The sequence below is a fragment of the Dermacentor variabilis genome, chromosome 6 (genome assembly GCF_050947875.1).
Source record: "Dermacentor variabilis isolate Ectoservices chromosome 6, ASM5094787v1, whole genome shotgun sequence".
NCBI classification, from domain to species: Eukaryota; Metazoa; Arthropoda; class Arachnida; order Ixodida; family Ixodidae; genus Dermacentor; species Dermacentor variabilis.
Window position 1 is genome coordinate 81693683 of NC_134573.1, and position 72089 is coordinate 81765771.

A 72089-nucleotide genomic window follows, 5' to 3' on the forward strand; every position below is an offset into this window, starting at 1 on the left:
GGGTTCAAGAAACGGGAAAGAATGAGCAGACTATAGCGAGCAAGTTCACTGCAAATCGGTCAAAGTCGCATTCGTACAACTGACACAGTGACACATCAATTTCCAGTTGCTGCGCTCCAAATACCTGCGCTCATATTACCAGTCTCCGGCTCTGCGTGGTGCACGTAATCCTGTGGTTTTTGCCGCGCCCCGAAAACTTGCTACTTTGTGCCGCCTGATTGGATCTTATAACTCTAAAAGTAGTGTGTTCTATTAAACATACAAATCCTTTTGTGAAGTGTGAAGAAGCGGTCGTATACCGTGGAAGTGTGGGAAAGAGTATATCGGACAAACTGGCCGATGTATGACTGAACACCTGTGGGAGCACAAACTTTCGCTGAAAAATAGTTATCGCCCAAACTTGCCACTTCATTGCAAGGCCTGCTGGAATGAGAATAAGCAAGTATGTGAAGCAAGGCTTCATGATACAACAATCGTTTTTAAAAGCAAATACACTGTGGCACGTGAACTGTTGGGAGGCCAACCAGATTAAGAATAGAGGGGATGTATGTGTCAGCATGCCTCTGTCTGAATATTTACTCAAATGAATGCATGTTTTTAGATAAGTTTAAATTTTGGTTAATCTTATGATTCCCTTCATCTTGATCTTCTGTGTTCTCACGCGTGCGGCTTCACACAATCTTTCTGTTTTTTTCTTCCCCACCTCCCCATGGCTATATATTCAGCCGCTTTTGACCTCAATAAACAGTTGCAAGTAGTGCCTTGCCCTGTCTTTGTTCTTTCTTAATGTGCAGTATCTGCTGGCACTTCATCTTCTGAAAGCTCTGCACCAGTAGCCCCACTACGTGTTCTACTGGAAAACTACCACTAGGCAGTGATCTTCTATTTCTTGACGTCATTGTTTTCTTTGGTGAGTGCCATGTGCACTGCATCTATGCCCCGTCTTTTAAGGAGGGAATTCCGCCTTTTGCAACAGCGCACTGTTTGGCTGTGAAGCTCTGTCACAGAAGCACGAAATAGCACCCTCAACAAGTCGAGGAGAACTTCTAGAACCAGGTCTAACATTGGCCTACAGTGGGGTGACCACTGTTAGATCGCATTCACAAGGTCAGCCATAGTCTCAAAAATACTGTTGGGAGAGCTCGAACTTTTATTTGTCACGTGAACCAATCTGGGTTCTAAAAGGTGAATCGGACGAGGCCTTGACGCGAAGTATAGCAAGATGCACATGCAGCCGTTCAACTGTGTGGTTGTTTACAACATCCCGCTGTTGTGCAGCTGGAACTAGGCAGGGCAAATAGGCCTAATATTTATTTGGTGTGTGTGTGTGTGTGTGTGTGTGTGTGTGTGTGTGTGTGTGTGTGTGTGTGTGTGTGTGTGTGTGTGTGTGTGTGTTTGTGCGCGTGTGCGCGTGTGCGTGTGCGTTTGTATGTGTGTGTGTTTGTGCATTTAACCAAAAGTCTTAGCCTGCGCTCGTGTTGTTTAGCATTCTCCCATCTTTTCGTACTGTCCCCAAGTAATCGGTAGGTGTCACATTCTTATAGATCTTGCAGTTAAGAGATTCATGCTTTGGAACATGATTAGAAGCTACCAAACGTATGACATAATCCATCTACATGTGTTGGTGTAGATAAAAGTGTCTGTGCAGTAGGGGTAGGGCATCATATGTGCTTGTTTAGCACTTTTGCACTTCTGTTTCCATAGCTTGTGACACAGTGATTCAAACAATGTCTGTGAAAAAAGGGCTGCACGTTGCAAGAAAATATTATAACACTTGTAGTCGAACCTCGGTGTTGTGAGAGGTTATATAAACTTGCTTTCAACTTGCTTTCTGGAAGTTTCTAGAGCATTTTTAAAGATGCTTCTTTAACTCCCGCGTGCATCGTGTTCATGACTCACTATGAAACTGTCAACGTGTATATCCTTTATTCCATCCATTTCTAAAGATTACAAGAATATAATTAACTCTTTGAGGGTCGATCTTTTTCGCCATGGGCGACCGCCCAGGGTCGATTTTTTATTGCATATTCCAATTCTTCTTATGGACTTATTTCGAAAAAAAATTACCGTAATTTTTCTAGGGTGACCGTAAAGCGAGAAAAAAATAATTTTGCGTTGGTATATACGTGCTCTTTATTCGTGAATAACAATAATAAAAAAGGAAATAAACTTATAAGAGTAAGAAATTTGATGCATTGCCATAGTTCAAGGCGTTGAAAATGTGCACACTACAATATTTTGCAAGATTCAAATGTTCCTGCTCTTACACTAATATGTGCATCCATAGCGTAATCGAACTGTGTAGGTGCACGCACTCAAGAAAACTGTGCGGTTGTGTGTCCGTCAAGAAAGCAAAGCGTGTGACAAACTTCTGCTAATCTTCATCTTATCGCCAACCAGAGGCAATTAGTTTTCACGAGTCTCCTAAAAAAAGAGCAACGGAAACCCATACATTGCGGCATCCTTCCTATGCGCACCTCTGGGAGCACTAAACGAGCGAGAAACAAGCAGTAGCCTTTTGAGTGATTAGTAACGGTATAGCCACCAGTTTTGCAAGGGCAAAAAGCTGAAACCGCCCGCGAAAACAAAACGCAAACCGCCACCCACCCACGCGCGCTCCAATGCGCAAGCGGTAGTATATAGTCGCGCAGAAGCGAACTAGCGCTAAAAAAAAACATGCAACGGAAACCGAGAGAGCGGGGCATGCAAGAGAAATTCCCTGTATTTCCACATAGTGGCAGCACATGACAGAAAAGAAAAAGTTAGGAAGTTGGGCGCTTTTTAAACCTGCAGACGGTGCCGTAAATATACGGCATCGACCATTTTTGTACTTGTTCGCGGCGCCGTATATTTACGTCATTGAACCTCGAAGCGTTAAGGAGTCCCGCTCCTTGAAACAATTTCTCGTAACAACATTGCAAAATACCACCCGTGCGTCTCCATCTCTTACATCTGCTGCTTTGCACATCATAATTGTAATAAAACTGCATTTAGTAGCTGCACAGCACAGGCCCCATTTTGTTTTGTCACACTTTTTTGTCTTCTCTCCCCCCCTCCCCTGCCCCAGGTCTTACATTAACAACTTATATCTGCAGGCCATCATAAAATTGCTTCAACATTGTTGACTGATTCCAATATTTTTTCTAACCATTCTTTCATGTGATCTAAAGAAATTAACTTGATGAGCCTTACATGAAAATGAATTCGAAATAATATATTGTACTTGCTTGGTAGCAATGAACTGTTTCTTTAATGAATATAATACTTACAATTAACCTTTCTATTGCTGGGTACCGGTTAGTTATTCGCCAGAAAGGAACCCGAATTTTCCACCTTCTGAGTGTAGGTTAGACACTCACTGGTTGCACTTCACAGAGAGTGACTTGTGGCTGCTAGGAAATAAAGTTTTACTCAGAATTTTCATACATCCAATTTGATTCTGTGTACCAGCATGTTTGTATTAGCATTTATTTCATGGAGTTGAGGCTCCATGAAAGTACATTCTGTCATTGAATATCTGTGACATGGTTAAGCAGGCTGACCATATCTAATTAGAACTTCCTGTGTTCTGGGCCACTTTTTTGCAACTTAAGGTTGTGTGGTTTGGTGCGGTCAGTGTAAGTCTAATGTCGTATTTTTGTTCTCCCAGGAAGGACGCAAGCATTGCTGAGGAGCCATTTGATCTGCCGCCACACTAATATTGTATTTGGCAAGGTCTATTACAGATCTTATTTCGTGTAGTACGTGCTATAATTGTGTACAACGTGTTCAAAACATCAGCTGTTCCACAACAGGTGTTTACAAATTAATAATTATAAAAGATGTTCAAGGTCATTAGTGATACAATTGCTGCTCACTGCTGAATTTTTTTCCAAATAAATAATGAGCCATCCAGCAGGCGCGGCTCTCCTGGCTAATTATGCAAACCTTCAAATGCGCTTAATTTTTTACCGCAAGTGTACAGCAGTCAGGGACAACTGTTCACAGCGACAACTTCATAATATTTACTTACATGCAAGAGTGAGTCAAAGGTCAGGTATACTTATGAAGTGTTATGAAACATGTCCATCATCATATTGCATACTTCATTGAAAAGTTTGTCACGGAATTCTCACTTCTATGAACAGATCAACAGTTGCCTAACGATAGTCATCTCTTGTCATCTCTGGTCATCTCTGGTCGATGGTCCTCTCTGGCTAATGTTTGGGCAAGAGGCTTGTCTTCAGAGCACTAACAAGAGACTTCGCCATGCAGCTTGAGCTGATCAGTATGAAGACATTACATAGCATAGGAACACAAAGCATTAGTGGGCCTCTTCGGTTATCAGTCCTTGACAGTCCTGGAGAGCTTGGCACTGCTGTCCCGCATTCGGTTTGCTCCATCAGCTTCTGAAACCTTGCCCACCAGTCCGAGAGCAGCCAGCATCGCATTCGTTTTACCAGAAGTCACAGACTGTCTGCAGACTCTCGGAGCTGTCAGCAGATATTTGTCCAGACATATGCAAGTAGCTAGCAGACGACGGCTGTCTTAAAAAGATGCACGCGGGCTTGACGCCATGTTTTAAAAGAGGCGTGTGTTTATGTGTACTTTGCGCGTTCCAGACTGCAAATATCGTGCACTCAGCTATCGCTTCCCTTAAATTGATGATTCATGTGCCTTAATGCGAGGTTTTCATGAGTGGTCTAATTGCTGCAACCTTAGTCCTAGGGCTTTTTAAGACAAAGCACAGTGATCAGGCGCAAATACTTGCTTTTCTTGATGTGTCTCGTGAAATCTGTCATGCTCATTGCTATATGCATAATAAACAGGCAGATTTCGCTTTTCAGATGAGTGATACTGGTAGGCGAGAAAACGTATCTTATTGCATGTATATATTTAATGCTGATAGCTGGCGTGGCATACAGGGTGTCTCACGTAACTTGAGCCAAACATTGAAAATATGGAAATGCCGCGTAGTTGCACAGAACCAAGTTACTGTTGTTTGTCCTCGCTTGAAGATACTCATATTTTTTTTTTCATTTTGCCAGAAGAAATAATTAGTATTCGGTAATTAATCAGCTCCTCAAATATTATAATTAATACTTGCTACATAAAAGTGTTTTTCCGAGCGTGCAAGAAGCCTGCAAATACACGCAAAATTGTTGCGTGACTGTCCATTCCCAGCACTTTGCGTGTATTCGCGAGCGTCTTTCTCGGAAAAACGCTTCTATGCAGCATGTCTCGAACAACAGAAAGCTGTATGGGGAGCTTTTCATGTTTTTCATGTTGCTCTATAATTTTCTCCTGAGCAATTCTAATCTAATTATAATATTTAAAATGTGGAGTAATTAACGAAGATTTATTTTGGCGGAAGGAAAAAACATATCTGAGTATCTCCAAGCGACGGCAAACATTACCTTGGTTCTGTCGAGCTACGTCACATTGGCATACTTTTAATGTTTGGCTCAAGTTACGTGGGACAACCTGTATAATCAGAGCTTCACCGATTGCTGTTGACATGTGTGCTGATCCCTTCTGTTACCCAAATTCGAGATTTTACTTTTAGATGTGCAGGATTAGTAGACAGTGTAGACGCGCTCTGTCCTAGACACATGTCAGACCTTTAGTGGACGGCTTCACGAGCGTTGAGGATATCGGCCTGTGCTTTGTGGGTGAACAGTGATGTGGCACGACCGTGTTTTTGCTGATTTTCGTGTGCGCATGACGCCTAAATTTTGCAGGAAATGAATGAGCTGGCTTAAATACAGCAGTTAAGGGGCACAAAGACCGAGAGAACGATGTAAACTGAGCTTTGTTAACATGTTCAATGTGCTCAGGCTGCGATTCCATTATGCAAGCTTTATGGTTGTGTCGGCGACATGACCTCTGAGACTGCACCACTTTGGAGACCACGCTACTTAACTTGCTGGGTAGGGCACTATCTACAAGTAGCTAAGAGCACGAGGTCACGGGATTGAATCCCGGCCACGGCGGCCACATTTCGATAGGGTAAAAATATGAAAACACCCATGTACTTAGATCTAGGTGCAAGTTAACGAACCCCAGGTGGTCGAAATTTCCGGATTCCTCCACTACGGCTTGCCTCGTAATCATAAAATGGATTTGGCACGTAAAACATCATAATTTAAGTAGCTAAGAGCAAACAACAGCAGCCAGGAGGGCGACTTCAAATCACGGTGCTTTCAAACAAGACCTCGGACAGTCCCAGACAGCTATATCACATGACTGTGATGCGCCCTTCTGTCAGTGCTAGCCAGACCGGAAGCCACAGGCAGTTTACGGACAGTCTGGGACTGCATAATCGAAGAGGCGCAGTGCTCTCACATACATTATGTCCACTGCGGGATGAAGGCCTTTCCTAGTAATCTGTAAATATACTTGGCTTGCGCCAACTGACTCCATCCTATGCTTGCATATTTACGAATTTCGTCATGGTGCCTAGTTCTTTACCGTCCTCAACCGCACATTTTTTTTATTTATCATGCATGTCACTTTTTGTCGTTCCGTTGCTTCTTGAGCAACCCTCCATTCTCAAGCTCCATTTTTATTATGCCAGGTTTCAGTCTCTTAGGTTAGTTTTAGCACAATGCAATGATGGTACTTTTAAGACTAATGGTAAGCTATAGATGTGACTCAGTAATGTGTGACATAAGTCTTCCAAACAATTTAAAGTCTTTAAATTTTCTTCCACTGATCCAGGACTCCTGTGACTAATTGTCTTAAGTAACATATTCCATTGCCTTCTTGCCCTAGAAAATATAACTGGTGCCTTCTTGCAGGCCTTTAAAGTGGCAACACGTGCACTGCAGACAGTAGGGCATGTTCAGATAAATTCAACTGGACATGCCTGGCGATCACTTTTAATTTTGATTTAAAAATTTATTTTGCTGCCCGAGCCTGGCGACAGTGAAATCAACCTTAGTTTCCTAAGAAAAAAAAAGTGCATCTGCAAAAAACAATATAGAATGACCTGTTTAGTTAGAAGCATTTTCCCTGGATTTTACCGAATCTGCATTTTGGATAGATCCCAAGGAAATGTTGGTGTCGCTGCGGCTTTAAGACTATTTTGTACCAGACTGTTGGCCAATAACATTAATTCTAACTGATTACCACAGAGTATCGGAACTACGGTATAAAGAAGAAAAGTTTTGGAACGAAACATTGCACACATTGGCCAAAGTTTTTTTCTTTGGATTCATTAACAGCATGGAAGTTGGCCATCCTGTTGCCATGAGTCGTAGAAATTTGAGCAAATAGCTCTGTCCTCATCGGCTCTAAAAATCTACGGGAAGTGCTCATGTTTAGGTATGTTAATGAATTACTCTGCTTTAAAAATTTTTTAGGAGAGGTTTGATTCATTTCGGAAATTTCCCGAATTAAGCGCATTCACATAAAGCAAAGCAATCTGGAAAAATATGTTGCATTATTTGTTTGGTTGTGGGAGTGCAAGTCAAGAAACGGACAGAACAAGAAGTACTGCCCGCCTGAGCCATGTATGGGGTCCACGCATAGTTGCAGGCTTCTTTACAAAAAGGGCAAATTTTTCGATGAACACAGAAGAATATTATAACTTTTAAGGAAGATGGGAAGGCTATGTTGATGCATTCACGACCGTAACATTCAATTTTCTCTGCTTGAGTAAAAAGACTATTGCACATTGGTACTTCTTCCGTGACACAACAAACCATATCCGAAAGGGGCTGACAGCTGTTATGACACAGTTGTGGTGCAAGCATGGTTTCTTTGTATTGTTGCTATTCAACCAGCCTGTCAGCTGGACAACATCTTTGGCTTGCTTGTTCTGCGTCGCAAGTAAACAACATGCATGGTTTGCGCTTGTTTGAAGAGTGCCTCATTGTTTTGGGAAACAGTAAAATCTGGAAGGTTCTTTAATGGAGCAGTGAAAGTTGAAAGCTATGGTCCACAGCATGTGGCCATGGCAGCTCTACCTAAAAGCTGGAAATGTAATCTCCGAATGTCATAATGTGCACATGACATCTTTGCCTGTTCCAAGCAAAATATCAATTGACTTGGGTCCTTTCTATCTGAAGCTTTTTATGCTATAAGGCTACGAATGAATATATACCAACATGGCTGAGTCTGAACAATTTCGTTTGACAAGAGCACTGGTAGTGACAGTTGGGAATTAGAAATCATTTATTGTTTATCTGAGTAACAACAGTTATGATGGTGGTAATGATTGAACTGCTTTAATTGATTGGTGTTTCTTTCTTTTCAGGCAAAGCCGAAGGCTTCTGCAAGCAGCCAGTCATTAGAATTCTCAACCAATCCTTACTCTAGTCAGTCAATTTCTAGTGTCTTTGCGGAAATCACTAGCGCAAGAGTGGACACGGGACACTAAAAAGGCGACAACGACAGACGCAAACTTCCAACCGGTGTTCATTACAAAAAGGTATGTATATGTAGTTTTGCCCACTTGATCATAATCAGTTACTGTTGTGCAAGTCAACATGGTCATCACAAATAAACGAGCGCACCAAGGCCTAAGGTGGCTTCCCGCATACAGACCCCAGATATCCAAATTCTTTAACAATCAATGCTGTAGGGATGGCTTGCTAACGAAGTTGCATTCCACGATAGCCGCTGCCTCAATGCTGAGTCTAGTGTTTTCTTTCACACTGCTTGCTATTATTTCCGTTTTTTCAAACATTCGATGGCATTTGCATTGGGAGCAATGGATTCCAAGGAAACCCGCTCTCCCTTTTTGTACTTTCCGATTATGTTCCTCTAGTCTCAAGGTTAGGCACCTTCCCATTTGTCCCACGTAACGTTGCCCGCAGGAAAGAGGTATGCTATACACTATTTCTCTTGAGCATTTGAAGAAGCCCTTTCTGTGCACAATGTTGCATGATTTTGATTTTCTGCTGACAGGGCTGGTTTTGGCGCATAACTTAGATAGCTTGCGGGGCGCGGAAAAACCAACCAAGACTCCAGTCCTTTGGCCTATTTTCTATATTTACACCAGAAGTGTAGCAGTCATCCCATACATTCACGCGATCTGGCATAGACTAAAGAAAGTAGGCCAAAGGGAGGGAGTTTCGGTTGTTTTTCGCGCACCCCACAAGTTATCGCAGTTATGCGCCAAAATCAGCCCTGTCAGCAGACAATCAATTTCATGCAACATTGCTCACAGAAAAGGTTTCGTCGAATGCTCAGGGGGAGTAGTGAATAGCATACCTCTTTCTTGTGGGCAGCGTTATGTGGGACAAAGGGGAAGGTGCCTAAATATGAGACTACAGGAACAGAATACGAAAGTGCAAAAAGGGAGAGAGGGTTTGCTTGGAATCCATTGCTCCCATTGCAAATGTCATCCACTCTGAAAAAACAGAAATAATAGCAAGCAACGCACAAGAAAGCCCTAGGCCCATCATAGAGGTGGCAGATATCGCAGAAGGCAACTGTGTTAGCAAACTATCCCTAGCATTGACATTAAAGAAATTGCATACCTGGGGTCGGTATGTGGGAGGCCGCCTTAGGCCTTGGGGTGGCCATAGTGCGCTCTTGTAACTGATTATGATCAAGTGCACAAGAGTATATATACATGCCTTTTCGTAATAAACACTAGTTGGAAGTTTGCACCTGTTCTTGCCATCTTATTAGCGTCCCGAGTTCACTCTTGCGCTGGTCACTTCAGCATGGAATACCAACTAGCCCGGTCTCACACTCTGCTCTAGTGTCTAGTCATGCCAGTTCTTTTTTTTTAGTAAAGCAGAATAAACACAGGTTTTTTACAGATTCAGTTGGCTTGTTCTTTCTCGGACACAAATCTGTATGTATGCTGTGTACATGTTGGATGTAGAACCCAAGTGCAACATGAGAACACTGACACGAAAAATAAGCCATGTAGAAAATATGACACTATGAGGAAACATGCAAACACAGCACGTTCTGTGAGGTGTAAATCCTTTGTACTATGATTTCTGCCCCATTTCCAGCTATATCTTCAATGATGTTGCAAGTTATCCACGTTGTAATGTACTACTTGGGTGGTTCATTGACCAAAATAACTTATTCCAATGAACGAAACACTTTGGCTGGAGAACACAAGCATTACCATTTACAAAATACAGAAATCTTGCAAACAAAATTTGCAACTGTCAATAAAAAGCAGCATAAGGTTGAAGGTGCTACCGGGGCTTAGCGGAGAGAAGAGAACTAGGAATCGGATTCCTGATTAATAAGAATATAGCTGGTAACGTGCAGGAATTCTATAGCATTAACGAGAGGGTGGCAGGTCTTGCGAAATTTAATAAGAAATACAAAATGAAGATTGTACAGGTCTACGACCTTACATCCAGTCATGATGACCAGGAAGTCGAAAGCTTCTATGAAGACGTGGAATCGGCGATGGGTAGAGTGAAAACTAAATACACTATACTAATGGGCGACTTTAATGCCAAGGTAGGCAAGAAGCAGGCTGGAGACAAGGCAGTGGGGGAATATGGCATAGGCACTAGGAATAGCAGGGGAGAGTTATTAGTAGACTTTGCGGAACAGAATAATATGAGGATAATGAATACCTTCTTCCGCAAGCGGGACAGCCGAAAGTGGACCTGGAGGAATCTGAACGGCGAGACTAGAAATAAAATAGACTTCATACTCTGCGCTAACCCTGGCATCATACAAGATGTGGACGTGCTTGGCAAGGTGCGCTGCAGTGACCAGAGGATGGTAAGAACTCGAATTAGCCTAGACCTGAGGAGGGAACTAGGAATCGGCAAGAATCAGATGTATGCGTTAAGAGACAAAGCCGGCAATATCATTACTAATATGGATGAGATATTTCAAGTGGCTGACGATTTCTATAGAGATTTATACAGTACCAGTGGCACCCTCGACGATAATGGAAGAGAAATTAGTCCAGAGGAATTCCAAATCCCAAAGGTAACGCCGGAAGAAGTAAAGAAAGCCTTGGGAGATATGCAAAGGGGGAAGGCAGTTGGGGAGGATCAGGTAACAACAGATTTGTTGAAGGATGGTGGACAGATTGTTCTAGAGAAACTGGCCACCCTGTATACGCAATGCCTCATGACCTCGAGCGTACCGGAATCTTGGAAGAACGCTAACATAATCCTAATCCATAAGAAAGGGGACGCCAAAGACTTGAAAAATTATAGACCGATCAGCTTACTGTCCGTTGCCTACAAACTATTTACTAAGGTAATCGCAAATAGAATCAGGAACACCTTAGACTTCTGTCAAGCAAAGGACCAGGCAGGATTCCGTAAAGGCTACTACACAATAGATCATATTCACACTATCAATCAGGTGATAGAGAAATGTGCGGAATATAACCAACCCTTATATATAGCTTTCATTGATTATGAGAAAGCCTTTGATTCTGTCGAAACCTCAGCAGTCATAGAGGCATTACGGAATCAGGGTGTAGACGACCCGTATGTAAAAATACTGAAAGATATCTATAGCGGCTCCACAGCCACCGTAGTCCTCCATAAAGAAAGTAACAAAATCTCTATAAAGAAAGGCGTCAGACAGGGAGATACGATATCTCCAATGCTATTCACAGCGTGTTTACAGGAGGTATTCAGAGACCTGGATTGGGAAGAATTGGGGATAAACGTTAATGGAGAATACCTTAGTAACTTGCGATTCGCTGATGACATTGCCTTGCTTAGTAACTCAGGGGACCAATTGCAATGCATGCTCACTGACCTGGAGAGGCAAAGCAGAAGCGTGGGTCTGAAAATAATCTGCAGAAAACTAAAGTAATGCTTAACAGTCTTGGAAGAGAACAGCAATTTGCAATGGGCAGCGAGGCAGTGGAAGTGGTAAGGGAATACATCTACTTAGGGCAGGTAGTGACTGCGGATCCGGATCATGAGACGGAAATAATCAGAAGAATAAGAGTGGGCTGGGGTGCGTTTGGCAGGCATTCTCAGATCATGAACAGCAGGTTGCCATTATCCCTCAAGAGAAAAGTATATAATAGCTGTGTCTTACCAGTACTCACCTACGGGGCAGAAACCTGGAGGCTTATGAAAAGGGTTCAACTCAAATTGAGGACGACGCAACGAGCTATGGAAAGAAGAATGATAGGTGTAACGTTAAGGGATAAGAAACGAGCAGATCGGGGGAGGGCACAAACGCGAGTTAATGACATCTTAGTTGAAATCAAGAAAAGAAATGGGCGTGGGCAGGACATGTAATGAGGAGGGAAGATAACCGATGGTCATTAAGGCTTACGGACTGGATCCCAAGGGAAGGGAAGCGTAGCAGGGGGCGGCAGAAAGTTAGGTGGGCGGATGAGATTAAGAAGTTTGTACGCTTGGCATGGCCACAATTAGTACATGACCGGGGATGTTGGAGAAGTATGGGAGAGGCCTTTGCCCTGCAGTGGGCGTAACCAGGCTGCTGATGATGATGATGATGATGATGATGATGATGATGATGATGATGATGATGATGATGATGAAGAAGAAGAAGAAGGTTGAACAAGTTGATATGGATTCATGGTATGGAAATGCAAGCACAGAAAACATGGACACAAGAAGAATGAAAAGAATTGAGTTTCCAATTTTCTTTTCGTTATTTTTGTGTATTTTGTGTGTATACCATGGTCTGTCCACTTTTCATGTCCCCGTTTCTTCATTACTAAAGTACAGTCATGCACTGTAATCACAAGTACGGGACTCAACTTACAGCATTTCAGTTTTACGGAACTCACCGTTTTTCTTATTCGCAAATTACGGTCAATTCGGTGATCACAACTACGGAGCTTACCGTTTTCCATTTAACGGAAATAATTTTTATGGTCTGTTCCTTCTACGGAAATACCGTTCTTCATTTACGGAAAAGTGTCCGGCAACGTTTTACCTGCAACTTTGACCGTAAACTGAAGAAATTCTTTACAGTGTAGGCCTCTAGAACAACCCTGTGCCTGCCGCGCCTTGCTCATCCACCTGTCCATCTTTATTTTAATCTTTCACAGCCGGCACCAAGGCGCCTGCTCAGAGTGCTGCCCTTAGCGTTCCCGGTAAACGCTGCGAGCGCTCGTAGAGGACGGTTGCCCTGTACGTCGGATCCTGCGATTTTTGAGGATTTCACAGCTCCAACTTCGCCGAGCTGTATGTTTCCTGCCCAAGAGGGTGCGGGAAGGTATCAGGGTCACGTGGACACTAATCCCTATGCTGGACGTTCGGAGATTCTCCCAATAGTTTTAGACTCCACGGACCACGCCGATAGCAGCCCCAAGCCTAATAGGCTTTGCGCGAGCACAGGCCCTGATAGGCGACACGCCGCAACAGCTGCTCCTTCGACGTTTTCCGGTCACCCACCGACATGGAGTACGTGGTCAAGGGACAGCTTACCTTTGAGGAAGAATGGTCTGACGAGCCTTGGAAGTGACCCGGTTACATCGCTCAAGAAAGACGCTGCCGCGGGCTCAAGACTCGTGGCTAGAAAGCTGCCAGCCTGAGCGTGACGGCAGCGAGCTCCTGCGGCAACGGATGCAGCAAATGGTATGCGCCAAGCCGCGCGTGCCACGGCAACGCAATGGCGCAGCGCTACTGAGAACGCCGGTGGGCGCCATCCCCATCGAGGGAGGCCCGCACTCACCAATTGACCTCACAAAGGTACCACCATGGCAACTACACAAAACCCTGCTCAAGGCAGCCCTGTTGCCCAAGCAACCAGGGATCGCCTATTAGCGCGTCGCACCTACAACGTTATGATACAAACTTAGAGCGCCAAAAACACAAAGGACGCAGAAAAAGAAACACGCCGCACACGCTCACTCACAAATCAGCGTTGTGTGGTATGTGCTTCCCTTTCCACGTCTTTTGTGCTTTTACGATTTACGATGTTATTTTAATGCATCCTTTTACCACCAACAGCACTTTCACGCTGAGCGTCGTCGACTCCCAGCATGTCCAAGCCTATTTCCACATCAAATTCATCAATGTGGGCCCCCGCACGGCCGATCTCCACGTTTACGGTCTCCGTCCGGACGACGCCTTGCGAAGCACCATGTTGCGTGCGTTCGATGATTTCTCGGACCAAGAGATATTGGCGGACCTACAAGCCAGCGATTCCGGCACGCCTACTGTGAGCGTCAGAGGCATGGACCAGACTAGGCACCTGGTGGTTGACATCACAACTAAGCTACTGCCGAAATAGATACTCTGTCACGACACCGACCTCAGACCCCACCGCTTATACAAACGGGCGTCGTCGTGCTACAACTGCCGCAAGGCCAGCCATCGCACGGCTGTCTGTGCCTTGCCACGGAAGCAGCGATGCCGCCGTTATAAGGGGAGCACTTATGGATGGCACAGTTCCAACATGCGCGCCACGCTGCATGGCCTTCGATTGGCCACGAAACACTAGCAGTTCACACTGCAAATACCGTTTCCTCAAGAAGACGCCGCCCACGCGCAAACGAAGAAACCACACGAAGCTGCCCGGCCGACCCGGCGCGGCCGGTGCCGAAGTGACCTTTTCAGCAGCCGCTCACGGTCCCTCTGAGCCCAATCGACGTCATTCCCACCACTCCACTCCAGCGGCCAACTTCAACGCCCAGCCATCAGATCCCGGTTGCGCAGCCACCGCACGAGATCTCGCTCTGCCCAACGAGCCCCCCCCCCCCTCCGCCCCCCGGGAAGCCGGCTATGGTCGTCCAGCCGAGGTCCCGGAGAATCACCCAAAGACGGTGGCTTGAAAACGGCAACGCTCAATATTTCTGGCATCTAACTCATAGGTGAGGCCAGTAGCCAAAGATAATTCCACCCTGAGAGCCCAAATTTCGGCCCAGCAATAACAAATCTCCGCTCAGCAGTCCCAGATAGCTAAATTAGCTAGCTATAGCCAACCACTTGAAGCTGATAGGCAAGGCCTTCACCTACCTTATATACACACTGACATCCACAACCGCATTACAAACACGGAAATCCTCCTCCGCCTCTACTAGCAAAGCACCACAGCCCCAAAGCTCAAACAAGTGCAACGCAGCGACATCCACTACCTCGCTCCATACCGAAGCGGACATTGCCCCAACCGTCACGGCGGCCATCTGCACCCTAGAAACTAAGCTGGAGGCACACTTTAACGCGATAGCTCAACTCAGTAACACAATCTTTCAGGAACTTCACCCGTTCCGCATGAACATGATAAACAGATACACTACACTCAAATGCTCTCTGCAGGCAACACAAGCCAAACAGAGCACACAGCTAGCCGTATTACAAGAAACAATGGGCACCCGCCAAAACTAGATCTTAGTGGAAATTTTTAAGAAGCCAGCCACACACCAACTCCAGCCCACCAAACAGGTCCCCACAACGAAACCAACGTAACATGGCGCCACGAACATTACTGACAGTGTGGCAGATAAACTGCAGGAGCAACCACAATAACCGGGGGCACTTGCGCCTTCCCATCCAATACTATACGCACGACACACCAGACATCATTCTTCTACAGGAGACAACATTCCTTTTAAACTACCAGGTTACACTCCCTAGAATCAGCTAGGACTGGGTGACGGGCGACGCTCCAGCACGGCCACCCTATTACATCTCAGCCTTACAGCCACACAACGCGAAATTGAAGGCACCGACATTCAACATGTTGAAGAGGATTAGGGCCCCCCCAGACAGCCCGCTCTTCCTCTTCAGCATTAACCCCTCACCACGAGACAAGGGCAGTGGCACCCACTAGCCCTACGCAAAGCGTCCCTGCCGGCCATAGAAACGAAACTACTGACTTTGGGTGACTTCAACGCCAAGCACCTATAGTGGGGTTACCCAAAACCCGACCGCAAGGGCACCTTTGTATGCGAGACCACTCAAGACATAGGTCTTACCATCCCTAACGACCCACAACAACCAACACGGCTCGGTAACAGTGTGTGCAGAGACACCACAACTCTCTCTTTTGGTGTTGGGCTGCTAAGCACGCGGTAACCGGATTGAATCCTGGCCGCGGCGGCCGCATTTCGATGGGAGCGAAACGCGAAATCACCCGCGTACTTAAATTAAGGTGCACGTTAGAGAACCCCAGGTGGTCGAAATTTCCGGAGCGCGCCACTGCGGCGTGCCTTATAATCAGAAAGTGGTTTTGGCAAGTAAAACCCCATAATTAAAGAAGTTTAAGATCTCTCCTTTTTCAACAACATGCCAGGCACTCGATGGCAGAATACAGGCTTTACGGTCGGCACGATCATTACATTTTGCCGCGGACTTCTGAAACAGCCGCCAGCAGGGTGAAGACAGCCAGGCCCGCACTATTAAGTGGGATTCGTTCCATCGGCTACGCGATGAAATGACACCCGACTCCATATCAGATCGCAATGAATTGGTCGGGTCGCTCAGCCGCGACGTGACTTGCACGACATACAAAATTGCGGCGCCTCAAGAGCAGCCATCGACGAATTTACGCCTCGCGCACATGTGGGACGCGTGCGGAAACCTCACGCGCAAGTGGCACGCCAATGTCACAAGCTGCGACGGCGCATAGCGAATATCGAATGGGAGGTAGAGGAGGAGACCTCTGCACTAGAACGTCAGCAGTGGGTCTAGATCAGCAACAGCCTCAACGGCCAGCTCGGCTGCAAGAAGACATGACAACTGCTGCAGCACCTGCTGGATCCGGGCCGTGCCAAGTCGGCGGCACGCAGGCCGCTGACGCAAATAATTCACCAGTACCCTGGCACTCACGCGAAGCGGCTTGCAGAGCTCGCTAGCTTGTACATTAACACCTCGAGACGTCGAAGCTCCAAATAGACAGCTGGATGCTGACATTTCGGAGGCACAGATCTGCGCTGGGCTGTACAAGCTGCGCACGACGTCTGCGTCGGTACCCGACGGTGTTACGAAGAAGGGGCTGTGTAACCTCGACCCGTAGACGGTGGGAGAAATGACCGAATACACGAACGAGTGCTGGCGCACCGGCCAGTTACTCCCTGAGCGGAAACACGACCGGGTGGCGTTCGTATCAAAACCAGCCAAAAAGCTCAACCTAGAGATTATTCGCCTTATTTCACTCGCGGCCTACGTAGGCAAGCTCATGGAGCACAATTCGTTTTAGTCCGGGTTTGAATCCCGGAACAGGACGAATATTTGTTCAACTGCGAAGCGTTCTGAACAACCCGTATGGGTTTCCTTTGTAGCTTCGTGCTACATACGGGTGGACGACAATTTTTTTGCTTTAGTGATACGTCCTCCGTATTGTGCGATTCTGCATAACTGATTTGCCATAACGTTATAGAATTTCTTCAATTATTAGTCGTTGGTCAAATATTCTCGCTGAGTACTAATTAGTAACAGACATCATTTGCATTTTCGAAAGAAGTTTTGTAATTACAATTGGTTACATTTTTTACCTAACGTATGAAAATCTGACACAACGCCAGCAGTTTTTGACTTGAAGAAAGAGTAGAGAGCGAAAGATTGTTAGATTGATAGATTGAATTATTGATTGATTGATTGATTGATTGATTCTTCGTTTTGTTTATCACAGATACATGTGACGGAAGGCGAAGAGAAAAGCCATTCAAGGACACCTTGAGGGAGTCATTAGCACCGATACTGGCAAAGACAGCAGCAGAGGCACACACATTTTGTTCGCATTGCCGTTCACTTTCATAAAACCATCATATTAAATACAACAGTCTCATACTCTTTGACAAAACCTTAAAATTAAACGCATCACTAGTTATTACCCTACATAGGGTATCATGTGGTGGCATACGTCTCTTCGTTTCAGCATCGAGAGCGAGCCCAACATTTCATAACAGCGTACGCAAATTAGTACAGGCATTAAAGCAACATAATTAAATACAAATCATAAACAGCTCTAGAGGTCAATGTTGGGCTAGAACGCATGCGCACAAGTTAGATAATATTACTTCGTGAATATCAATTTGTTTTTCAGTATAGGCATTTGGTATACGTGGAAATTTCTGGTGGACCGTGGCGTTGCGTACCAAGTTTTTTCGATTGGGAGGGGGTCAAGTAACCTCTCTTCCACCCTGTCTCTCTCTCCATATATATATATATATATATATATATATATATATATATATATATATATATATATATATATATATATATATATATATAGGGATGCGATCGTTACAGTACGTGCCAGCTGGGATCGCTCTGCCGCCGCTGCTCTGTTCGCATTGACGCTACGCCAACCAGCGGCAGCTGCACTACTCTAAACCCGCATATCATTTCCCTTTTACTTCTGCAGTACACGTTTCTTTTTTGTATCCTTTAATACAAAGGCCGACACGGAGGGCTTCTTCCATAGGGAGAGGAGTGAGCCGGCGTGCAGCATGGGTGGGAGGGAGGTTAGGCAGATGCCATTTTAGCGCCCACAGACCAATAAACGGTGACACGTTCGTTTATTTAATATATTTACTAATCTTAATAAATCCTAATATATTAATAATGTTTTATGTAGCATATCTATTTATAATATACGTAGGACTATAGAGAATGTTAGTGATTCAGAATGCCTGCAGCACGATGTGCATTTAATATCATCCTGCAGTGCCCATTCAGAAATGTTGTTGAATGTTAAAAAGTGTCTTCACATCGCCTTCACAAGGAAACATTCATACCACATGAATACGTATACCGTAAATATCGCTACTTTAAGCATGGCCTGGGAATATAAATATCTAAGAGATTATTTACCGAGTGATTTGAGGTGTACTAGGCACGGTCACCACATCAAAGTTATGGGTGCACGTAGTTCGGGTTTTTCATTATGAAATTTCAGCGAACTTCTATTTAACTTAAAAGAACAACTGCATTTTGCTCATGTGCGCTCATTGTTAGAGTACGCATGCGTTTGCTGGGATCCGTATACCGAAGAGCTGGTCGATACGCTTGAAAAAATACAGAATAGGGCAGTGCGATCCGTTCTATGTAATTGGGATCGTTAACTTAGTGTGAGAGAAAGCAAAAGCAAACATAAATGGGAAAACTTGAAAGATCGTAGACGAAGCCTCAGGTTGAATTTTTTTCATAATATTTACCATTGTAGAACTGGAATCGATAAAGAGAAATACAGCCAAGAGCCGTCTTGCATATCCCAAAGAAGGGACCACAGTCTCAAAGTAAATGAATTTTCCTTTAGAGGTTATGTCATGCGCTATTCATTTTTTAGTAGATGTATCAGAGAGTGTTATGACCTTCCGTCTATTATTCTATCAAGTGTGTCGAATGATGATCTTTACCACGCTTTGTGTAATTAGTTTCTTTATTTGTCTCAAATGTGATACTTATTTTTATGTATCCCCCTGCTGTAATGCCTGCAAAGGCGAAGCAGGTATCACAGAAATAAATAAAAACTAAATAAATAATTTATGTGTTGATTTGTTGGAAACTATTCATTGGAGGTTATACTGAAGTGCCTGTTCCCCACTGAGCGGAGAATGCATACTCATAGCGGTCCCGGCAAGGGGGCACGTATACGGTAAAGTTCGCCTCCCTTGCGGAATACCGGATTCTCATTGCAATAAAAAAGGCTGAAAATGATTCACTGAAAGTTATCTTTGTCTTAGACCGATCTGGTTTTAAATTGTACATTATGGACCATTACAGGCTAGTGTTTCCAACATATGAGGAAACGTGTCACTGAAGTGAGACTGAAGTGTGTAATATTTTACTCGCATTTGAAAATTAATTATGCACTCTTTTGGAATTTCTAGACTAACCCAATATTTCGCAACAGCGGATTGTACAAATCAGGATACTCTCCTCGACATGCTGGACAAAGTATCACAAATTATAATTATGAGAAGTAAAATAGCGACAAAGTTTTCGAAGCAATACAGAAAGAAAACCAATAATGCAACGTTTGTTTACGGTTCTGCCTGGGAAGTGTGGCAGTAGTTAACACCCCTTGGATTACATCCTGTCGTCGTCATCGTCAGCCTGGTTACGCCCACTGCAGTACAAAGGCCTTTCCCATACTTCTCCAAATATCCTGGTCATGTACTAATTGTGGCCATGTTGTTCCTGCAAACTTCTTAATCTCATCCGCCCACCAAATTTGCTGCCGTCCCCTGCTATGCTTCCCTTAAATTGGTATCCAGTCCTTAATACTTAATGATCATCGGTTATCTTCACTCCTCATTACATGTCCTGCCCATGCCCATTTCTTTTTCTTGATTTCAACAAAGATGTCATTAACCCACGCTTGTTCCCTCACGAGATCTGCTCCTTTCTTCTCTCTTAACGTTACATCTATCATTCTTCTTTCCATAGCTCGTTGCGTCGTCTTCAATTTAAGTAGAACCCTTTTCGTAAACCCCCAGGTTTCTGCCCCGTACGTGAGTACTGGTAAGACGCAGCTGTTATACGCTTTTCTCTTGAGGAATAATGGCAACCTGCTGTTCGTGATCTGAGAATGCCTGCCAAAGGCACCCCAGCCCATTCTTTTTCTACTGATTATTTCAGTCTCATGATCCGGATCTGCGGTCACTACCTGTCCTAAGTAGATGTATTCCCTTACCACTTCCAGTGCCTCGCTACCTATTGTAAATTGCTGTTCTCTTCCGAGGCTGTTAAACATTACTTTAGTTTTCTACAGATTAATTTTTAGACCCACTCTTCTGCTTTGCCTCTCCAGGTCAGTGAGCATGCATTGCAATTGGCCCCGGAGTTACTAAGCAAGGCAATATCATCAGCGAATCGCAAATTACTAAGGTATTCTCCATTAACTCTTATCCCCAATTCTTCCCAATGCAGGTCTCTGAATACCTCCTGTAAATACGCTGTGAATAGCACTGGGGAGATCGTATCTCCCTGTCTGACGCCTTTCTTTATTGGGACTTTGTTGCTTTCTTTATGGAGGGCTACGGTGGCTGTGGGGTCGTTATAGATATCTTTCAGTATTTTTACATACGGCTGGTCTACGCACTGATTCCGTAATGTCGCCATGACTGCTGAGGTTTCGACTGAATCAAACGCTTTCTCGTAATCAATGAAAGCTGTATATAAAGGATGGTTATATTCCGCACATTTCTCTATCACCTGATTGATAGTGTGAATATGGTCTATTGTTGAGTAGCTTTTACGGAATCCTGCCTGGTCCTTTGGTTGACAGAAGGCTACGGTGTTCCTGGTTGTATTTGCGATTACCTTAGTAAATACTTCGTAGGCTACGAACAGTAAGCTCATCGGTATATAATTTTTCAAGTCCTTGGCGTCGCCTTTCTTGTGGATTAGGATTATGTTAGCGTTATTCCAAGATTCCGGTACGTTCGAAGTCATGAGGCATTACGTATATAGGGTGGCCAGTTTTTCTAGAACAATCTGCCTACCATCCTTCACCAAATCAGCTGCTACCTGATCCTCCCCAGCTACCTTCCCCTTTTGCATATCTCCTAAGGCTTTCTGTACTTATTCCGGCGTTACTTGTGGGATTTCAAGTTCATCTAGGTTACTGTCTCTTCCATTATCGTCGTGGGTGCCACGTTACTGTATAAATCTCAATAGAACTCCTCAGCCACTTGAACTATCTCATCCATATTAGCAATGATATTGCCGGCTTTGTCTCTTAAAGCATATATCTGATTCTTGCCCATTCCTGGTTTGTTCTTCAGTGCTTTTAGGCTTCCTCCGTTCCTGAGAGCATGTTCGATTCTATCCATATTATACTTTCTTATGTCAGCTGTCTTACGCTTTCTGATTAGCTTGGAAAGTTCTGCCAGTTCTCTTCTAGCTGTTGGGTTAGAGGCTTTAACACATTGGTGTTTCTTCATTAGATCTTTTGTCTCCTGCGATAGCTTACTAGCATCCCGTCTAACGGAGTTAACACCGACTTCTGTTGCACACTATTTAATATTGCCCATAAGATTGTCGTTCATATCGTCAACACGAAGATCCTCTTCCTGAGTTAAAGCCGAATACGTGTTCTGTAGCTAGATCTGGAATTCCTCTATTTTCCCTCTCACCGCTAAGTCATTGATCGGATTCTTATGTACCAGTTTCGTCCGTTCCTTCCGCAAGTCTAGCCTAATTCGAGTTCGTACCATCCTATCGTCACTGCAACGCACTTTGCCGAGCACGTCCACATCTTGTATGTGTTGTATCGTCATGGCACCGCACGTGCCTATGAAGCTGGGCGCACCTGCTGTAATCACTTTGGTCCCTCACTCTCTATTTGTCCCTTCCCCTCTTTCTTGCTGTGTGCCCGTAATAAACATTCTTTGCTCGGTTCATCTTGGGACTTCGTGGTCACTTCAGTGGTGACCAGGGTGGGACGAGCCTGCCGCCCCACCAGCAACACCCCGGTAGCCATGGCTGGATACGCAAGCCCACCGCAGTTCGAGGAAGCTGCGGACCACTGGCCGGCATATCTAGTGCGGCTAGAAGCTTTCTTCGAAGGCAACGGCATCACGGAAGAAAAGAAGAAGCGAGCATTGCTCGTAGCAGCGCTGAGCACTCACACGGAACGAGCTGTCGTACAATGAAGCACTTCATTTTTCGCCCAGCCCGAATGAAATGGCCCAATCCTACATATTTATCTCAAGCAACCAGATGGTAGGAGAGCCAGTCAGAGATTTTCTTGTAGCCATTCGGCAATTGGCGGATACCTGCAACTTCGGCACTTCACTTGACAGGATGCTCCTGGACCATATAGTTGGTGGCTTGCAAGACAACTCGGCACGTCGTCAACTGCTTTCGAAGGCATCCTTAACAAGAAGCGAAGCAGAGGAAATCGCCATAGCAGTGGAAATGGCGGAAGAAAACGTGAAGACGTTGAAGACTGCGCCTGAAGACGAAGGCGTACACATGGTCAGAAACATGTATGCACGACGTGGAAGTCGGCTACCATGCTTCAGGTGTGGAAAAATAGGGCACGACACAGAGCCTGCCGGTTCCGCACGACGAAGTGCTACCGGTGCAGCAGCGCAGTGATGTTCGCAAAATGTGTCCCGGACAAGCAGACAGCAAAACGAGGGAACCGTTCATGTAGCCACAGCAGCAAATCAATGTCGTGCATCAGTCAGCAGGAAACTGCAGCGATCCGGGATCAGAAGCTCTGTTCCTCGTTGAAACGGCAGACAATTTCGTTGGGAACACTCACACCGTAAAGGCAATAATGTGCACTCTACTTTTGAATGGAATAGCGATCAAGATAGAAGTTGGACACAGGCTCCCCGGTTTCTATCATCACTTGGCCTACATACGTACAGCATGAAGATGCCTGGCCGAAACTGCAAGAATCGCCGCTCAAGTTGTCAGGCTTCCTTGGACCACTGCCGGTGCGTGGTCAGTTACAGCTCGACGTTTCCTTGGGTTCGAAGACTACGAAAGCCACATTAGCGGTGCTGAGTTGTTCCGGGCCGAACCTGTGTGGCCGGGACGTCATGACAGCGCTGGACCTTCTTGGGGAGCCAGTGCTCAGCGCAACGCAGGAAGGTGAGAGTGCAGCCATTCGTGAAGTTGTCAGTGGCGTTCAAGTCTTGTTAGAAGAATTTTCCGGCGTGTTTCGACCCGAGTTAAGGCGCATAAAGGGACCGCCCGACCCTTTGCCATTGCGGGATGATGCTGTTCCTCGGTTCTGTAAGGCGCGGCCGGTGCCGTACGCGCTGCGCTCAAAAGTGGAGGCCGAAATTGATCGGTTAGTTGAAACTGGAATTCTCGCCCCGGTCGCACACTAGGAGTGTGAGACACCCTTGGTTGCGGTGGTAAAGCGTAACGGAAACATTCGCTTATGCGGCGATTTCAGAATTACTGTCAACCAAGCCTGCCATACGATCCAGTATCCTCTCCCGCGCATAGAGGACATCATCGCGACGTTAAACGGCAGTGAAGTTTTTACAACTATCGATCTCCGGGAGCCTACAGTCAAATTGCGTTACACGAAGAATCGCAACTGCTCACGACGGCGAATACACAGAAGGGCCTTTTTTGCTTTACACGCATTCCATTCGGAGTAGCCTCTGCGCCAGCGCTATTTGAGCAACGCATGGCAACAATTTTGCAAGGACTGCCCGGAGTACAGGTCTATTTGGACGAAGTAATCATTGCAGAAAAGCGGAATGGCACCGCCACCTTACGCCGAGTTCTGGGAAGGTTCCGCGAGTTTGGGATGCGGCTGAATCAGGATAAGTCAAGATTTCGTGAGAATGAGGTTGATTTTTTGGGTTACAAAATCAACGATAAGGGCGTGCATGCCAAAAGGGAAAATCTTGAGGCTATTCTGGAAGTCGGCACACCCACGGCAGTGCCCGAGTTAAGGTCATTTCTGGGTCTGGTCACCTATTGCCAAAAGTTTCTACCGCAGGCAGCCACCATCCTTGCCCGTCTGTACGAACTATTACGCGCCAGGACGGAGTGGAAGTGGGGCATTGCTCAGCAGCAGGCGTTCCAAGAGGTCAAAGCCCTGATGAGTAAAGCAGAATTTCTTGCCCATTACGACCCGGGCAAACCGTTAGTACTAGAATGTGGCGCTTCATCAGTCAGCATTGGAGCCGTCCTTTCTCACGGCACAGCTGAGGGGATGAGGCAACCCATTGGCTTCCGCTGCCGCATACTCACAGGCGCAGAGCGGAAGTCTTCGCAGCTTGAAAAGGAAGCCCTGGCATTAGTGTTTGGAGTGGCGAAATTCCGGGCATATTTGTTGGGTAGGAAATTCACAATTCTAACTGATCACAAGCAATTAGTCAGTATTTTGAATCCAGATAAGCCGGTTCCAGCCATGGCGGCCACCCCCGTACAACGGTGGGCCCTTCATTTGAGCACCTACTCCTACATCGTCAAGTTCAAAGACGGCAAGGCGAATGTTCCGGCTGGTGCACTCAGCCGCCTGCCACGGGCAGCGCCTTCCAAGGAAGTGTCCGGAGACGACGACGGCGCTGATGACTGTGAGTACGTACTTCTCGCCGCCTGTTTGTACAGTAGAGTGCTGTCAGCCAAACAACTGGCCCGCTATACGGCCGAAGATGAGGAGTCACTTGTGGTGCGTAAGTGGGTGCAGAAAGGCTGGCCTCGGCATTTAGAAGCGAAGCAAGTCACTCTGAAGCCGTACCTAGTCCGGAGGGACGCGCTAACTGTGAGAGAAGGCCTGGTGTTCTGGGGCCACCGAGTCGTCGTGCCTAAAGCAGCCAGGAACGCAGTGTTGCAGCTGATTCATGAGGCACAACAAGGAATCACCGCGATGAAGAGATTAGCTCGCTCGCTGCTTTGGTATCCCGGCATTGATAAACAGATTGAGCAGTTCGGTAAGACGTGCCACTTATGCGTTCAAGCTGCACCGATGCCTCCCCGCTAGGCACCAGTCCCGTGGCCGGAAACCAGGCAGCCGTGGTCTCGTCTGCGCATTGATTTTGCGGGTGCGGTGGATGGCCACATGCTATTAACTGTGGTCGATTCCCACAGTAAGTGGATGGAAGCTGTGCCTTTGCGAACTTCCACAACTGGGACGACCGTAGATGCCCTGCGCACCCTCTTTAGCACTTTTGGGTTGCCGCGCACAATCGTCACAGGTAATGGGCCGCAGTTTGCAAGCCGGGAATTCCAGACTTTCACTACGGTGCATGGAATACAGCCCATGCGCACTGCACCATATCACCCTCAATCGAATGGGTTGGTGGAACGAGCGGTGCGTACCATAAAACAAAGCCTGCAGAAAAACAGGCAAGGATCAATGCAAACGCGGCAGGCCAGGATCTTGCACAACTACCGACGAACGCCGCTGTCGGGCGGAAAAACGCCGGCTATGTTGCTGATGGCACGTGAGCTACACTCCCGATTAGATAACTTGTTGCCGTCAGAAACAGAGCGTTACAGTTACCCTTTTGCCAATTATTTCTTTCTGAAGGATAAACCAATTTGGGTGCGAAACTGCGGTTGCCTCGGAGACCCATGGACTCAAGCACGTGTGCAAACAACAGCGAGGTGTCGTATGGTGACTGCCGAGGGTCCGGAGGGTGAACTAATGCGACGACACTTGGACCAAGTGCAACCGCGTGTGGTGGTGCAGGACTCGGAGGAAGCGCAGCCGCGTCTCTCAGCCAGAGGCGACAGAGCCGTCTACAAGACCGCTAATGCGAATGCGACAGATGAGACGACAACCCTGGAACTACGAAGGTGACCCGTTCGAGACGTCCCCCTGACAGGTTCTCTCCCTAAGAGAAGAGGAGACTGTTGTATCGTCATGGCCCCGCACGTGCCTATGAAGCTGGGCGCACCTGCTGTAATCACTTCCTTCCCTTGCTCTCTATTTGTCCCTTACCCCCTTTCTTGCTGTGTGCTACATATTGCACGCGATACCCGTAATAAATGTTCTTTGCTCGGTTAATCTTGGGAGTACGTGGTCACTTCAGTATGATGTCAGGGTTAGCGCAGAGTATAAGGTCTATTTCATTTCTAGTCTCGCCATTCGGAATCCTCCACGTCCCCTTTCGGCTATCCCGCTTGCGGAAGAAGCTATTCATTATACGCACATTATCCTGTTCTGTAAACTTTACTAATAACCCTCCCCTGCTATTCCTAGAGCCTATGTCATATTCCCCAACTGATTTGTGTGTAGCCTGCTTCTTGCCTACCCTGGCACTGAAGTGGTCCATCAGTATAGTGTGCTTTGTTTTGACTTTACGCATCGCCGATTCCACGACTTCATAGAAGTTTTTAACTTCCTGGTCATCATGACTGGATGTAGGGGCGTAGACCTGTACGACCTTCAATTTGTACCTCTTATCAAGTTTCACAACAAGACCTGTCACCCTTTCGTTGATGCTATAGAATTCCTGTTTGTTACCAGCTATATCCGTATTAGTCAGGAATCCAATTCGTAGTTCTCGTCTCTCCGCGAAGCCCTGGTAGCACAGGACGTGCCCGCTTTTAAGTACTGTATATGCTTCTTTGGCCTCCTCACTAGGTAACGTTCTAGCGTTAAACGTTGCCAGGTTCAGATTCCAATGGCGGCCTGTCGGCAACCAGGGATTCTCAGCACCCTTTGCTGCGTCGCAGGTCTGACCGCCGCCGTGGTCAGTTGCTTCGCAGCTGCTGGGACTGAGGGCCGGGGTTTGATTGTTGTATTCATATAGGAGGTTGTGGCCAAGTACTGCACCAGGGTGGCCAATCCTGCTCTGGTGAGCGAGCGCGTTACTGGTTCTGGTCACCGGGATCAGGCCGCTCTCCAGGCCTGTTTGTGCAATTTTATCAACACGCGTTTTTTTTAATCCGATAGAAAATTGCAAGGCGCTGGGATTCGAGCCACGGTCCTCTTGCACGTGAAGTGGATGCTCTACCACTACGCTACCGCTGCATCCTTTTACACATACATAAATATACCCAAGAATTCGTGGACATAGGAACGACCGTCAACGTAGCACAATTTGTAGGGCAACGCGGGCGTAATGCAGAGGTTGTGGGTTTGGCTCTCACCGTCAGCAAGTTGAGTTTTCCTAGATTTCCCATAATATTCTGATTTTTGCACCTAAATTAGAAACTGCAAATTAGTTATCCTATGCTTTCCTTTTCTTTATTATCTGTAGGTTTCACATGGTTCTGATTAACAAATACATGCGAGCGTCCTTACAAAAACGGTGCCCTTACAACACCGGGGCCCTCGGTTCCCCCTTGTTTTTGTCGAATACATGACAATCGGTCATATTGCGTTTATGGCCTGCCAATTAGTCTATCTTGCAGCCTAGCCATGTATGAGTTTTTTCTCTGATGACAACCAGTGATGTATTTTTTTTCTTATAAAAGACTATTCTGTCTAGGGCACACAAATACTTTTTTGAAAAGTTCGTCAGTTTCAAATGCCTGTCATTATTGAAAACCTTGTTTGCCAACCCACCTAATGGTGTCAAGTGACTATTTGTGTACATCTTTTCATGACTTTTGCGATAATATGTTTAAAACGATCTTAGTTGTGCGCGATATTTGACTGTCTATTCAGTGCAAGAGTGTTGATAATTATACTGAAATAAGTATTCCTCCTCTAAATATGTGCGTCTGCGTTTGTCTATCCAATATTCGATACTTACTATTCGTATTCGATTCGTATTTGAAAAAAGTCGATATTCGATCTCCTACCTTTCATATATACATACTGGATTATGACAGCTTAATTTTTTCATTATCGTCAAATTGGAAGGTACAAATACAGCACGTTTCAAAAGAACACAGGCAACGTAGTCTTCCTAGCACTAAAATGCATTTAGTCTTCATATTATCCCTACAGTTTTTGTCCTTCTCGACATTTGTGGTACCAGAACTAGATTCTGTGGAAAGCGTTTGGCCGCATGTTGTTAACATGGCAATGACAACTACCCGAGCTTTGTACAGGTTAAATACCCTATTTTGGCCCTTGATCTACCTGAAAGTCGCTGTGAAGTACTGATTGGTCCCAAAGGCATGAGAAACAGAACCGATTTGTTCAGTCGAGCGTGAATGGTCTAAGCCGCTCCGATATTTACGTCTTTTTTACGCGGTCCATATGCGTTATACGTCTGCTGTGTTCTACATCTGAAGAGAAAGTTCATTCTACTTCGTTTTGGTAAATTAGTTCTCGGACACGGTAGCCAAGCGTCTACCAAACGAATGGATTTAGTGACACCACTGAACCCGCCCGGTATAAACGTATTCAAAGAGGTTTTGTAAATAAGAGAGAAACTTCAATTTTGTGACCGCAATGTCAGGGCTATGGTGACCACTGTGCTGCGAAGCACAATAACAATATGAATTCTACCAATGCGAAGGAAACCGTTGGTTCCTCATGGTCACGGAGCCTATCCTTGTACAGCGAGTTTTGGCCACTTTCATGTGGCTTTTGAATTTCAAAGTGCGCTCTTGAAGGCCATATTCCAATATACTTTTCTAACTTATAATTTGTTAAACTATCACCAACTGTTCAATAAAGTCACTAAAAAGTAACCGATTGCTAAATAGCAAACTTTGCCGTAAACAGACAACAAATAACTAAATCTAGCGTCAAAATCGCTGAAACAGCAACAATGAGAAAATACCGGTAAATTATAAAACGAAATTTGATTTTCTGTTTTCAAAGATGGTTAGGTTAGACGGCCCCAACAAACATGGGATAACGCAAGTGATGGTAGAATAAATTTGTTTTGGATAGGCTAGCGATTGCTTGCTCAGCAATGCAGGCTTGCAAGCCACGTCCCGTAGGCGTCTCGAACCGTAAAGTACGGGCTGACCCCTGGCTACCTAGCGCGGCCGGCCCACCGTCATCTGCTACAGCATGGGGAGGCGACGCCCAAAAGCAGAGGATACATTATAAATAAATCGTACCTATATGAGCCCAGTTCTGAGAGGAAACTTGGCCTCAGCTGTTGTTTCGCTGTATTTGTGCAGTGTGAAGCCGACAACGCCCGCTTTCACAAAGTGGGTGCGTAGGCGCAGGGTAGGGTAAATCGCCTACATTTCTTTTCAATTCTGACTGTGGTGTGAGGGGCACACCCCCCCCCCCCATCCGGTAGATATACTGACGACAAACATGGTGTCGCGCGCGTACACACAAATATAAACACACATCACGCGATGACCACGAGCACTCGCTGTCACAACGCTGACGTGGTGAAGAGCGCCTACAGCGAGAAGCGAGCGCTTCGTGCTCCCTCATTTTTACTGCGAGAAAACCTTTCACGACCAAATAACTGAAAGCAGTTTTGAATGATTTGGGAACCTAAATAGCAATATTGAGGTTCAGTTGCACTATTGACTGACCAAGTACTACGAATCAATGTCCAGTTAAAGACTGATATGATGGTGTCGTCAGCATAGATTTTAAATATACCTTCTGAAAATACATGGACCATGTCATTTATATATAACTTAAAGATCAAAGCCCCGAGAATTTTACCCTACGGTGCTCCTGAGGTTATTTCCTTTCTGTCAGATATTATTTCATTCATCCATACAGACCGACGTCTTTCCGAAAGATAGATGCGCAGGTTGGCATCACAAGTTCTACAAGGTCGCGTTGCAAGGATTACTCCAGTATTCTTTGGCACATGTGACACAGCGACGGGTAGGTTTTATTCTGCGCTGACTAGAGAAGCAGAGAATTCATATTGGGTTATGAAATTATTCGGAGAACTAAAAATTTTTACCTCATATTGCAAAAAGAACCTTTTGTATAAATAGAGCGAAATGTCAGTTCTTCGCCGACAAATGTCTTTTACCTACTTGCAAAGTACTGCCACGTCTGTATTGCGGCAAGGACGCCGCCGATAGGAAGACATATCAGCACTTGTAAAAACACATGGAAAGCAAGAAGAGGAAGCAGTGTCCAGCACGCGCTATTAAAGCAGCCCGTACTTGTAACTTCCCCTCATTACAAGTCGGTTTGTCCCTCGAGTGTCGTGACGCTGCGACTCTGGTGGAGGTGCTGGATACCTGCTGCTTGCGAGTCGTACTAGGACCCGTACATGCATTCGAGAGGATCCACTTGTCGTCATTACTCCAGTGCATTGATTCAGCCGCCGCCTATTAGGCCTGAGAGCCGAATTCACCACCGTTCCAGCTCAGACTAGCATGGAAGTTCCCACATCGGCGAATCTTCCCACTTCGCAAATGACGACAAGCCTTTCATTGGTGACTGTTCAGCAACCTCGCTACCCGAACATCTTTCGTGGCGCTGCATTTGAAAACGTTGAGGACTGGCTAGATCAGATTGAAAGAGTTGCTAAGATCTAAGGCTGGAGCGCAGAACAATAGCTTGTGTACGAGAAAACAGCGGTCGCACGTGGTTCCAGGACCTGCAAGCATGTTGTCAAACACTGAAAGATTTTCGGCGCCAGCTCCTGGGGAAGTTCTCTTGTTCCGACTGGCAGGATTACGCGCAACAGCTTGCCGAAGAGCGCGTTCTGAAACCAAGCGAAAACGTCGCCATGTATACTGAGTATGTGGCCTGTTTCTATCGGCGAGCTGACCCGGACATGCCCGAGACTATGAACGTACGCCATCTCATGCGAGGAATTGAAGAATAGTTGTTTGCATGCCGCGTACGACAACAACCACCACGGTGGACGAATTCATAATGGAGACGACGATTATCGAGCAACGATGCGGGCACATTGACCGCCTGCTCGGTAACACACCCATGAGCGGTGGCGCTCAGGATGCCACCACTAGCAAGCGCTCTCTGCGAGAACTGATTCCCAGCACTCCGCGCGAAGAACTACAAACTCTACTTGCTCCTTCTACCAAACCAGCACTAGCTTCGGTTGCCGAAGTCGTCCGCCAGGAGCTGCGGCAAGCCTTTTCATCGCCCATCCCATGCCCAGTATGTCCTAGCAGCTATGCTGATGTAGTTCGTCGTCCTCCACCTGCACCACCGACCACGCCGTTCCATCCGCGATCAGTTTCCACCCTATCGTCGAAACGGGAGCCGGGGTGACGACCAGCGGGTAGCAAAACTGACTTCTGGCGCATTGGTGACTGCCGGCCACTATGTTTTACTGTGGCAAACCGGGCCAAGTTGCCCGTTCCTGCCCTCATCGAGACGTCGCCTTTGCGCGCTTTGAATGCCACCGCACCCTGGACGAGGATCATTTGTCGTCCAACCAAGCCGCTTCGCCACGTCGTCACTGGTAGTCTCCGTCCCCTGAGCGTTGCTCTTCCCACAGCCGCCATAGTTTCCCTCACGTCGTTAGAGGCCATTCCTCGAGTCACCGCCGGGGTATTGAACGCCGCAACCTCCAAGGGGGGGGGAAGTTTCCAGCTGTTGAGGCCACGAAAAGACCCCTTAACCACCGCAACAACACGACATGACGACGCCGAATAATCCAGAGGAATGTGCTGACGCCGAGTTCAACCTTCTTACTGACGGACGTCCCGTGACAGCCCTTGTGGACACCGGTACTGATTCCTCGATTAGGCGTCAAGAGCTGGTTGACTGCCTTAAAAAGCGAACACAGGGCTACACATCAGAAGTATTGTGGGTCAGCTAATGACGCTGACGGGTAAATGTACCGCCAGATTCCGCATCGCTAAATTCCACCTTTGTTGCCACGATAGTTATCCTCGCCGAGTGCTGCAGGGAACTCATCTTGGACACGGATTTTCTACAAGATTATGGTGCTGTTATAGTCATCCAAGAGCATTTCGTGATGCCGCGGCAATATTAGTTAAGTACCTGATGCTAGGCATGCTTATATTCGCACCGTCGAAATATGCAGGATTACAACAATGCTATATTCTGCATTCTCATGTGAGTGTACGTAAAAATTAAAACATCTTAATCATAAGAACCTGCCGAGGCAGCTGGGAATGCTGGGATCTCTTGGGAAAAAGTTCAAGGGGTAAATTAGAGGGTTTACATTATAATCACTGACCCAGCAGAACATAACAAGAGACATTTGCACCCAAAAGTACGATAAGAAATAGGAGAGTACTTTCCATACCAACAGCTACAAATAGCGAGCCTGATTCGGTAAGAAAAGCTTAATTCCGTCGTACAACACGTGTGTGGCATCCTCCACCAGTCATAGAATGGCTGCTATACAGACGACTCCTGCTTTTACAGCACAAGCTGTAACGGGCTCATTCCAACAGTTGTTTTGGTGGCGATGATGTCCGCCGCCGCCTTTGGTGTCCGATGTCCTTCGCAGCAATCGCCGGGAAGGAGAAACGTAAAACCCAGTTCCCGCCGGGATCGAACCCGGACCCGCTGTGAGGAAGTCAGCTACTCTACTACTGAGCCACGCCAGCACTCTTTCTTCTTTCTTTACTACATGGGAGCGGAATCTTCAGCAAAACAAGAAAAACAGTGCGCTATGGAAATTTGAGGTGACTGAAAACACTTTTAAAAGTCCGGCAAGCACGAGCAAGCGCCGAATAAAGGCATGCAGTCGTGCGCTGTTTCTTGTGCAGCGCACACCCTGCGAACGTAGGCAGCAGATTCCCGAAAAACATACGAGTGCGTCGCGGTGGTTCAACGCGCCTGGCACACATTCTACTGGGCCAAAGGCTATGTAGGCCAGGTTCCATGAACTTGTCACATGTTGGGTTATAGTGAGCTTTAAAAAGCAGGAAACGGATTGTGCACGGTGTGATATCCAAATCGTTTTGAATGTTCTTTGGAAAATGTCCCAGAAGGACACGGCATCCCTACAATCTACAAAAAAGTGGTCAGTCATTTCGGCATGTGGACACAAAGCGTAGTTTGCCGACTACTGCACGAAACAGCCCCTTGTTCTAACCAGGTTTTTACAGGAAGAGTTGCGGAATGTAGCTTAATGAATACATTTTGATCCCTGCGAGCATGATCATTCAACGGACACGCTTAAGTTCATCAGGGCAATAAAATTCTAAATAAGGCGCACGATTATGGGGCACAGGAAACAATGTGTCTATCAGTGCAGCAGAAATTTCGTGGCCACAGACAGAAAAATATAATTCGTACTAAATGCAGCTTCTAGAAAGTGAATGCCTTGAACAACCTCCTTCAAGTGAATCTATCACAGCTAACGACACAGCTATTTCTGTAAGGTAAATGATAATTCGAAGTTGTAACCGTGGCGTGACCAAACGATGTTTCAAAAAGCCTACGTACCTTCGACCCTTGTGAGCAGTCGAACCCACGTCCTTCGCAGTTAGAGAGATAATTTAATTAAAAGAGGGCAGAGAGGTCGGCCTGAGCTAAGGCGCTTTAGCCTGCTGTTCTGCACAGGAGGAGGAGGAGCGGGGACATAAAGATGTGGTGAGGAATGATGATGTCATAGCAAGAGGGATGCGCAAAAGTGAAAGCAAGTTCAACACTCTGATGATAAACATTCACAAATGTCATCTAAGAAGCCACTATCAGGTTTCGTATCAAGTCTCTAGTCACTAATTCAAATGAAATTAAAAATAGAGGCGCTAAGATGAAGCTGGTGTGTGGGCCTCCCCAGCGGTGACAGCACAAGCGCCAAACAAAGCCTTTATAACGTATAAAAAGCTGCGATAAGCGGCTCTAGCACGGCGAGCACTTGTAGGGCACTTTTAGCGACCGGAGTCTCGAGACCACCGAGAATCACGCGCATTGATTCTACTAGGTGCTTCAGCATTTTTATTACACTCTCCTTCTCATTGTGTTCATCTCCTTGCTTGCCCGTAGTGTCACCGGTTTCATTGGCACTATAATTTTTGGCTTCATGGCGCAGAGAAACACTAGTGCCCGCTGGTATGGCCGTGGGCCTAGAGGGCAGCAAAGGCCATTGCGTGTCTGTAGCAGCCGGTGGAGGTGAATGTTTGCCGTGTGCTCTCGTCGACCTTGAATTATCAGTAGACGCCATTACCGTCCTCGATGCACGCACAGGCAGAGGTGGTCGTGGCACCTCTGCCATGCTAGGTAGTTTTCCTGAAATGGTTTTGTGATGCTTCTGTCGCGAGCGTTGGTCACCTTGGCGAACAGATTGAGCAGCCTCTTTACGTGAAGATAGGTGTCTTGCCATTTTTCGAAGAATACGAACGTCTTGTTTCATCTTCGGGCATTCCTTCGAAGCCGCTTCCTGAGAGCCAGTACAGTTGGTACATTTAAATGAGGACGCCTCACAGTCGGTGGTATCATGCTCTCCGCCGCAAAGCGAGCAGGTGGCTTTGCTTCTACAAACAGCGCTCACGTGTCATATCTTGTGACATTTCCGGCACTGAATAGGCCTCGGAACGAATGGTCGTACTCGGTGTGTAACGCAGCCCAATTTGACAGACGCTGGTAATGCTGAAGAAGCAAATAATTATTTGATATAGCGGGAGTGCCCCAAGCGGTGAATCTCAAGAATGCGCACCGATGACATCAAAAGACTCTTGAGGTCCACATGCTTGATTTCAAGCTCCAAGTCGGAAATCACTCTAGTTGTTGTCTCCTTCCCGTAAGCAATATAGGAGGGGACGGGGTTGCGCTTAACTGTGGAATTGTCTTTAACTTCTCACGTATTGCGGAATTTTTCACATCTACTGTCAGGATGTTCTTGCGAGCGTTGATCCTGATCTCGTTAATTTGCCCAGGGGCCACACTTTCAAAATATTCGGTTAGAAACTGCCTGCTGAGGGAGTTCATGCGGTGTGTTGTCGAGAGCGGCACGCAAGAAACCATGAAGGATTCTTGCTCGATCTGATGCGATGAAGTCGCCTTAGACGACATACGACGCATCTAATTCATACGGCGGCCCATGACTACAGTGTACTCGCTATCAGAGTCCATTGCTTCTGGCGTTGAGCGCTCCCAGGAATCGAGCTGGTCCGAGCTTCCAAAGGCAAGTCGTCCAAAATGACCGATGAAGTAGACGACTGACCTTGTTCAGGAGGTCGTTGGAACATCTTGCTCATCCTTGATGAAATTACTCTCACGAAATTGGCAAGAACGTAAAAAATGCATTACAGCGAGCGGCCCAGAGCACCAGTGAGCTCTGGCCACTTCTTTCTCTTCCACCCTTTTCGCAGTTAATAAATGCACACCTAATAAAGATAAAGAGTTCATTAGGGCACTCAAACTCACCACATTTGATAGGAGTAGGACCAACGACATATGGAGTTGAAGTACATTTAATAAGCATGAATTTAATTAAGGCACTCGAGCCGACAATCTTTGGTGGGAGTCCAACCGATGACCGTTGGTGTTAATTAAAGTACAGGTAATGAAAATACAGTTATTAAGGCACTCAAACCCACGACCTTAGGTGGGACTCAATCCCTCAACCTTTGGCGGGAGTTGGAACGTCGACCCTCGCGGGAGTCGAACCCAGGTCCTTGCGCTGTGGCCTAATGTCTAAGCATCGCGCGGATGTCGCAGTGCTGTTGTAGTCATCTACGTAGGGATAATTAGGTGCCCCTTGAAATTTTTCGCCGTTGTAGAGCGGGGAATTCCCAGTGGCACATACCTAGCTACCCAAGCCGGCAACAGCTATACGTTATTGAAAAGCGGCACAGACCTACTGGTACATACTCTCAGACCCAAGTTGCCGTGAGAGTTTCTTAGAACAGCGATATCTATCCAGTCCGGCATCTACATTACGTGACCCGTGTCAGCGTGAAAGAGGTCTGTTGAAAAGTGGCACGTATGTACAGATTGGCACTTTCTCAGTGACAAAAGCTCGTGTGACGGTTTCGTTTCGAACCCGGTTACCTCAGCACAGCATCCCTGTGTGCTACACATTTGACCGCGGACTATCATGTGACCCAGACTGACGGGAAAGCTGTTACATACATACATACATACATACATACATACATACATACATACATACATACATACATACATACATACATACATACATACATACATACATACATACATACATACATACATACATACATACATACATACATACATACATACATACATACATACATACATACATACATACATACATACATACATACATACATACATACATACATACATACATACATACATACATACATACATACATACATACATACATACATACATACATACATACATACATACATACATACATACATACATACATACATACATACATACATACATACATACATACATACATACATACATACATACATACATACATACATACATACATACATACATACATACATACATACATACATACATACATACATACATACATACATACATACATACATACATACATACATACATACATACATACATACATACATACATACATACATACATACATACATACATACATACATACATACATACATACATACATACATACATACATACATACATACATACATACATACATACATACATACATACATACATACATACATACATACATACATACATACATACATACATACATACATACATACATACATACATACATACATACATACATACATACATACATACATACATACATACATACATACATACATACATACATACATACATACATACATACATACATACATACATACATACATACATACATACATACATACATACATACATACATACATACATACATACATACATACATACATACATACATACATACATACATACATACATACATACATACATACATACATACATACATACATACATACATACATACATACATACATACATACATACATACATACATACATACATACATACATACATACATACATACATACATACATACATACATACATACATACATACATACATACATACATACATACATACATACATACATACATACATACATACATACATACATACATACATACATACATACATACATACATACATACATACATACATACATACATACATACATACATACATACATACATACATACATACATACATACATACATACATACATACATACATACATAGCCGCCGTAAAGTGCGTGAAATATCCCACGAATCCTCGTGCAATAAAAAATCAGTGTAAATAGATAAACAAAATGGAAACATTTAATATAATGTACTAATAAGAAATATAAAATAATTATAGTTACGCTAAACTTAAGGGTGCGGCAAGAGAGAGTGCCCTCGACACCAGGGCCCGAATTCACAAAACTTTCTTTCGCTGAAATTGTTCCTAGGAGAAAATTTCAGCCAATCTGGAGGCAGAACACATCATTAGCGAAGGAGGACTGCCAGTGGTAAGGAGCCGTTATCGAAGAAATGGTTTGTGAATTCTGCCCCTGTTGTCTACCGCCGCCGCTAGGCAAATGTGATTTGTAGTAAAGTTCGCCGCATATAAGACGAATGGCAGGTCCAAACAAACTGTGCAGCCTTTATCCCGCCTGCGAGAATCGCTTCATAGCCGCGGTAGTTAAGTCATGAAGTGTTTCTAGTTCGCGGAGATGCCGCAGTTAACCCTAATGCGTAGTTCACGCAAGTTCTCTTGTTTTCTTTTTTGTTTTTGTTCACGCGGAAAGTGCCAAATGAAATCACGCTGAAACTAAATCATTTTGCAAATCCGCCGATGAGGGGTCTTTGAGCGCTCATCCGCAACACCTACTCCTTCTTTGCGTCACACACATATACGAGCTAGTCTTCGCTTGCATATTATTATGACGCCTCGTGGCATGCAACCTACAGCGGGAAACGCGCGGAGACGTACGCAGCACCTGGGCGGATTGTCGCAAGGCCGCCCTCCTTTGTTAGCCGCTTCACTGAAACTCGGCGATGAGCGTAGTTTCATGCAAAATGGTACGAAGAGACAAAGCATTGCGTCGTTTGGTGGCGAGAAGTTTGCAAAGAGCGACGCAGCGTCTCGCTTTTTTGTTTTTCTCTTTCGTCTTGCTATATAGCTCTCTCCACTGCATGCATGTGAGCTTGGTGGCATCTCTTGCATAACTTATTCTGCGTGATTTCTTCGCCAGCCCGAGCTCGTGGTGATGCGACGGTGCTGCGTAATGTATCGCTGTTTGGAAAGCGCGCTGCGCGCGTGGGCGCGGGCGCGTCATCATATTACTGGCCAATGTGATGAAAGCGGTTTCGCGAGACAGTTCGAGCGAGAATAAAGGTAGTGAGGTGTAGATAATACTTGTTTCAAGCCGAAGATAACGATACTAGCGCAAAGCCCTGTATACACCCGAGAGGCTGCCAAAACTAGCAAGGGACGCCATTTCGCACCAGCGTACGTACGCAACAAATCATGAGCGTTCTGTACAGTTCACCGCCGACTTCTGATTCAATATCGCCCCTTTTCCTTTTGTGCTCATTCGCAGGCTTCTGTTGATCTGGTTCCGCCCTGGCTTGGCTGTCATTTGCAATCTTATTGGACTGGGCGCTGGCATCATTGATGAGCTTCACCCTCCGTTAATCAAAGAAGTGCCAATACTGACTTTTTTGGATGAGCGCGTCAACAAAGCCCTTCATTGTGCAAATGCTACGTATCCTCGTTATTCTGCGGATTAGTCGCTAAGGCGAGGCAATTATACGCTTTCTGTTAACGTGGGTGTTGTAACAACTGTTCTAAGTGCTTATTTTTTCATTTATGATGATGGCATTTCATAAGGGTACATGTTAAGTGCTGTCAGAGAGTTCACAGCTCAGACATTGAAGGAACCTCTTCCTAGCTCTTGCGTGCATCGTCGTTATACACACAGACAGAAGCACATCAACGAGTGCTAAAACGAAACAGTAGTAATAATATGGAAATCACCTTTCTTACGCAATTTAGGTTGAGCAGAATCTTGAAGAGCCCACGAGGGCTGATAAATTATATCAGACGTGCAATACAGGAAACGACATCGTATTTAAGGCCCCCGCCGGAAAACGAGCCAACAGAAGCGTCGTATTAATAAATACACTCTTAAAAAAAGATAGTCAAAAGAGAGTCACGACTACCTCGACTCTCTTTTCTCAGTCACTGACTACCTTTTTTTCCTATGGGAGTCGCAAAACGAAGCCAGGACTAACACATGGAGTCGATGACTGCCACGCTGCTTGAAGGGAGTCAGCGGAAGGCATATGTGATGTTATAGGTTCCAACTAATGTGGATTCATTTGTTCACTCAATCAAAAAGCTCAATGACTAAAGCAAGGAAAAGAGCATAATAGTTAACTACCCAAGTTCAACTATATAGCCGCAAAAAAGTAAAATGTGTTTCATGCAATGCTGCATTACTGAGTAGTCAGCATAGCAAGAAATACAAATTGTATTTTTGCTTAGTCAGTTAAAAATAATAGAAGCAGGATGGTACAACACCAAACTCGCAAAGTGAGAACACTGGATGGTATTTATATACAACACACTGTACATGAATATATCTTGTATATAAAAATATATCGAAGTGGGGAGGGAGTACATAAATATTCTTTTAACATGCACAGAATAGGACAAAAAGAAATTAAAATATAACACGGACATACACACAATGTCAATAGAACACAAACTGTGAAGTGCACTTCGTAGAGTCATCATGGCATAAGGATAAGTAAATATTACTATATTTAATGAAATAACACCAATTCACATCTGGGGACCACCTCCCCTGCCAGATAAATATCCAGGCACTCTGGCAACACCTCATCTCCTGGCCGCACCACACAGACTATATTGTCTTTAGATACCTTAAATGCATGTCGATGTCTCCTGAATTCAACAAGTCCCGTCTTGTCTAACAATAACAGAACCTCATCCTGAGCAGTAAAAATACCAACAATCTGTGAAAATTGCGGGTCGTCTCCCTTGGCCATAACAAGCACATCTCCCACATGGTACGCCATATGCTCAATAGTGACTGACTTTGCTTGTTATACATTACCTGCAGGTAGACGCTCCTCAATGCTTGTATGTAAAACAGATCTTTGCACAGTTTTCAGGCCTGACTGTGTGCGGCGTCGGTTGAAGAAAATCTCACTAAATTCATAGCTTTGCAAAGGTTGGTGAAGCACATCAAGTGTTTTGCACATGTTTTTAATGTTTTTCGTCTTTGATGCCACATTCTTAAAGTACTGGTGTTTAGCCTCGAACCTCATACACCACACTTGTTTGAGGGGTCCGAAAAGAGATATCATACGTGGGTAGTGCACCAGGTAATGTAACTTTGGGATTATGCGGGCTCCTGGGCAGCGGGTAAGGAATGAACCGAGAAATTCCTGAATTTTCATCTCCATATACACAAGTGACTGTGAGGGAAGCTCATCAGACAAAAACATATCTACACATTCTCTGAATAAGAGGTAAACCTCCAAATCTTCGTTTCCCTCTGGAATTTTACAAGCTAAAATCTGGGGCAAAAGTCTCAAAAAAGGCACCACTTCTGTGAAGCAGTGCCCTTTAGCGGGGCGTTGCCTCGTACGAAGGCTTCCATGGGTTGTGGTGGTCTGTTTGTACGATCGTTGCGGCCATAGTGGAATGTACTACTTCGTCTGAGTCCGATAGTTCAAGAACATTGTCTTGGAGCAGCCTTTTGAGTACAAGCTGCATGCCAAGTGGGAATGCACCTTCAAAGATTTTATGCATAATGTCAGGTGGAAGCCGTGAAGCGACATCAAAGTTTGGAAGGCAGTCCATCGCTGACATCTCGTTTACGGCATAAAGTTGCTTGTACGGAAGTGGATTAAGTTGAACGGCTGAGAGGTGGCTTTCATGGAGCTGTTTTGTTCTTATTTTACACAATTCTTCCCTTGTAAGAGATGCAAGATTTCTCATTTGTGCCATGAAAAAGCGACAAACTGCACCTCGTGAAAAAGAGCAAGTAAAGCCCCCAAGCCTGTTCATGGAAAGGTTTTCTCCATAGCATGGTAGAGCTAAAACCGTCAAGGACACTTCATATTTCCCTATTTGAACCATTATGCCTCTCTCTTGCAGCTCCGTTAGTTCATGAAGCAATGGTCGCAGAACAGCCTCCAAGCCGTGTTTCTGTACATCAGCATACTTCGCAAGAATGGTAAGATGTAAAAATTTCAATTGAGAACGCTATTTTGGGTGTACATTCAGAAGTGTATAGTACACAGCCAGAAGCTTGTGCACACCCCTGGTAGAGCCGATTGGGTTAGCTATTTCCACTTCATCCACGTGGTGAAGTATGTGAAGTATCTTAGCATTTGTGCAGGGGAGCACAGTGTTCAGCTGCTGTTTATAAGATGAACCATCCCCAAAAGTGCAAAGTGTAGCACTGCCATCAACTTCAGTCCTCATAAGGTGTTGAAAAACATGTTCACAGTTATACATACTAACGTATGACACTGCCAAGTGAAATGTACTGATATGAGGCTCAGTCATCACCTGCATTGGCGAGCTGCTTTGCCTCTGTATATGGAAAGTTGGCTTTGGCATAGTGGAATCGTTGGTACTGTGATCGAATCTCATCAACCCAGCCAACAAGAAAGTTACAGTCCTGTGTCAAACTTTCTGGCACAACACAGCCACCTTCGATGAGTAAGTGTTTTATGTACCCGGCAAAATGTTGCAAGAGTGAGTGCACCAGTGATTGCACTTCCTGAAACAAGCTGCCACAGACTGAATATGGTATTTTTCGGCTCTCGGATATGTTAAAGAAGATCTTTGCCAGGCTTCGCAGTAAAGCCGTCGCGAAGCACTGCAGTGTTGGCTGATCCAATTCTTGGTCAGACGTCCCAGGCTGCGGAGGTGGCTCACCTAGCAGACCAGGGGAAGAGCGGCCGTCAGTATCTCCGTCGTCCGGACAAGCTCTGGCAGCTAAATCAGAGGCATCACTGGGACCACACAATTCTTCTGAAGCTTGCGTTGCCGAATCACCGTCACATGTTGAAAGTCATTGCTGGTGTTGACGGTAGACGTGCTTTCGAAAGCTTCCAATGATTTTGTAAGTGTTTTGGCAGCCTTCAATGCCACAAGTTATCTGAAGTCTGGGTCCGACGCGTGTACTTCTCCTAGGTGCCAAAGCACACGTGTGAATTTCTGTGCAAAAAATGGGCATCGCGGGCACCTAAATTTACAGACGGAGCTCATGACTCACTGAAGCTGATGAAGCGTACCCGAGCAGGAAGGCACAGCCCTTTGCGACGTCTGATAGTAATCACGACTAATGCGAATTTGCAAATTTGCAAATTTGCCAGCGCCCATGGGCATGCAAGCAGCTACCGCGATGGCGCAAATATAAACTTATTACACCCGCCGTGGTTGCTCAGTGGCTATGGTGTTGGGCTGCTGAGCACGAGGTCGCGGGATCGAATCCCGGCCACGGCGGCCGCATTTCGATGGGGGCGAAATGCGAAAACACCCGTGTGCTTAGATTTAGGTGCACGTTAAAGAACCCCAGAAGTAGCGTCTCAAGGAGGGCAGGAGCGGGCAACACGCGGCAGCCGTCGATAATATACAGCTTTCTGCAGCTGACGGCAGGCGGCGATCCAAGTTTATGCTTGCCCCGTCGACGCAGCAGCTCGCCTCTCCATGGGCGCTGGCAAATTTGCATTTTTTTTCTTACAACAGAGGCAATTAACTGTGCCAAGTGTTATACTAAACAAAGTCGTAGCCAAAATGCGATCGTTCTGCAAAATTTGAGTGAGAACAGTGCAGCGATGAGTGCAAAATCTTTTTTTTTTCAAATACGCACAGCGAAATATTCGGGACCCTTTACAGTGGCTGACTTACGGCTTCCGTATTTACTTCGACTTTGGATTCACAACTGTGAAACGCGCGGCAAGGGCTCCTTGGAATCGCTAACCATGGCAACAAAAGGCTATCGAAACGCGAGTGGCACTTTTCTGCGAAAACCGAAAAACTAACAGCGGCGGCGGCATGTCGTCCGATTCGCCTTCAGCAAACTGCTCGCCGAGTGACATAGAAGAAGCGATTTGCCCCGTTTCGCACGGGCCGTCAAAGAAAGTCGTGAAGCTCACAGGCGCCCGGAAACTCGCCGACCTTCACGAAAGCCTGCGGGCGGGTGGGTTCGCGCACCTGATGACAGGCGGCGATCTTTTAATACAAGTGAGCGTAAATGTTCTGCGCATTATGAAGCGCAAAGAGGATTTGGTCACTGTTTGGTGGATATGGGCAAAATAGCAACAGTATGCGTAGCCGAAATGTCGAGCACGATTAGTAATTGTTGGGTTACTGCGCGTTGAACTGGCAGATCGAGTGTTACGAAATTGCTCTCTGTCACTTCACTGTGCTGCCAACTACTAATATTTTTGTTTCGTCACAGCCAGTGCACTTGACCTTAAATTGACAAGTGCAGCGCATAAATGCCCGTACGAACACAACGTTTCTCAATTATAATTATTGCAGTGTCAAGAAGCCGCAAGGAAAGTAGCCTTTTTCCCTGCTTCCGTCCTTTGTAAACTTGCGCGGTTGGTTTACTACTGATATTGACGTGAGTTGTGCAATCGCTATCCTATTTGGTGGGGAAAGTGAAATACTAACAGCTTCAGTCAATCTAATGGTGTTTTTGTTAGCGCAACCGGTCGTAATATGCCATATTCCGCAAATGTCTGCAGCGTTTATCCTGTAAACAGAAAAGACGAGGAAAAGAGACTTGTTGTCTGCCTATTCATTCTTGGTCTGTTGCCATTTGTGTGCTGCAGCAATCACGCAGCAATGAAGTAAAACTGATCCTACTGAGGAACAAAAAATTGTAGGCATTTTCAGCCATATGATTCTATCTGTGAAACCATCTGTTCTTATACAGTGATGGTTGCTGACATAGGTAAATAAGCTCCGCCTTGTATGGTTAATGCGTCCTATAGTTAGCTCACATATGGGCAGCAGGGTTAGTGTCGTGCTGCGCTGTGATGGCTCTAAATAAAAAACCTGTTTGGGACAGTACAGCAACCATAGAAAAAGGCTGTTTAATTAATTGATGCCTGTTCAGTGCTTCACACTTAATGTTCAAAACCATCGACAAACCATCTCGCTTTGGTTTCAGGTCTTCAGCGACCGGTTCCAATGCTACGTCGACATGGATGAAAGCACTACATTGCATGATGGAGCACTGATTCACTTGGTTGTCTCCCCAAGCAACTCCGAAGTATCAGAGGCACCAAGAAAGCCGTATGCACCCTGTCTTATCCAATCTGTACTAATGCATTACCTCGGTACAACATTAAAATCTGTCATACGTTGGAAGGCTAAAATTCCGGTATTTGAGCAATACAGCAATACAGCTACGGAGCCGATTTGGTTATATGCTGGAAGTTACGTGCCCTCTTGGGAGCGTTCTACTGCAAAAATTTCAAACTGGTTTAATAATAGCGTATTGCAGTGCCACGAACCCATGATTTTAGGAGGTGAACGTCACCGCCACAAAGAACGCTTGGATGTCACTTGCCAAGCCACTAGTGGAGAAAAGGCCGCACGCTGTTCCATACATGCATAAAGTGGCCCACGATTTAAAGAAAGTGGCCAGCAGGTACAAAGTACCTATTTTTTTTTTGCTCCACGGAAGCTTACTGGCCTGTGCCCATGCATCTGAGACCCACAGAAGCTGACCATTTATGATAAAAATTATACAAGGCCACATGTGACTTGCACGGTCGGTATGGTGCACGAAATTCCACCTAATCACAGCTGGGTGCATATTGGTCAGACAGGACGCTGCATAACGATTTGGCAAGGGAACATGAGCTGTCTGTCAAGAATAAGATTAGTGCACCACTGCCTTTGTGCCGCGATTCCCGCACGTGTGAGCCAGATCTTTTCCATACCCGCATTCTTGGTAAAAGCAGATTCTCTGGCATGGGAATTAATGGAGGCCTGTTTCATCAACATGAAACGTGACGTCTGTGTCATCGATACATCTGTGGCTCTACATAGCACTGAACAAGAGTTTCTGCACTGTATGACTGGATAATGATGCCAACTTGTTTGAGTATTGTGTGCAAACATATGTGCGCACATGGCCACCTTCACCTATAAATATCATGCTATCTGCTTTCAATAAAGTAGTAGCAAGTGACACTCATCTCTATCCTAAAGTTGTTTTCTGCCCTTGGTTGCATCTTAACTTCAGGGAATAAGCTCATGGGAATTTAGTAAGCAAAATGAATGCATGCCATAGGGGCAATTCTGGTATGTAAAAACAAAAGCTTTTTCCCGTAATATTTTATGTATTTATGTAGTCCTTGTTCCACTTGTGTAGCATACCACTGTCCTTGTTCAAAATTGGAATGCTCTGCTACTTAGAGATATGACAAATGAGGTATTTTTGTGAAAACATAAAACCAAAAAGCTGCAATACATTTAAAAAAAAATTGTGTGGTCTAGACAGCCCAAACATAACATGCTATATGAAAAGCTTAAGAAGTACAATCCTGTTCGTGACTCCTCAATCGTTCCATACCACCTTTCAAAGTCTTACCTGACCTTAATATTTGTATCAATCTCAGTAGCTCAGATTTATGTAATGCTGAGGAAAAAGTCATCTTCTTGTTTGAAATAATGGCCATGTTTCACAAAACGAAACTTATAATAGATAACGTGAACTTGCAAAGGCGCCAAGAAGTTATCAGAAAAAATACATTGATTGTAGTATTCATTCGTTAGCCACAAGAAACATTGTTTCGATAAACACAAGCAGCCTAGTTTGTGTATTCGAGAACCAGAATGTTTTAGTGTATTTTTGTTCTATCATATCATCCTTGGCTTTTATCTGACCTACCTTTGTTCTCTCCTTATGTTCCCAAGAACTAATGCTAGTCTGTACTTGGCACTTTATGACCCAGTTTTTGTCCTTCACAAAGCAATACCTCTGTAGTCACTTATAGGTCGACACGGTAACTAGCAACAAGTTTCCCTCAAAAGGAATATTTGTAGGTGCATCATTCTGGTTGCTTTTTTCACCTTGGTGGCGAGATTTTTGCTCATGATACCCATGTTTGTGAAGGGACCAGTAATGCGCCTTCCTTGTACATGGTACCAATACGAAAACGGGGAGAGGGGTCATGGTGTGTTGGTAAGGAGGTATTTATATAGGGTACGGTAAAATTCCTCTCCAAATTTTGTTTAACAACCCATTCATTCTTTAATTAGTCTTGGTTGTTACAGTCGGTGATTTTTGCTGTTTGTACATCATTATCCCTGAACAGCAATGGGCTTCATTTGCCAATGGCAAATGTGCCCATATTTGGCTTGTGCTTTGGCTTGTGCCCATAGTAGGTAAATTTCAGAGTGTGGGGTCTGTGATACCATATCTTTCATTTTTCTAGCTCTGTATTGTTGTTGATTTCAATGAATACTTTTCTTTTTGAGGCTGTATGTTAGCGAAGTCGAACATGGGAAGACTGCAGTCAAAGGACAGTACAACGAATCAACGTATACACTGCCTCCGATGCCCATTGACATTGCTGCACACCTCCGAAATGTCACAGCAGGAGATGTGCCTGACGATCTTCGAAAGAAAATAATTGAATGGATTGCCTACCATTTGTCATCTCAGGCAATGTAAGTTACAAAACTTGCCTGGATGCATAGGTCAGCAAAATAAGAACTCACACACACTCACCAAAATTGTACTCAGCCGGAATCATTCGGGCTAAGACTCACCGAAATTTGACTCAGCCGGACTCGCTGGGACTCACATTCAGAGATCAGTCTGAGCGAGTCGACTTGGTAGTCAGTTTGCCAACCTATGCCAAGATGTAAATAAAGTTGGGATTGCATGCATTTAACGAAAATCCATTCCACAGTAAATGTCTCATGATTATGTTTGGTCACACATTTTTCTCAACCTCGTATTGCAACATGAATGTTAAGCACAATGTGAATTAGAAAGGGCATTGCCCTCCATTCTCATGTGGTTACGTCACTAAGGCAAGTGGGAGGTGTCTGTAATCAAAACAAGTTTTTGTTGTCTACTTCATGATCATAACTTAGTTGCTGCACAGTTCCCCTTGCAAACTCTCGATTAGTCAGGGGAAAAATTGTTTCCTTAAAGCTTTGCAGTGGGGCAGTGAGCCATATCCAAATTGTCTAGTGCCTTTCAAGCGTGCAGCAGTGGGTACGGCATTGTTGGTAGAAAATGTTTTTATCACTGATAATTTGCTGACTAGTCTTGAATAATAGTTCACTCATTTTCTAACCCGCGAAAATTAAATATTCAATGGCTATGTTGACATTGCAGCCCTGCGCCCATTTATTTTATTCCAGCTAACAATACGAACCCTAACACTTCCAGCGCTAAATTTGATGCCTATATACAAAAACCAAGTCAATTGGATGGAAAGACAGTTGTGGCTAGCAGAATTCGTACAGCGCTGCGTGTGTCATGTGGAATTTGCGGGTTTGGTTACCACCAGCAGCATTTATTCTAATTACATTCCTCTTTATCCACAAAAACAGTCACGAAAACTACAGAAAGATTAACACTCAGCCATAAATAATGTTATGCTTTAATATAGCAATATCGTCCATGGTTTCTTTGCCATGAATCTTCGGGTAATGAGGGGGTTAGAATGATGGATTGGGTAAAGCTTCCTTAGCTGTTGGTTACAGCTCTTGTAGGTTGTGCACAGCACAAAAGTAAACGAGAACATAGACAGAAGTGCCGACTGTCAACTGAGATGCTATTATCGAATGTGCCGAACTTGCACAAGCTAGTGAAACAGCTATCTGAAAAACTTCTGGAGAGAGAAGCAAGAAAAACAGACAAGTGCGAAAAAATGGTGAACAATGCAGAAAATCGAGGTTCACAAGAAAATGTAAGGTTGCATCGCAAATGCCAACCATACGTGTGACTTCTAGAAAAACTTTAGCTCTTTTTCTGATAGGGCAATAAGAAAGGCATCTGCAAGGTCAGGCTTAAAATTTGGTATCTTGACTCCACATAAAAGGTTGTGTACGAAATTTCTTTCATGCGGTGCTTGTCGCATGGGGCAGACTGCCAGATGCCTTCATGAGAGGTTGTGCGAACATGCACATCATCTGCTCAATGGCGGAGTAGGCTTTTTGGCACATCATACTAGCATGTGTGGCTGCACTCCTAGGTTCGAAAGAATGTCAGCTATTCACAAGCACAGGGATGGTCGTACCTATATCATAGTTGAAGTAGCACGATTGATGTGGGAACAGAGTGCATGCATCAGCAAGCCATTCATTGCCTTATCAGAAAAAGAGTTCAGGTTTCTGAGAAGTGAAACCTACGGCCAGCATTTTTTATGCAACTACATTTCTTCGTGTGTCCCTTAGTGGTCTACTGTGTTCACCTGTTCAGTAGTTATTATTTATCCCACAGCTATATGACTATCTTGTGTAAATTCGGCAATAAAACTTCCATTGGTAGTCAGTGCTTGCGTCTACGTCCTCGTTTAACCTTTGCGCTATACACGCAGGATAATGGATCAACAAGTAGCTCAATAAGCTGCCCTGCTAAATTCTTATAGGAGATGCTCTTTCAAGCTTGTACTCATGGCTGATTTTCCCTTGTGTGCATGTTTTCGTAATAGCTCATTTGAAATATTAAATAAAACATTTCATAAGATCTCATTTCGTGAAAGTATTTTAAGATTTTTTGAACTCTCGTCATGATTATCAGTGTATCTTGGCTATTACAGGACAAATGGATTAAATGTTACCCCTGTTTTTTGTGAAATCCATCAGATCAATGCTCTGCCCTCGTTCTCGTCACGCACCTAATGCTTTCATGGTGCAGTTTACTTAAGTTCTCCCATCTGATGAATCACAGTTCAACTGTTTGATATTATTTAGTCGAAATTGTTGCGCTACAGTGCTGTTGCATCTTTTATTTTTTGTGTATTCTTTTATGTAAAAAGTTGATGCATGCTTTTGTAAGCATCAGGTACCCGAATAAACTGTACAATGTTACTGCAAGGAGCCTCGTAAACCAGAACACAGCACTGATGGACACATCGGGCTCTGGCGATGTAGGAGCATTTTCTCATAACTTTCCTTCATTTTGATTTCTTTTGCACATTTATATGTTAAGCATATCCCGGTCACGGCGGCCGCATTTCCATAAAGGTGTAAAGCAAAAACACCTGTTTACTTAGATGTAGGTGCACATTAAAGAATCCCAGGTGGTCCAAACTTCCGGGGTCCCCCACTACGGCGTCCCTCTTAATCAGACAATAGTTTTGGCACGTAAAACCGCATAATTTTTTTATTTACGTTAAGCATGCTGCCAAAGCGTTTCTTAGCACTTTGTAAAGTTTATCACCATCCTTGCTTGCGGCTGCTCAGGTCTGTGTGCTTGTGATTGAGTAGGGATGTGGTGGTTTTAAAGCTTTGCAGCTTAACTAAATATGAAGGTGCCAACAGCGCCTCTGCATATGGTATGCAAATTGCATGCTCAGGTAAATATAGATTTGGTTGAATAATATATTTTTGTACCTGTAGCCATTTTGATGCATTAAAGTTGTCACCAACACCAACACCGAAAGAAATTATCAGCTATTGTGTTTAAAGGCGTCCTAAAATAGCTCAGTTGGTACATTTTGGAACATGAAAGAAATATTGCAAAAAGCAAGCTAATATTAGGACAACTCCATGCTTGATTGTGTACTGTCTTTGCAGTTTCTTTCATAACCTGAAAACTGGAAGTCATTGAACTGTTGTTTAGGCATGTAAAGTCGATTGCTTTCATTGAATTCCAGTTCACGTTGTATATGAGCCCAAGGAACAAATACAAAAATATGCGAAAGCGAATGCCACCAGGATGCCCTGAAGTCGATGCGGAAAAAGCAAAAGCGAAGGCAAGAAAGGCAGGTGAAAGTTCTGGCACATGTTCAACATCTGGATTTCGAAGACAGGTGATAAGCTGCACGTTTGCATGCATATTTTATTTATTAGATTAACTGACTCTTTATGTGACTTAGTTGAAACATTTAGTTGCTTCTCTTGATGTACTTGTTCATATCATTTACATTTTTTCTTTAACAAATGCAAATATGCAATCAGGCTGTAGCAACTATATTTGTTTGTTTGTTTGTTTGTTTGTTTATTGGTTTCTTTCCAATACAAGGAAAAAGCGAAGGGAGAGCTAAAGGCTACTAGCCTGACGAGGCCCTCCCTCCGCATACAGTTTCGACAATATTACAAAAGAGATTTGAGAAAAACAGCACACACATTTGTAGTTACACTCTACACAGTTCTATGTCATAGAGGATCTAGTTCATATCACTGCACACAAATATATAAAACAGATTTCTTGTCATGGATGTGACAGAACGGGAAAAAAAAACATATGAACGCAAATGCAAAATGTCAATCATCGTAGCGAACATATGAAAAAAGAGAAAAAAGGCGACCTCCAACACACAGTAAAAGAGCACTGTTTTACAGACAAACGCTACATATGGTTTTAAATGAGATGTCACTGGTAGCGAATTTCTTTCTCGATAACCATTGTTTTGAATGTTTTTTTCTTAATCGATTTGTTGAGGTCGACATCATCTGGAAGTTTATTTAGAAGCACCGGAATTTGGTAATTTAAATGTTGTTTTCCATAATTCGTGCGTGTTCGAGGCTTTCTGCGCTCTTGCCTTCGAAGGGCGAGCGTGTGTGTTTCAGCGGGATTGCTAAATGCGTGTAGTTTATGTTTTTGTACATACTGCAATAACTTGAAGCAATAAATTTCATCAGCTCTTAGCAGAGAATACTTTACAAACAGTGGACCTGTTGGCAAGTCTTGTGGGTGTCCTGCATATCTTTCGAGTAGGCGAAGTACACGCTTCTGAAACTTTAGTATTCGGAGGTAGTTTCTACTAGAGGTTGTACCCCAAACCAAAATACAGTAGGAAAGTCTGGAATAAAAGAGAGTATAATAAAGAGAAACTTTAAGCCACAAAGGTATAAGTGAGCTTATTCTATACAAGCAGCCGAGCGATCTACTGAGCTCCAAAGCAAGATTATCAATGTGGGTGTTCCAAGACAAATTTTCTTGGAACCATACTCCCAGAAATTTTTGCTTCACCTCTTGTTTTAACGGAGTGCCCCGAAAGGTAATATGAATATCATTCTTCATTGGCTTGTTAATCGGAGCGAATATAATATACTTGGTTTTATTAGTATTCAACTGTAACCTGTTGGCATGTAACCAGTCAGAAAGTGACTCCATATACTTATTAACAATCTCCTGAAGCTCTGTAAGGGTACGTGCAGTGAAGAAAATATTCGTGTCATCTGCGTACATTATTAGTTTAGGGGAATTATAGATGCTACAGAGATCATTAATATAGACTAAGAATAATAGCGGTCCAAGAATAGAGCCTTGAGGAACACCTTGTTTAATTACTATTTTTGTAGTCGTTCCTTGGTGGACACTTACATATTGAAGCCTATTGCTTAAGTAACTCTCTATCAGTTTAAGGACGACGCCGCGAACACCGTATCTTTTTAGTTTAATTAATAGCACATCATGACACACTGAGTCAAAAGCTTTTCGTAGATCTACAAACAGTCCTAGCGTGTAAAGCCTGTGCTCAAAGTTATGTATAATATCATGCTTGATACTGAGAAGTGCGTCCTCGGTAGATTTTCCTTTTTGAAATCCGAACTGCATGTCACTTATTACCCCATATTTCGCAAAGAATTTTTCTAGTCTTATATTTATGGCCCCTTCAAATACTTTCGATAGAACAGGCAGGACCGAGATTGGCCTATAGTTGCTTATGTCTCCTTCAGCACCACCCTTGTGAATAGGACAGATGCGGGCTATCTTGAGCGAGTCAGGGAAGATTCCAGTCTCAAACATTTTATTTATTATGTCTGCTAGGATGGGGGATAGGATTTCAGACACATGTTTAATTGGCATTGCTTTAATTTCATCAGAACCAGAAGCAACATCATTTCTAATCCCATTGATAAGTTTGTTGATTTCGTGAGGAGTTACTGGTGCGAGAACCATAGAGTTCACTATCGTAACGCTGTTATCAACCAAGTTATGCTCTTCATCATTTTCCTGCTCGTACACTGCGCTCGTGGCAAAATAGGCGTTAAGGGCGGTGGCCGCTTCAAGACCGGTTAGTGTGCCTGTAGGTGTGACTATTTTTAGTACGGTACATTGTTCTTTCTTCCCAGTTAGATTTTTTACTTCATTCCATATTTTCCTAGGATCCTTACCTATTTTGGCAAAAACCTGTTCATAATATTCTACCTTAGCATTTTTAATTTCACTGCTCAGTTTATTTCTATACTGTTTGAAAGTGATTAGGGCATCTTCTCCTCGCTTTTTTAAAAACATATGGAACAAACGGTTCTTTTTTGTTATTTTCTTTAATAAGGAGTTGTTAATCCAGGGCTTCCGTATTCTTTTACATCTTGGCCTACTCAGTTCCGTTGGAAATGCTTGATTGTAGCATGCAATAAGTTTATCAAGAAAAATATTGTACGCCTTACTAGGGTCGTCTTCTTTTAGTACGCATGCCCAATCAACGGTAGCAACCAGAACGTAAAAGAGTTTCAATGACTGATCATTTATCCTGCGGATGATCTTCTTTGGTACATGACTACGTTTACCACACAAAGAGGGGATAAGACAAAAAGCTGGAAGGTGATCACTAATTCCTAGCGTCAGCAATCCAGCAGCACAATTCGGTGGGTGTATGTTCGTAATACATACATCAAGCAAAGTTGCAATATTGGGTGTCACTCTTGTTGCTTCGACGATAGTGTTTACGCATGCGTAAGATGTGACTAATTCTGTCAGTTGTCTTGAAGGGGCATCATGCGATAGCATATCTATGTTGACGTCACCCATTATCACGAAAGACAGACCAGTACAAGTAAGGTGTCGCAGTAGATTGTCTAGGAACTCGAAGAAATTTGTTTTGTTACCTGCGGGTGGCCTATAGATAACGGCAGCTACATTATTTTCCACATGTATGGTAAGGCACTCAACATCATTATTAACGACCGAAAAATCACGCAAAACTTCATGAGACATAGGTCGTTTGATGTACGCGGCTACGCCACCGCCCCTTCCATGCGACCTAACAGCACCTTGATAAGCATAGTTTTGAAAGAATGGGGGTTGTTCTTCAACTCTTAACCACGTTTCTGTGAATAACATCAAATTAAATTCAACGGTCAATGAAGTGAAGAAGTCGCGTAATTCTTCTTGTTTGTTTCTTATACTGCGCACGTTCAAGTGGAACACTCGCAATTGGTTCTGAGTAGTCTCTGCCAAAGAATTGAAGGCGTTTATAGTATAGTAGTGAGAAGAGTTTAAAGCTGCCATATTCTTGCTTGTTGCTATTTCTGGCATGTGGTTAATCACTTCACTTAGTTTCGCGGGACATTTTTTCCAGGTCACTCGTAGCGTTTATCCGCAAAGTTGCAGACTGTTCGTCCCTTCGAGCAAAGATTTTGCCACCGTTTGTCCACACAAACTTCCAGCCTACTTCACGCTTTTTCTTTGTCGCCGCACCGAGAAGCTGCTTACCATGACGGGTAAGATGCTCATTCACGTAGACTGGCTTAGATTCTTCAAAACCCAGTTTTGTAGTGTTAATCCGGATTTTTCTGGCCTTCTGAAGGACAGCATTGCGTTTTGTGCGTCGGACAAAACGAACGATGATATTTGTCTCATCATGTCTTGCAGTCGGCACTCTGTGGCATGCATCAATGTCGGCATCGGTAATTTCTTCATCCACAAGCGCACCAATCTTTTTAATTATGATCACTGGCTCGCCATCAAGTGGCACTCCCTTAATTTCGAGGTTATTTCCCCTCTGGTATTGCTCCAGCTCCTCGATGCGGCGTGACAGTCGCGCGTTGTCAGCTTTAAGATCTTTATTTTCTTGAAGCAAATTATGAATGTCATCTCTTAGTGTCCTTAGGTCCTGAATGTCTTCTTTCAGTGTCTTTACATCTTGCAAGCTATCTTTGATTGCCCTGAGCTCAGCTCTCAGCTCCCGCCGCAAGTCCTCAATCGCTTTAGCCGTTTCCCCTGGCATAATAAATCGATGCAAAAGTAAACAAAGATTTACAACAAGTAAATCAGCAGCAGACTAGGCCACATGTACATTCGGCAGGTGCGTTCGGCAGCGGTGCACTGGTATTGTTTTGGAATAGCAAAGGACAATGCTTACCTGCAAAGAGCAGATATGAATCTCAGTGACGTTGAACACAGGTGCACCGCTGCCGAACTGCCGTGAGGAAGGATTCGGCGATCCCTTTTAAGCCCAGCAGAAGATGCTTGCAGCCCTCTGTCGTCGCAAAACCAATGCTTGCGGTTAACAGCCGATGTCTGGGGGGCGTCAGTCTTGCCTTCACGTCGATCCCAGCAGTGCGGTCTGTGCTGGCCGATAGCAATCTTCTACGGCTTCTGCGATGAAAGAACTGCAAAGAGCAGATATGAATCTCAGTGACGTTGAACACAGGTGCACCGCTGCCGAACTGCCGTGAGGAAGGATTCGGCGATCCCTTTTAAGCCCAGCAGAAGATGCTTGCAGCCCTCTGTCGTCGCAAAACCAATGCTTGCGGTTAACAGCCGATGTCTGGGGGGCGTCAGTCTTGCCTTCACGTCGATCCCAGCAGTGCGGTCTGTGCTGGCCGATAGCAATCTTCTACGGCTTCTGCGATGAAAGAACTGCAAAGAGCAGATATGAATCTCAGTGACGTTGAACACAGGTGCACCGCTGCCGAACTGCTCTTATATTTGCAATGCTCTTATCAGATATATTATAGGTGATTAAAGGAGCAAAATATCATATCGCATTGCCACCTTGAACCTAGAGTGAAACATTGGTTCAAGATGTAGTGGTAGATGCATTTCTAGACCAGTAATACAGCACCATAGTGTAATATATATTGATATACATGCTAAGATGTAGTGAAAGGTGTGTGGCTATGCTACTCTGACTCATGAGTTGTTTTAACCCTTTATTGATAAATGCTGCATACAGCATACCAAAAAATATTTATTTTTGTTGATTTTTGGCATTGAGTAAGAAGTTTCTGGTTAAATGTCTTGAGCCAACACTGAATGACTGACAGCAAGTGCCATTTGTTGGTTTAGAGCAGGAACATAGGATGGGAAAGAAGTTAGACATGCGACTCGCTTTCTTTTGAAAGCATGGTCAGAGGAGAAAGACCGGTATGAGATGTCCGGCTGTAGTGATGTCAGACACAAAATGCGAAGAAATGTGCACCTATAGTACACATATGCAAAGAGCTCCCTGTACAATTTCCAAACGCAGCCAGCCATATGTGGCTTGTGGAGAAGCCCACTTTTAGTTTTATTTCCCCATATTGCTAATGGAATTTCTGAAAAATATTATTTCTTTTCGTTGATTATGCTTATTCTCGATGTCTTTTACACATTTAGATATAAAATAATTTTTTTGTATTTTTATGTGCAGTCATTGAAGGGTTAAACAAATGAAATGCTTCCAGAGAATTTGAATGTATAACTTTAGCGATTCTTGTTGCAATGTGTTGATCATTCCACAGTCTTTGTGAGACCGCGAAACAGGAACTAGATAGAATGAAAATCACTCAGCAGTACCAAGAAGGAATCTTCAGCACTTATACGGTACCGCAGAATACACTTCATCGACGCTGCGGCTGTGGTGTCCTTTTTATTAAGCGGTCTTGATCCTACGATGGAGAAATATTTCTGCTTTGCAAGTGCGTTGCAGGACTTCAGTACTATATTTGCTTGCTGCAAAAGGAAAGTGCAAGCATTACGTAAGGATCATGCGTTATGATGCAGTCGCTAGATGCGGTATGTCACAACACTGAGTTGCCTGCGGGCACTATAATTCTCTATTTTGTGTGGCGTTGTTAACTTGACAGAAGATAGTGGCCGTTATTTGATCAATAAAGAATACTACTTAATTCTGGCCCTTATTTAGAACTTTGTCTGACCTGTGTCAAGCGCGCAACTCGCTTTTCATGTTACTGAGATAGAGTGACTCCCTGCAAGGCAGCAGGGTAGTCCTGTTAATGATGCTGTCACTCAAACTTACGTGGATTGTTTAGTAGGCAGTAGCTCAATGTCATTCCCCCATAGAATCACAGCTTGCATTTCATTCATGTATAATATAAATATTTTGCACATTTCATGTGAAAATGTGACATTGCAGGGCATTATGCTATAAGTTCACAGCAGCGAGCCCCATTATTAACAGTTGTCTCAAATTACAGCGAAGTGAAGCGATGTACATCTAATGTTCTGCCTACTGCGTATCCACACTAACCCAGTGTTGGTGTTGTCAGTTGTTGCTTGACCTTGGGTGAATACGCTGGGCTTCTTTTATTTCTTTGTCTTTTTCTTGCTTTTCATTTCATAAATGATGGTTTGAAAGTCATTTACGCATCCCCTATGTAGCACCCATAAAGGCCTTTGGGTGTGATAATAGACAGATACTTAGAAAAACCATTAGGTTTCCTGTTTTATGCAGAGGATTACCAAATATTCTTGGGCATTTACAGTAGTAGTACAAAATGACTAGGTGACTTTACTCACGTTCTAGATGTATAGGAAGGCCTTTTAAATGATAACATGCAGTGTAACTGTTTCTGATGTAGAGGTATGGTAAATTTCTTTTATCCTTGCCTTTAATTTTCCCAATGTTATGAAAGCAAACTTTTTTCTACTGTCTCTGTTATCTCGCACTTTCAGACTGCTGTGAAGCCAGCATTTGAAGTAGATGAGGTCTTCATCTCCGAGACAACAAATTTTATGAAAGAAGTACTCAAGACGGGAAACCGCCACATGGACAAAATAGAGGACGCCATGAGCAGGATCACAGCTGCTAGGAGAGCAAACATGGAACAAGAGGGCATGAGTCTTGCCGGTCTTCTAGACCTCTATCCAGCTTTAAAGCTAGAAAAGAAGGTGACTGTACCTAATTGTTAAGCACTTTATAGTTTGTGTTGTGAAATTTCTTTGCCTCATCGGTAATTTTTATGTTGCATTATCATAGCTAGTTAGTTCAACTAGCTTAATAGTAGTTTAGTCTTACTGGGGAACCATTACCTGAGACTTCTCTAAGCAACAGTCCACACCAAAAAACATATATCCAAACATGTTCTTTACCCTTAGGTTATTTGTCTAAAAATAATTATTTCTAATACAGTACACAAGGCTTCTTCGCAGCCTACCATAACGATAAAGCACATTGAGAAATACAAGCGTGTAATTTAAGAAACTGCTAGCAAAACCTATGATTCTCACTCTGTTCCTTGCTGGGTTACTGCATGTGACCACAGCTCGACCCAAGAAATTGTCACCATTACTGTCTACTCTGCCCATTTTTCTGTCTTGTGGCAGCTTAATTCTCCTAATTTCTTTAAACTGCACTGTTTTTTCCACTTGCTGCTACATAGCAGTCAACTGCCTCAGAACTGCTATTGTAAAATCCTGTGAGCATTAGGTATCCTGCAGCGTGGAGCAAAAGCCAAAGCATTTGCGTAGTGCTGGCTATCTGGAAGACACTTTGGTGCCTGGTACTGAAAGCCTTAAAAGAGGTAAAGGTACCTGCCCAAAGAAGCATGCCATGCACTTAGTCGATTGCAAGGTTGTTGAGGTGGTATACAATATTCCACTTTCATGTGGAAAGTGCTGTAAAGGCCAGACAGGGAGATGCCTGAAGGACCTCATGAGGGAGCACCGAACCATTGTCAGCACCCTAGCTGCAGCTATTCATTTAGCTGATCAGTGCCACAAATACAAATGCTTCCCATGCTGTGATAATGCACGTGTTCTAAGGCAGCTCAGTGTTCATATTCATACGAAAGTGTTTGAAGATTTTTTGCGTACTAAAAACAGGTGATAGCTGCGTGAGCACACCGTCTTTGGTGCTCACAAGGAAATTAGTCACGTGTCTGGACAGGAACATTTGCATAAATGATCCGTAGTGGTTTATTATGTCTGGTTTTATTTTATTTATTGGCTTGTTTGCTCATTTATTCGTGCTTACACACAGGCGTACTTGCCGGTCCTTGATTCATTAAAGTTTCTCAGTTAAAAGTCCCGCGCACTGTCCTATCCCCTCTCTTATACAAATTGTTTTCACACTTATAATTATGTCGCTACTAAAGACACAGTACATACTTAGATTTAGGTGCACGTTAAAGAACCGCAGGCGGTCAAAATTTTTCGAGTTTCCCAATAGGGCGCGCCTCATAATCATAAAGTCGTTTTGGCAAGTAAAACCCCATAATTTAATTTTTAAAAGACACAGTACCAACTAGCCCAACTCACTTCTCCAGTTTCCAATTTGCTGTGCATGCTGTAGCCCTCAAACAGTAAATATGACAAGTTATTAGTGTTACAAGCATGCCTGAATGGCATTCACCTAAATACCATGAGGTAACAGCAAATTACTGCATGCTCCTGCTCAAGCGAAGCTACTTCAATCGAATTAAAAAGCTTTGTGACACTAACTATTGTAACAGTTGTGTCACCACTGACAGCACACAGCATTTCGTTTTTAACCCTCATGGAAAGTCAAGTTATCAAAGTTACACTTCTTGATTGTGCAGCTTCCGATGATTTGTTATGCAGAGGAGCCAGCAGAAACTTCACATTTCTCAGCAACTGTCCTTTATTCTTTGGCAAGACTGTGCTTCACTCGTGACCACAAATATTCACATTGTCTTAGCACTGATGTCTGCAAACTGACAGTACCTTGGTACTGCTGAAAAGGCTTCACATTGTTTCCATGAACTGGTTTCAAGCTAAGTTTTAATTCTTACAGATCTGCAATGAATGCTGCCGCCTAACAGGTGTACCACCTGATAACGCACTACTAAAAGCACTGAACGATTACGGCGACCATATTATAAATGCAGCAAGGCTCAAGCGAGCAGCGCAATCAACTCTGTGCACTGTGCTGGCAGAAATGGCTGTGGAGAACAGAACTGCGAGAAACTAAATCTTTATGGCTCAAGGTCATGAGTTCTTCTAGGGGGCCAAGCACAAAAATTCTTTTCCTGCAGTGTATTTTAGTTAGTGCATCGCCAGCGTTTATAAGCAGCTTTGGAAAAATAGAATTTTGAGGAGTCAGAGAACATATGTGCCATATTAAAATTTTCCTGTATCAGCACACCCCGCAATGTAGGTGGATAGTCAGATTGAGCACATTTTGCCTCCTATTACCCTGTTAATTGCTGTGCCATATAAAGTTCGGCTAGCAGTGTTCGCTGGCAATAGCCCTTTCAGTCATAATGCTGTCTTATCAAGATGCAGCTCTTAAATATCCTGATAACAATTAAGTTACAAATATTGAATATGGCACTGAATATGAAAGCGCGCTTCTACTAACGCTAAATGCACAATCACTGTAAGGCAAATAATGCAAAACAACAGTATCTTAAAAACATAACACTGTGTTTCACAAAAGGGCAGTAGTGTTGCTCTGTATCACCGCTGTTTAGTGTTTTTGTTTTCATTAGAAGGACCTTAGATTAATAACAGTGTCACCTACTTCTCTAACAATCTTAATTTATTTTCGGTAAATAACGCATATAAGCTAATAAATTTCACATTCAACTTTTTCTGTAACGGTGATGACTGGCCTGACGTCACTTGAATATCATCCTACACGCTGAGATTTCTTCTGAGTTTGCTTTGTATCTGCAGAAAATTTTGTGCATATTTAGGCCACACACAGTCATGGCTGAAGGGATAAAGTTATGTGTTGCTCATGAGCTACATTTCAGCTTTAGTTAAGGAAGCCACAGAGCTACTTGAACATAACACTTATTTCTATTGAATAGCTTCTGCTAACTGCTAAGGAACCATGGAGGGCATTATAGCTGCAGTATGGTACGCAGCATAAGATTCACTCTCAATTGCTTGTTTACATAGCATTAAAGTAAAACGCACTACTGTGTCACGAGGAAGCATGGCAGAAAGGACAGACATGATACCATTCATTGTTTGTTATTGTAGCTTAATAGTGCATTTCTATTCAACATGTATAACAATCTACCCCGCATTCAGATAGGAACAGCGCTAAGGACACAAATTGAAGGCACCCAAGAAAATGACACATTGTGATGTAACATTTTGTCTATGCGTGCTCACATAATCCATGTCCTTAGTGCTGTGATAGCCTGAATAGGAGTAAAAAGGAGCTGATGTGATCATATGAACTAGCCCTATCTTAAGTTTTCTAAAATTAGCATTACATATTTCTATGAAAACTATGGTAATTTGAATCATTGTCTGTATATTATGCCTTTGAAATTCATAGTGATTGCTAAAGTTTGCCTAAAAGAAGAAAAATAAGAGTAATGTGAAATGAATAAGGAAGGTTTTCATGTTCGATCCAACCATAGAAAGCCTACGGTTCAACAAACATGTTTCACGGTCAACCATTGCCAAGGGTGGTGCTAGTTAACACTCCCAAGGTAATATCTAATACACGTAAATAAATGATGAGCAAGGTGAATAGGAAAAAATAGCCTCCATCGTAGCTTAATTGATGTAGCATCACATGTGTAAGGCAGGTTACGTGGCAAGTGGTTTTTTGTCTACTTTTCCATTTTCTTAATTAGTTGTGCATTTAAATAAAATCAGATTTGATTTTCCCTGTGCTTTCCTTGGTCTAGATATTCGTTGGCTTTATACAGTCTTGATTAAGAAAGTCTGGCCCCTTCGTTCCCCTTATTTATGTTTGAACCACTTGCAGTACACTTCCAGAAGTAAGCATCAGACATCAAATGGCTAAACAACACATCTTGCAAATATCCGTATTGTAGACAGCCATATGCAGTTACTATTTGTTCACTGCCCATTTAGTACTGGATTGTGCCACCGAGATTTCTGAAATGCACTGCTGTATGACTGTACAAATCTTATAAACTGTTACTGCTTGCAGTTTTGTTGCACTTGCTAATTTACTGAATAATTACAAGCAGCGAAATTGGTAAGCAACTGCAGAACTTTAACTGGTGTCATTTTTCTCTTTAGATGCAAGAGGCGTGGGCGCCCCGATGATTCCACCATTTCTTGTCAATGAGCGAGGGGACGAAATGTTCACGAAAATGGTTAGAAGTTTGAGCTGTCAGCATGACTAAGTACTATCGGCCAAAAAAGTAAACGGACCATGGCACCGCTGGCCGGAGCGGCTGCGGGGCCGCACCGGGGCGCTGCTATCTCGCTCCGCGCGCTAATGGCGAGAGTGCCCCGAGTGACGCCAGACTTCGCCCTCTCTCTCTTACGGATCCTTGTCACGCTTGATAAATTTCTAGTGCGCCGTTCGGTTGCTCTGCTGCTGACGGTCGCGACGAAGGGGACTGTGCATCGCCGGTAGTTTAGCACATGGCGCTGTCGAACAGTAGTGGACGGCCGCGGGGCGTCAAACCGCGCCACTGAGAAGGAACGAAGACTCGTTCTTAATGTTGTTTTGCTTATATTCACCATACCTCTCATATGAGTGCATTTCGCTGGCGTCCACCGCTGCTCGATTTTAGACAACACAACAAAAGCAGCCGCAGCGGCGGCTACGGTTACGCGCGCTTGCAGGTGCCAAGCTTTACTGCCGGCGCGGGTTCTCTGTCGATATTACTGTCCAGCATTGTCTCCAGCAGTGGGTTTATTAACTATAGCAGTGCGCCTCTTCACACTGCTTTAATTCGCTACTACAATACACAGTCCGTTATGAAACTTTCTTTACAAAAGTACCGTCAGAAAGAGATGATTGGAAAGACAAATCGGAAAGACAAGTCGCTCGTGAAAGTTTATTCACGGAAGAAAATAAAAATTGGGGTTCCATGCGTTGAAGAGGTCCTCAATGGGATGAAAATTAGCCGTCGTCCGCGATGACTTGGCCTACTCGCCTTGGCATCGAGTCATAGAAAGCGGCCACTAGCTCCGGACGTCCGCGTAGTGCTTCCCACCCTTCTTTCGCGGTATGATGCAGCTGATCCGCGGTGCCACAGCAAAGCGGCCAATAGGACACCGGCGTTCAATATGTCCATTTTATTCTCTGGAACGGTGTCGGCGACGCGCTTTGTAGTGCGCGCTGCTATCCAGATATGGTTGTGTCCAGCCATTGGACACTGGAAGACTAGGAAATGTTTAAAAACGAGAACGGTCGCATTCGTTTCGTCGCAAAAATGCCATCCCGGGTGCCGATCGAGGAGAGAAGGCGCATCGTGCGGCTTAGCATAGAACGTGTCCCTCAGCGTGAAATCTGCCGCCGCACTAGGAGGAGCAGAACATCGGTGAACCGCATTATTCAAGCCTATAGGGATGAATACGGCAGAATTGCTGATGCTCAGCGCAGTGGGCGGCCAAGGCTTGCAACGTTGGAAGAGGACCAACAGATAGTTGCTGCCGCTGTTGTTGACCCCTTTCTGAACGCCAGGGAAATTCGCGACGCACTGGACCTCAGTTTCTGCAGCGAGACTATCAGGAGCAGACTGCGAGAGGCAGGTCTCATGAACTGCGTTGCCGCTCAGAAGCCGCACCTGACGACGAAGCAGAGGGAAGAGCGACTGAATTTTGCCCGAGCGTTCGAGCAATGGACTGCAGACGAGTGGCGGGAGGTCATCTTCACGGATGAGTCAACGTTCAGCACACGCTGGGACCAACAGCAGCGTCTGTGGCGTCCGTTGAACAGCAGGTACGACCTGTCATCCTTGCAGCTGAGGGAAGTTGCGGGTAAAGTTTGCATAGCTAGTCAGTGCTAAAAAATAGGGATTGTTTGCAAAGCATACTAGCCTTAAGAATGCTGTACAGCCTCATTTCTCGTCTTACTGCATGACTACACGTAGGCGCAGTATTGACTACGAAGTGTTTCTTTTGCGTCATTGCATATCAGCGAGCTGAATGTTAGACAAGGTATGATTTAAGCCTTCATTATTTTCTTTTCTTCAGCAGAGTGAGGTGGCTGCGCGTTAAGTTTTGTACCCGACATATGTTAATGACTGCTCTCTCATATGCCCAGATATGACCCCGGCCACATCCACAGCGTGCTCAGCAGCGGCCGCTGCTCGGTTAGTGTTTGGGGCGCCATCAGTAAGGACGGCTTTGGCCCACTCGTGCGGATTGAGGGCTCGTTCACTGGGTCGAAGTACTGCGAACTCCTCGTCAAGCACTTGATTCCATACGTTCTGGACGGGCCATTCCGGGACGGGTGCTACATGTTCCAGCACGACCGCAGCCATGTGCACAAAGCCCGCGCTGTGAGTGCACTTCTGGAGAGCTACGCCGTGCGTCAGCTTCCGTGGCCGCCTAACGGGGCTGATCTTAACCCCATCGAGAACATTTGGGCAATGTTGAAGAAGACTCTTGCCTCACGGCGCCTGTGTGGTGGCACAGCGGATCAGCTTTGGCATGCCGTGAAGGAAGAGTGGGAAGCACTACGCGGACGTCCGGAGCTAGTGGCCGCTTTCTATGACTCGATGCCAAGGCGAGTAGGCCAAGTCATCGCGGACGACGGCGAATTTTCATCCTATTGAGGACCTCTTCAACGCATACAACCCCAATTTTTATTTTCTTCCGTGAATAAACTTTCACGAGCGACTTGTCTTTCCGATTTGTCTTTCCAATCATCTCTTTCTGACGGTACTTTTGTAAAGAAAGTTTCATAACGGACTGTGTATTGTAGTAGCGAATTAAAGCAGTGTGAAGAGGTGCACTGCTATAGTTAATAAACCCACTGCTGGAGACAATGCTGGACAGTAATATCGACAGAGAACCCGCGCCGGCAGTAAAGCTTGGCACCTGCAAGCGCGCGTAACCGTAGCCACCGCTGCGGCTGCTTTTGTTGTGTTGTCTAAAATCGAGCAGCGGTGGACGCCAGCGAAATGCACTCATATGAGAGGTATGGTGAATATAAGCAAAGCAACATTAAGAACGAGTCTTCGTTCCTTCTCAGTGGCGCGGTTTGACGCCCCGCGGCCGTCCACTACTGTTCGACAGCGCCATGTGCTAAACTACCGGCGATGCACAGTCCCCTTCGTCGCGACCGTCAGCAGCAGAGCAACCGAACGGCGCACTAGAAATTTATCAAGCGTGACAAGGATCCGTAAGAGAGAGAGGGCGAAGTCTGGCGTCACTCGGGGCACTCTCGCCGTCAGCGCGCGGAGCGAGATAGCAGCGCCCCGGTGAAGCCCCGCAGCCGCTCCGGCCAGCGGTGCCGTGGTCCGTTTACTTTTTTGGGCGATAGTACATAGTATCCACATGGGGCCATCGAAATGATGTAGAAATGTGGGGAAATTTGGGAGCTAGGAAACCACTAAGATAAACAATTGAAGTATAGCCTTAAGTTGAAATTAAGGCTATACTTCAAATTTGTCAAAAAAGATTGACTCAAATTCTGGGGTGCGATCATTACGCGGGTTAAATATCCTGCGAAAAGAAAACATTTTTTTTCCTCCCGCATTTGCTGCGGGATGACAATAGGTCAACAAATAGGCGGCTGCCACTATAACAGTGCGGGACACCCAAACAAAAATGGTGGCTGGCGGAGCAAGCCAGACACGCCGAATGCGATTTTATCTTCTTCTCATGAGTACATTATGCGCATTTACACAGTTTCTTCCGTATCAGTAATGCATAATATCGTTAATAACGGCAAGTTTGCGGCAATAACATAGCCATGACCACTTTGAGGGGACATAAACAGAGATGGGCGCGCTTAGCTGCCAGTGACAGAAACGCATGGTGGGCACGCTGCGGAAACTGCGGCATTTGTCTTCACTACTATCTTGATACGGCACGTTTCCGCTAAGGGTGGGCGAATATCTTAGCTGTGTTACAAGCATCGGCGTATGAATAGCGTACACTTCTAACGTATTAGTGTAAACGTGGCCACTGTAGTGGCCGCTCGGGATTTGTTGCATGCTCACGAGTGCGGACAAAAAGAATTGAAAGGCGCCTTTTTTTGTTGTTGGCCAAAACCATTATGAAGCCTACAAGTGATAAAGCCAAGGCAAGTTTGGTTGCAGCTTTTTTTTTTCATTTGAGTGCGGAAAGTGATGAAAGGAATGAAATTCGGCATCTGCTTAGGAATGTTTGGTGCGTGCAGACCACTTGGTATGTCTTCAAGAGTCATTCGCATAGCATTTGACAGCATTCGACAGATGGTAAATTACGCGCGATCATCATTAGCTAGACTTGGCACATGACATATTGCTTCGACATATTTGGGGTGCGATGATTACACTGGAAAGAAACAAATCATTTTGACGACAAAATTCAGGGGTGCGATCATTGAGCAAGTAGATACAGTAGTTGCGTTGTTAATACAGTAGCTACAATGAATGCCTAGTCTTAGTCTGTAGGATTACCTATTTTCTCCTGGTGTTTGGAGTGCTATCAAGGTCAAACCCTTTTCCGCAGAACTGGAACGTTTCTGTGAGCTATAGATACTTGAAATTGTATAAATATACGTATTTGCTGCTGGTTTTAGTTCTGTTCTCTCTGTTTTGGTTCTGTTTGTTTTGTTTTGTTGAAAATTGCTTCTCCATTTTGTTGCTTTTGCTTGTTTTCGAATTTATTGCTGTTATTTATTGTTTGTCATTCCGAAAATGCCCCTCCTGTTACGGCCAACGAATTGGTCTACAGTATGGTTAAAGGAAAGCTGAAAAGTTTTCCAGAAAAAATGAGTGAACATGTGAACATAATGGTTTTCAACCCTCCGAATTCGAATATGGTATCGAAATTGAGCGAAAGAAAGCGCAAATATATTTTATTTCGACGAAAAGTGCAGCAGCGGACACGCCCAGCTCGCGCGTCTCGTTTCCGCCTGTGATTGGTCGGGCGCCTCATGACGTCAACTCTAGTGATCGACCGCTGCCGCTACACATCAAGCGCGGTGCCAGGTTGTTTGGTGCTGTAATGAAAAATTAAGAGGTAATGGAAAATTTAGAGAGACTGCGTTTTTCTGAGGAGTTCGACGTTACTCCCTACATGTACTACGAGCCGATTGCGAAGAGCCGGCCTCTCGAAGAAGCAAGCGATGCTGGTGCGAGCAGTGCTTTCGACGCGAACGAAAGCGAAGTCTTGGGATCTCGTGTTGGAAATGCTCTTTGGTGAGTATGTTTTTTTGCAAAGCGATCTAGTGAGCTCGTTTCCGGTCAAGCAACTGTAGTGTTGTGTTCCTGCATGCCTCCTCGTGGAACGTAAGCGGGGATGTGATCGTCGGCATTTGTGCGCTGTCCAAAGCTGTCGGCAATCTGCAAAGACGGTTTAAACGCGTGAAAAGCTTCCCGGTTCATGCAGTGCGTGTAGTGACCTTCATCTGTGCGCCATCTGCACACTACTCGTAACCGAAGTCTTAAAGGCGGCGAATTCCGTCGGCTACGTGAGACGGTCGGTTTCTCGCTGTGTGCGAGGGAAGGGGGGAGCGTAGCGTCCTGGTGTGCGCCGGCTTTCCAGCACATGCAAACTCTACATTTGCACTGCGTTATGGTAGCTGCATGCAGGCTGTTTTACAACACATGTGCAAATAGAAAATTCGCGGCGCTTTGCGACGAAACCTGCGTCAAGGGCGGGAGATAAACATGCACCTTCCGTTCAGCGTGCTAACACAAAGGAGCTCGCAGTAAATCACAATCCAGGTTTGGGCGAGTTCGTGTATTCATAAGGCCTTCTAACACCAGTTATCATCAGTCAGTCCGCACTCGTGCCGTGTTTGTTTTCATTGCTCCGATTTTTTCGCGCAGCCTTTAGAAAGCCTGCTAGTGGCAAGTAGTCCTCTCTCATTCTGTGGCCATATACAGCAACTGCGCAGGCCGAATTGCAGGGCTGGCCGTATCATCATCATCATCATCAGCCTGGTTACGCCCACTGCAGGGCAAAGGCCTCTCCCATACTTCTCCAACAATCCCGGTCATGTACTAATTGTGGCCACGTCGTCCCTGCAAACTTCTTAATAATCCGCCCCCCTAACTTTCTGCCGCCCCCTGCTACGCTTCCCTTCCATTGGAATCCAGTCCGTAACCCTTAATGACCATCGGTTATCTTCCCTCCTCATTACATGTCCTGCCCATGCCCATTTCTTTTTCTTGATTTCAACTAAGATGTCATTAACTCGCGTTTGTTCCCTCACCCAATCTGCTCTTTTCTTATCCCTTAACGTTACACCTATCATTTTTCTTTCCATAGCTCGTTGCGCCGTCCTCAATTTGAGTAGAACCCTTTTCGCAAGCCTCCAGGTTTCTGCCCCGTAGGTGAGTACTGGTAAAACACAGCTATTATACACTTTTGTCTTGAGGGATAACGGCAACCTACTGTTCATGATCTGAGAATGCCTGCCAAACGCACCCCAGCCCATTTTTATTCTTCTGATTATTTCCGTCTCATGATCCGGATCCGCCGTCACTACCTGCCCTAAGTAGATGTATTCCCTTACCACTTCCAGTGCCTCGCTACCTATTTTAAATTGCTGTTCTCTTCCGAGACTGTTAAACATTAGTTTAGTTTTCTGCAGATTAATTTTTAGACCCACTCTTCTGCTTTGCCTCTCCAGGTCAGTGAGCATGCATTGCAATTGGTCCCCTGAGTTACTAAGCAAGGCAATATCATCAGCGAATCTCAAGTTACTAAGGTATTCTCCATTAACTTTTATCCCCAATTCTTCCCAATCGAGGTCTCTGAATACCAACTGTAAACACGCTGTGAATAGCATTGGAGAGATCGTATCTCCCTGCCTGACGCCTTTCTTTATTGGGATTTTGTTGCTTTCTTTATGGAGGACTATGGTGACTGTGGAGACGCTATAGATATCTTTCAGTATTTTTACATATGGCTCGTCTACACCCTGGTTCCGTAATGCCTCCATGACTGCTGAGGTTTCGACAGAATCAAAAGCTTTCTCATAATCAATGAAAGCTATATATAAGGGTTGGTTATATTCCGCACATTTTTCTATCACCTGATTGATAGTGTGAATATGGTCTATTGTTAAGTATTGCTGGCCGTATACTACCATTCTACATACACGCAGACGCACCAACAAAGGAATGCAGGGTCGATCGAAGCAGATTACGATGGCACGCACGCAGAAACAAGCACGGTCAGGCACGGTCGCGCAGGCTGCGAAAGAACAAAACACTAGAGTTGACGTCACAACACCGTGGTTTCCGGTCTCCGCTCGCATCGTCAGCGTCAGCAGCAGCGCGCGGCATTCGACGGGGGGCGGAGGTACAGCGCAATTTTAACCGACGATTACGTCGCTCCTAATTTAAAAAAAAAACCCAAATTTTACCTACATGGTTTATAAGGTTCCCGCATCTGTATATGAGCGTCTTATTGAATTCGACAGACTCTTCAGCTTCCGTTTAAATAAATAAACAAATAAATAAATATTAAGTTGGAAACAGGGTTGCCTTTGGCAACTTCGTGCTGATGCTGCTTTAGGCACTTTTCGAAGTTTTTAGATATGCCAGTGTACAGTGGGGGGGAATGACATTTTTTGCATAGGAATTTATACACGGCACCAAGGAAGTTCTTCACGTCCACCATTTCATCACTTAGCTTGCTGGAAAGCACATGCGCCACACAACCACTGCAGTCATTCAACGCTCTGGTAAAAGTCCCGCTCATGCCACCTGCATACAGGATGGTAGCACGCTTGCTTTTCTTTGCCGCCACTTGGCGGATAGGCACCGAGGCCTAACGTTCTTGCTCCCTTAGCAGTTACAGCAACTCGCCGTTACTTGCCATGCCATTTCGCACCGAGATCAACTCTGCTTTCTGCCTTTAGGGTTCGACCGAAGATGGAAAAGCAAGGTTACTAGCAATGAGGCGACCGAGCATTTGCTGGCCCTCAGGGTTTACAGAAAAAAAAATCTAGGTATTTTCACATGTGTGGGCTTGCGATATACCATGGTGGCAAGGCGATTTGTGGTTCGTTCCACGAGAACATTAACGGATGCAGTATAGCTATTCTCAGGCTCTTCCTGTTCTCCTCTAAACTGGGTGCTCTGCTTACATGAATTAAGTGCTCCTTGTGATCACTGTATGTGCTCTTGCTGAAGGTTACTGAGATGTGTGCATATCTTGTATTGAATAAAATGTTTACAAGTTTCTGACAGTTGTGCTGTCCTTTCAGATCTTTACCCGAGCAGGCATAATTTGACGCAAACATGGTGGCAGTGCAAACGGAAGCATTTTGGAGGTGAGACAACTGTCTTCTTTGACTATTCGGATGAAAGGATGGCCAAGAAATTGTACTTTTGAAACATTATAGGATGTACCTACTATGCCGGCAGCAAAGGGATATTAAACTGGCACTATTCTTCCTGCGCTGTTTTGCATCTATCTGGTCTTTAGGCATATTTCGTTGCTTCCTTGGGCATCGATGCTGCACGAGCGCTTTGATTTGTCGAGATTGTAAATTTGTCATTTTAAATCAATATTGAAATTTAATACCTCTGTCCGCGTATGCCTTCATGGCATATTGAAATGAATGAGCCCTTTGTCATGGCAAAGAATTAAATTCTCGCTCAAATGCCTGGAATGCTACAATACCTGATAACCTTGGACATATTGTAGCTGTTCAGTGTGCCTTCTAAACTGAAGCATCGTGTTTCTCAAGGTTGGCCATTGATTCAAGTTGAGCAAATCAGGCTGCTGTTTTCTGTTCTTGCCAGGTATAGCGCATTGATTCGTTATAGGTTAATACAGTTATAGTAGTGAAATTTTTGCTCCTGGTGTTTCACTCATTGTAGTGCTATGTGCCCAGTGTTTTTTTAGTTGTTTATAGTATTGCAGTTCATCATGACATATAATGGTGGCTAAGAGCTGCTGAATAACTAGGCATTTGTTGCACACGCAGACTGAAATCTATTATGTTGTGAGCTTCCATCTTAGTGTAGAGATAGACTATTGACTACCCAGGCAGAGGTCACAGCAGTGGCTGCAAAGGGCTCGGTTTTTTTTTTATTGATATGATATAAGGAGATGCTGGCGCACAATTTAAGGCGCCGGCTACTCCTCATCTCTTGATTAAATACCAGGAGGTAGTTTCACCAACTCTTGCCATGGTATTCATGTACACCACCATTGTCAGTTTTCAGATGACTACCCTAGGAAGGGTAATTGTTGCCATACCGAAGGGGTACCGCTGACTGCCAAGGGGTACTTGCATGGACCATTGAGGTAGTCACATCAACTCCTGCTTTGGGAGTAATAGACACACCTCAGTAGTTCTTGTGGGAGAGTCACCGGTACTGAGGAAGTCGTCCGCACTGTATTTCCAAGAGAGTACGTGTTACCACCCAAAAGGTAGTTTCACCAACTCTTGCCATGGTAGTCATGTACGCCACCATTGTGAGTCTTCGGATGACTACCCTAGGAAGGGTCATTGCTGCCATTCCAAAGGGGTACCGGTGACTACCAAGGGGTACTTGCATGGAACACTCAGGTACTCACATCAACTCCTGCTTTGGGAATAATACATACACCTCAGTAGTTCTTGTGGGAGACTCACCGGTACTGTGAGGGAGTCGCCCGCACTGTATTTCCAAGAGAGTGCGTGTTACCACCCGAAAGGTCATCATATGTGCGACGAGCCGATACACCCCGAAAAGAGTCAGTTGTGACTACTTTTTTTAAGAGTGTAATAAAGATTGCTGGCTCTCCCGTATTCGAGAGTAGGTGGAAGCATCAAATGGCAACCGGCAAAGCAAATTACCAGGAGATGATACTAGCCACAATCTTAAAATGGGTATATAGTGCATGCTTTCAATGGCACACCACTCCACGAAATACTGTGCACGGGTCCATACGGACATTGCCCAGCTAGAACAAGAAAGCCGGGTGAAGGCCGCACTGCCCAACTAGAAAAATGGATTGAATTCTGTCGTTTTACGTGCAAAAACCACGATTCGATCATGAGGAACGCCAAAGGGGGGAACTCCAGATTAATTTTCACCACCACGGGATCTTGAATGCGGCCCGAACGCACGCGACTGAGGCGTTTTGCATTTCTCTGCATCGAAATGCGGCTGCCGTGGTCGGGATTTCATCTCGCGACCTCGTGCTTAGCAGCGCAACACCATAACCGCTATACTACCACGGCGTGTGGAAGCGCCTAACAAGCAAGCGTATAATGCTCTGTATTTGTCTTTTGAACGTCACTGTTGGAAATGGCAAACAAAACATCAGGGTACCAGAGCTTACAGCTTGGTTGATATTCTGAACATTAGAAAGAGCTCGGAAGCAATATTCCTTGCAAGTTGCTTGGCCAGCAACTAGCGTATGTAAAGCGGTATTGTACAAAGAAAGGGTTGGGGGCCAAGAACCGCATTTTCAAAAGTTTTGTCTGGTTGCCCGGATGGTCTCACTTCGTTCGCTCAACTTGCCCGGTTGTTCTCATTTGAGTGCCCGGATAACGAGACTGGCTTTGGCTAAAAGTCATTTGAAGTTCGCCGACAACAGAAGCTAAACGCATTTCATGCTTTAAATACAGCAGTTAACCCAAACATGCCTAAGAAACAGCACTTTACGTATGATGATGTTGCAATCTAAGAAGGCACTGCATTTCACCCTTGTTCGTAACAAACATGTGCGAACCTACAGATGTTTTCATTGGCCGCGGAGCAAATTTGGGCGCACTGCGAGCGTTTCCTCCTCTCTGGCTTGTGCGAGCCGCAAAAACGCTACGTGAATCTGTTGCCGTCCATGCCGCGGAACGACTGGGAACTGTTTTAGCTGGTTCTCCATGAAAGTCATGCGATGTCAGTTCATAAGAGATTATTGAAAAGCCCCTGTGTCGTCTTTACGTACAGTGTGGGCAAATTTCTCTTGCCTGTACAAAAAATGCAACGAGCATTGCCAGCCGTGGCGTGTGTATTTCGTGGGAGCAATTCT

At 44.7% G+C, this 72089-nt stretch overlaps 1 protein-coding gene across 1 annotated transcript; it reads left to right on the top strand.

The window, feature by feature from the left end:
• The first annotated feature begins 22294 nt into the window (after positions 1–22294).
• On the top strand, positions 22295–26097 carry LOC142586190 (uncharacterized). The gene is made up of 4 exons (XM_075697444.1): positions 22295–22453; positions 24243–24253; positions 24672–24868; positions 25706–26097. Exons 1-4 carry the CDS (start codon positions 22295–22297, stop codon positions 26095–26097), a joined length of 759 nt encoding a protein of 252 aa, XP_075553559.1.
• Positions 26098–72089: the final 45992 nt, after the last annotated feature.

Excerpts from the sequence above, each read along its gene's own strand:
- LOC142586190 (XM_075697444.1), top strand. The coding sequence starts at position 22,295 with ATGGCTGGATACGCAAGCCCACCGCAGTTCGAGGAAGCTGCGGACCAC. Across the intron at positions 24,869-25,705 it reads CGACGACGGCGCTGATGACT|GCGGAAAAACGCCGGCTATG; the intron begins GTGAGTACGTAC and ends CGCCGCTGTCGG.